This window comes from Silene latifolia, chromosome 9 (genome assembly GCF_048544455.1).
Source record: "Silene latifolia isolate original U9 population chromosome 9, ASM4854445v1, whole genome shotgun sequence".
NCBI classification, from domain to species: Eukaryota; Viridiplantae; Streptophyta; class Magnoliopsida; order Caryophyllales; family Caryophyllaceae; genus Silene; species Silene latifolia.
Genome location: NC_133534.1, coordinates 212,662,855 through 212,734,943, shown reverse-complemented (window position 1 = coordinate 212,734,943; position 72,089 = coordinate 212,662,855). Strand labels below are relative to the sequence as shown.

At 38.0% G+C, this 72,089-nt stretch overlaps 1 protein-coding gene across 1 annotated transcript; it reads left to right on the top strand.

Annotated features, from left to right (window-relative positions):
* Nucleotides 1-44,479: 44,479 nt before the first annotated feature.
* LOC141602195 (uncharacterized) lies at nucleotides 44,480-44,863 on the top strand. The gene has a single exon (XM_074422501.1). It carries the CDS (start codon nucleotides 44,480-44,482, stop codon nucleotides 44,861-44,863), a length of 384 nt encoding a protein of 127 aa, XP_074278602.1.
* Nucleotides 44,864-72,089: the final 27,226 nt, after the last annotated feature.

Genomic DNA, 72,089 nt, shown 5'->3' with positions numbered 1-72,089 from the left:
TGAGGACAAGTGGGAGATTGTTGGAGCTAGTGTCCTCCACAGTTAGTGTGATAACATGTATAAATCTTTTATAGGTTCACAGGGTATACTTAGTATTTTATCAGTTGATTAACGTTTACTAATAACGGTTGGCTTGCTAGAAGTTTGACGTTATTATCATACTGATGGCGGTGATCAACTGGTCCCTAAAAGTCACACCTAAAGGATGTGTTTGAGAGATGTGATTATATGAAAATATAAACACATTGATGCCTTATATGACTAAAAGGTTAGTCCAAGTATTTGACTAAAAAGTTAGTCAATGTGATGAGGAGACGATTATTTAATACAATTAAATAATATCAGCGGAGACGAATTAAATGTTAATTGGTAAATTGAATATAAACTGTTATATTTAAATAATGTATATAATGTTAGCTTAACGAATTAAGATGTTAATTAGTAATTAAACGTAAACGGTTATATTTAATTAAGCAAATAATTAATATGCGATATTTATAGTTAATGTATATATTATACGAAATTGTCATAATAAATAATTACAGACCGGTATTAATAAATCGACTACAAACTGTTGTGTGTGGACTTATTAAATACGTGATGACATAAATGACAATTGAAAATATATACGCATATTATACATTGACAATAACCGAAAATAAGAAGATTTTCTTCTAGTTTTTGGTTGTTGGTCACTTGATTTTAGGAAAATAAAAGAAGAAAAATATCTTCCTCCTTTTGCTCCTTTAGGACGGTTTTAAGAGGAGAGGAGGGAATCATTTTTCTTACTTCTTTTTGACCTAATTCTCTCATCACAAAAATACCCTAAAACATAATTACAAATTAGGGTTCTTATTCTAGCAAAAAGAGAGGCATTTCTCGGAGCATCTTGGGTGCAACGATTAGGAGAATATCGATCTCGATATTTGTTCTTAGGCCAAATTGCTAGGACCGAAGGTTAATTCTAATCTCTATTCTTTTGTTTATGCAATTTCGTTTATGACTCGTAATTTCATATTCTATAATTTCGTTATAATCCGCATTTTATTGATGAGATATACCGATATTTCCCACACATTGTTATACCTCATTGTGAAAATGAATAAGTTAGATATTAAAACTTCTTTCCAAATGGGTATTTAGAAAGGGATATGTGAATGACATATTTGTATGGTTTTAAATAATACATAGAAAAGAAATGATTATTCCAATTCATGTAATGTTTCGAATGAGTTGTCAAAAACGAAATATGTGGAATTGAGTGGGAGTCAGTGACAGTCATGTTTAGACATGAAATTCAGTGGGAGAAATCATTCTTCATGAATTGCATAACTTATTATTCATTGGGAATGAAGAGCATATACTGTCTTTCGCAAAGAAGTATTTAGGTTTTCAATTATGGATAATATTGGTCATTATGTGAATCTATTAATGTGACACCCCACGATAAAGCGGAAAATATAACTAATAAACTAAAGCGGAAATTTATGATATTTTTAAAACTTTTTACTACTAGTTAAAGATTAACACGTGGGTGCCAAAAATGAAATGAAACAAGTACTACAATAGACAAACTTAGGTTATTATAACCCAAGTCTAGAAGGCGGGGAAAAGATATCCCACGAATAAACAAATAAACGGTTTCTAAACTAGCAAACTAAGGTCCAAGGGTTTAGTTCTCGCTGGCCCACACGTCTTCCCCACGTAAACGTCTTCACAACTTGTCATTCATGTAAACATGAACGCCACAGTCAGTGGGGAGTAACTCGAGGTTCTCCCAGCCATAAAATGTCGAAACACAGATAAACAAGAACATATTAAAACATCATGAATACAACCATTTGATGCAAGCACTGAGACTATAATTCAAAACATGCGTAGTAAATCATAGTTAAGGCATAGATACGTCCATGTGAAACCATCCAACCAAAACATCATAAATGACAATACAACTTTAAACACGATAGAACATCATATGTCACGGATAAACAAGGTTACATAAAAATAAATGTGAATGGAAACCCTAGCCATGAACTTTGAAAACCAAATAACATACAATACACGAAATAGGACTACTAACATCACATAATAAGCAAACCATCCGGCTCAGAGGCTACCTTTAAAGCATGTCCGAGACACAAGTCCTTAAGTACCTTGGCTCAGCGGTTACCTTTAAAACATGACCAAGGCACGACCTCTAAAGTATCTGGCTTAGCGGTTACCTTTAAAACATGTCCAAATACTACAAACAAGTGCCCGACTCAGAGGTTACCTTTAAAACATGTCCGAGGCACAACACATAAAGTATCTGGCTCAGCGGTTACCTTTAAAACATGTCCAAATACTACAAACAAGTGTCCGACTCAGAGGTTACCTTTAAAACATGTCTGAAACACAACATATAAAGTATCTGGCTCAGCGGTTACTTTTAAAACATGTCCAAATACAACAAACAAGTGCTCTACTCAGAGGTTACCTTTAAAACTTGTCCGAGGCACAACAAACAAGTATCTGGCTCAGCGGTTACCTTTAAAACATAGCCAAATACAAAAACAAGCACAACAAACAAGCACATAGAACGGGATTATTAATGCCACATTCATACTTATGGCTTGCATCTCACCATAAGTACGGATGTGAACATCAATCCCGACGACCTTATCGCAACTAGAGGGCCTATGGCTCACCCCTAGTATCCGATAGGACCAAGACTCATGGACGGGATGATTAATGCCACATTCATACTTATGGCCTGCATCACCATAAGTACGGATGGGAACATCACTCCCGACATTCATACCGCAACTAGAGGGCCTCAGGCTCACCCCTAGTTTCCGGTAGAACCAAGACTCACACAACCAAACCATACTAGACATTATCAAGAATATGACCCTTTATAAATAACTATTTATAATGAATTTTTCATGCTTATATTAATAAATATTTCACTTTTTAAATTAACATGCCGGTTAAGTAAAATATAATAAGTGATAATGAATAATTTACGTTATGTAAAATACGAGACAAAAATATAACGGACCATCAATGGGTAATTCCTAAATACGCACCATGGCAATGGGTTGGCCCAACAACATAAATCATACAAGCCTAACAAATAAAACACAACAAGTCCAACTAGTAAAACATAACAAGCTCAACAATTTAAGCATAACAAACCCAACTAATTAATGCAACATAAGTCACCAAAATGAAGGAAGAAAAATAAGTGGATAAACACCCTTCATAACCCAAATTGGCCTCCAAATACCATCCCACCACAGTCCACCCGCAACCCCATTTCAACTGTCCAAAACAGTTCCGAAAGCTGCATAAAACCGTTTCCAAAAACAGTCCAATTGAAAGGCACATTTAGACGGACATTCGTCACATAAAACTAAAAAGTGTTTCATTCCTATTCGACATGTAAAGAAGAGTGAGTGAAATCATGAAGGCAAAAACACACTTATTATACGCAGGAAATACCTTTAACATAACATTAGCATACTAATGTAATACTCGGATACAAAGCTCTTTCGTTCATTGGAGGCAAACATGTGAATAATTGCGGGACCTACGGCCTATGACTTATGCGCATAAATAACTCAGGCAAGGACAAACATTGATGACAAGAGGGAAGAAAGTAAGCATGTTTCCTAGCCATGTTCACTGCTTCAGACGGTGTATAAAAGCAACAGGAAGAGGGACCGAGTCCTGTCTCAGTAATAATAATAGTATTCACTAATCAGTACTCCTAATATGAATGCGCGTCCAAGTTTCTGCATATCTATTGTGTTTCCGGCTTAACATTAACAATCACGAATCAGTGCGGATGGAGAGCGAGTCGGGCCAACCCGCTGAACTGGGCAGGTTAAACTCAGAGTAATATCAAGAGTTGAAATAACCTAGGCGTCAAATGCAGATTCATACTCTTACTCAAATGTTATTCACAATTAGCTAGCAGACACACTCAACCAATCAAGTGAGCAAAATACAAAGAACCAATTTTTAACACATAAGAATATGAAAAATGACATATAAGAGGAAATTTCGACACTTTGTCGAGTAACCTATCACCATGACCTCGCAATTTCTTCGAATAAATGATCCCCAAAGCTTGAGTTATCCATCGGGTCTTCGAAACCTTCATCAAAGAGCAAGAACACGAAAGGATTGAGACCAAAAACCATAACTTTATAAGACGGCAAAAAATGAAACCACCACAAGGACGAGTCTTTCTTACCTTGAAAGAATAAGGAAGGAAAGAGGAAGCGAATGGTGCAAGAATTATGAAATTTGGTTGAGAGATGAAGGCGGGATCGGAGTTTGAAGGGTGCGAAAAAGGAGGTTGAGTATAGTTAAAAATTGTTTGTGGTGGTTGTTTGCTGCTACGTTTTTGGTGCAGGTGAAATAGAAGAAGAAGAATAAAGGGGTGGGTCACGGTGATAATAATAATAATAATAATAATAATAATAATAATATAAACTCTTAATTTTCTTTTAATGAAAGCTGCACGCATCCTTTTTTTAAAATATGTAATATATAATAATACTAATAGTATATATATATATATATATATATATATATATATATATATATATATATATATATATATATATATATATATATATATATATATATATATATATATATAAATAGGATCAAATGAGTTAGGGTACTTTTGGTGAGTTACCCCTCTAAATCTACCCCATTCATCTAACATAAGATATGTGGCTGAGATTTAATCTTACATCTCATATATAAAGCAAATTTTTGACACTTGAACTTCTTTTTTCCCACTTTTTTCAGTCAGTTTCTCTATCTCTCTATCTTTCTCTCTCTCTCTCATAATTTCGTTCGTCAGTTTCTGCATTCCTCGTCAGTTTTCTGGTGTTCTCTCTCATAATTTCGTTCGTCAGTTTCGTTCGTGGTTCTCGTCAATTGAACTTCAGTTATTGTGCTCAATTTGTTCGTCCTTCTACTCCATTTTCGGTTTCTCTCAACAGGTAATCAATGAACTAAATTGAACTTCAGTTATTGTGCTCAATTTCCGCTGATTTTCTACTCCATTTTCGGTTCCTCTTCTTGTTTTCTACTTGATTTTCTTTTGTTTTCTGTGTTTATTCTTCATTTTAGTATATAGTTTAATTTGTTTTGTTTTTGTTGTTAAATTAAATTTTTTCAATTTTTCCGCATAATTTAGGGTTTTGTAATTCATTTTTTCATTTTTGTATCTTTTCTTGAGGCTTTTCTTTTTTGTTTTGAATTCATGTACATTCTAATGAACATAATGTGTGTTTGTTTGTAATTATTTGTGTTATTGTAATATATTGATGTTGTTATTGTAATGTATTTGTGCTACTTATTGTAATTTAGAAAATCTGTTATTGTAATGAGTATTATTTTAAATATTGATCTTTGGTTAGTGTTCAAAAGTCAGCTTTTAGTAAGTCCAGTTTATTTTAATCTGAAAAGTTTGTTATTGTAATATATTGATGTTGTTATTGTAATGTATTGTGATAGTTATTGTAATATAGTAATTTAGTTATTCTATACGTAGTATTATTTAGTTATCATTTTAGTCAAGTCCAGTTATTGTATTGTTGTATGCTGATTATTGTATTATTAAAACTCAATTATTGTATTAGTTGTTGTCATATTTTTTGTGTTTTATTCTGATAATTTTGTATTCTGTTGCTCAGTGATAAAAACAAATGGGTCCTAAACGTAGCAGGGAGCCTGAAGATGGTAATAAAGCTGATTTGAAACGCTCAAAAGTAAATTTCCCAAAAAAGAAGCTCGAAGGTTCCCGAACTGCAAGATTGAACATGCGAGTATATGTGTCATGCCCCCTTGTTATGAGTTTCTGTTTATTTGATGTGTTACTCTTTTTATATTTTGCTTGATTTTCCATTTTGAGTCTTTGCAAACATTAAAGTGAGTCATCGTCCTAATGGTTTGGTTAATCTGGTAAAACAACTTGGTCCAAATCAAAAAAGGTCATCATTGAGATCGGATTTGGTGGTTTGCTTGATTTTAAAGTGAGCAAGATACCATTGGGTGTTATACCATTGTTTGTAAAACACTTTAATGCTACTGCTCATATTTTTCAAGCAAGAGATGTCAAATTTTTTCTGTCAAAAGATGATGTGTATGATGTTTTTGGATTGCCAAATGGTGGTGATAAGGTTGAGGTTGTTTACACTGGACATAGTGTATTGTCTTCACAAGAAACGTTGAAAGCTGAGTTCCTAAGAAGTTTAAGGTAGAAGGGACAAATTATGTTACTATCCCTGCTTGTTTATAATGCAATTACTTGATATGGGGGATGATGGGGGAGATGAATTTGGAGGTCAAGTTTGTGCTTTATGCTATGTACATTGTCCTTGCTCCCCCTTCAAATTATGGAATTGACTTTTCAATTCTTAAAGCGGTGCAAGATGTTTCACGTATCCACCATTTGGATTGGTGTGGGTATGTGTTTGATAAATTAGTCGAGGGTGTTGAGCGGTGTAGAACCGGGTCGTCTACTTTGCGTGGTTGCATACTTGTTGTTATGGTGGCATACTTCCATCGTATGTCTTTTAAGGAAGTCACAATGTCTTCTGAGACTCCTCTTATCAAGCACTGGGATGAGAAGTCTTTTGTTAGTAGGGGTATTTCGAGCTCAATTCGGTTCTCTAGGTAATGGGGAATATGTCAATGGTGTGTATCCCGTATGCAAACGCTTAAGAGAAGCAAAAGTCTGCCGAGGTGTGTGCGTCGTTGATAGACTCGAACAGGGGAAAAAGTATCCGAACTGCCTGACTTGTTTTGATACGATGATGTTATTCGAGCAAAGGCCGCTGATGTAAGTTCCAATCATTCTTTCAATCATTTTTGTGTAGTTACTGTAAAGGTGTAGTGTAGTTATTTTAAAGTTTTGTAGCAGTTATTTTTTCAATTATTGTAAATTATTGTAAAGACTTAGGATAATTATTGTAAAGACTTAGTATAATTATTGTAAAGACTTAGTATAATTATTGTAAAGACTTAGTATAATCATTTTTGTGTAGTTACTGTAAAGGTGTAGTGTAGTTATTTTAAAGTTTTATAGCAGTTATTTTTTCAATTATTGTAAATTATTGTAAAGACTTAGGATAATTATTGTAAAGACTTAGTATAATTATTGTAAAGACTTAGTATAATTATTTTAAAGACTTAGTATAATCATTTTTGTGTAGTTACTGTAAAGGTGTAGTGTAGTTATTTTAAAGTTTTGTAGCAGTTATTTTTTCAATTATTGTAAATTATTGTAAAGACTTAGGATAATTATTGTAAAGACTTAGTATAATTATTGTAAAGACTTAGTATAATTATTTTTTTTTTCTTTTTTTTTTCTTTTTCTTAGGTTTCCCAAGCACATCTGTTGATGATGAAGAGGGATGTTGAGATATTTCTCCATTTGTACACGCAACGGAAGGAAGCGATGGGAAAGGAGTGTGGTTCTTCAACAGTTGAAGATTCTTCGACAGCCACTTCAGTTTCTTCGACCACTGCTTTCATTAGTGACGATGATTCTTTGTTCCCTAAATATTTCAATTTTATTTGTGAAAAAGCTGAGGAAATGAAACAAAGGGAAGTAAAATGCGCCGTTGTATGAAAGTTTTTGCAAGGAGCATGAAAAGGGGAAGCATGAAAAGGGAAAAGATGAAAGGAATGGGGGTTTAGCGTTTGATCCAGAAAAATATAAGGTGGTTTATTCTCGGGAGAAAGGTAAAAATAAGGTCCCTGATGTAGCAGTTGAGAAACCGAATAAGGAGGTGCCAACTAATGACGGCATTGATAATATTGATGTTGAGAATGAAGCTGTGGACTTGAGTAGTGTGGATGACGTTGTTAACAAAGTCGTCAATGAAGCTGTTGTTGGGGATAGAATTCAAGATAATTCTGTTATAAGTGCTTACCTGCTGCATTCAGACGTTATGCTTGAGCATACGTTTTTTGGGAATTGTGGTATAGGGTGTGATTTAAATTGTGAATCACCCAATCCTGATGCAGTTGTAGTTTCTGGTTTTTTGTGCAAGTACAAGGAGCTTTTTGCTCCTATTTTAATGCGGAGGAAGACTGTACTTGATTACTGTTTTCTGCACGATCATGACCTACGAATTGGGTAAGCATTATATGTTTTTTGTTCCCTCTCTTTTTTTTTCTTTTTTTGCAAATATATCTACTTTTTAAAAGCTTTTATTGTTGTTTTGGGTTATTGTCTTTACTATATAATTTTTGTTTCCATGTGGCAGGGAGGATTTGGTTGTGTTTTCATTTCATCACATGTTAACTCGAGATGACATTATTTCACTGTCTGCTAAGACTATGATCACATCGAACGTGATTGATTGCTGGTCATTCTTACTTAATGACATGTTGGTCAAGCTTGGGAAAGGGTTATCCCCCACAAGAAGTTTTTTTTGTACAAGTCATTCGGTATGTGAATTTTTTTTATATATTTCTGTATCAGTAAATTTACAATGGTTATGACAGTTATTCTATTGTAGTTACTTGATCATTGTAAAGTATATTAGCTGTTATTTTATTCAGCTAAAACAGTTTTTCCTATTCTTCAATTTTCCTATTCTTCAATTTTGTTTATTGTTTCTGTGATTATTCTAATACTGTATTTCAGTTATTGTATTATACAGGTTCAATTATTCTATCTTTTTTACAAGTTACAATAACTGAGTTTTCATAATACAATAACATTGTTATTGTAATACAATAATCGATTATTGTATTACAATAACAATGTTATTGTATTATGGAAACATAGTTATTGTATTATGAAAACTCAGTTATTGTATTATGAAAGCTGTTATTGTTGTGATAGTTATTGTAAAGCAGAATAGTAGTTATTGTATTCAGTTAACCAAGTTTCAATTGTGATATTTCATTTTCTCTTATCGTGTGGTAATATTTTTCATAGGCTTCTTTGTTTAAGCTTATCAAAGCTGCTAATGATGAGAAAGATTTATACAGAAAGGAAATTTCTAATGTTTGGGACATTGTCATTGAGAACAGCGAAGGTTCTCTTGACATTGGTGCCGATTTGGTAATTTTTCCAATCCTTTTTCTTCTTTCTTTCTTCTGTTGATTATTTTATCGTTGAGAACAGCAAAGGTTTATGTACGTCTGTTTTATCATGCCAGGTTTTTATTCCTGTTCATTTTGGAGATCATTTTTTCTGTGTTGTTGTTAACTTTGTGGGGAAGACTGTGGACTATCTTGACAATCGTGTATATGATGATTTTGAAGATAGTATCTGGGTGTTGGTTACCAACTCTATTGTATGTACCTTATTATAAGTTTTTGTTTTCATCTACTTCTTTTAGTTATTTTTCTTGTTCTTTAGTGATGATTTTTGATTTAAAAATGTAACCAGGTTGAAATATTTGGTAGTTATCTTGTCGAGAAAGGTTTTGAAAGAGGCAGTGAGGTCCGCAATTTCAAATTTTTAAATGTGGCTTTTGGGTGGAAATCGGAAGGGTCCCAGAATTTGGATTGTGGTGTTTTTGTCATGATTCATATGATGTTTTATGCTGGGAAGTTGTTCAAATCTGAGTTGCATGACGCATTGAAAAGGATCATATATAGAGCTGAGATAGCTGCCATCTTGGTTTTAGCCAATATCAACAAAATTAGGAAATAATTGTTGGATTTGGTTGATGATTTTACAAAGACAAAGGCACCTTTGCTACCTGTTTTGCGTGAGAAGCGTAGGCTAGCTGAGTTGGAAGCGGCAAGGGCTGAAGCAGATGCTTTGCAAGCTGTTAGGGTTATGGCAGAGGAACCTGATGATGGTGTAGGTACTCCGGGGCCTAGGAAAAAGAGTATGCCTGGAACACCTATGAGCGCTGGGATGATTAGATCAGGCCGAGGTAGTAGACCGAACTCTGATGGTCTTGGCTGCTCAATAAACCGTGGCAAGGCAGATACAAATCTTGTTGTTGTTTCAAAAGTTATAAGGGCTAACAACAGATATACACGCGCTATGCCAAGCAAGAAGAAACAAGTTGTTGATTATTGTTTCTTGGATGATTACAATCTTGCAAATGAGTATGTTCATTTTTCTCCAAACTCAATGAGAAACAAGTTTGTGTGATTATTCTAATAATTGTATTCTACAAGTTCAATTATTCTATGTTTTTTTACAATTACAATAACTGAGTTTTCATAAAACAATAACTATGTTAATGTAGTACAATAATCGATTATTGTATTACATTAACATAGTTATTGTATTATGAAAAACTCGGTTATTGTTGCTGGTAGTTATTTTTTAAATATTGTTTTTAAAACTTACTAAGCTTTTTTTTTAACTCCTTTGCGGTGAACTTCTTTTCTGCGGGCAATGCTATCTTGGATAGGTCTCGATATTCTTTCTACGGCCCGAAGATTACACTGAGTTGCGCGTAATAGCCGCCTGGTCGTTATCTTGAATTTCATGGAGGTTAAGGAGAAAGAAGCGCCAGTGATGATGTTCCTTGGGACACAACATATGGTATGATCTCTTTTCATTGTTCGATTCTTCGTAGAATGTTTAATCATTTATCTTCAATTTTATTCACAGTTTTATGGTATTTATAGGGAATCTTTGAAGACATGCTAGAGCAAGGAGGGGATAGTGATGATGTAATCGATGAAAAAGACAAGGTTGTGCGATCTTGGTCCTATTTTTTAGGTGAAAATGTTGTAAACTCTGAGATCGATGTGGACCTTGTCTTCATCCCGTTGTCTTTAGAGAAGTACTACTTTTGTGTTTGTGTGAACTTTATGAACAAGACGGTTGATGTCTTTGGACCATACGTCGCATAAAGATTGGGAAAAATCCGATTTTTACGGACTTGCAAAGATTGCGAAGACGTTTTTCTAACTCCCGATCATATACAAATGCTATTTTCAGTCAGAATTATTGTATTGCTGTAACAAAGTTATTGTATTGTTTTAAACTTGTTATTATATAGTCGTGCTTTCTAATTCTTTCTTTTTTTTGTACATGTTGTAGGTTGATTGTTTTTCTGACTTTTTGGAGACAAGGCAAACAGCAAAAGAAGGAGTTCTCATTAACACATTTACATTCGTGAATGTTGATTTTGAATGGAAAGCGACTATCAGGGGTGATAAGGAATCGGGATTTTACACAATGTTTCATATGCTCACATATGAAGGGAAGCACGAGCAAGGATTGTATGCGGTTAACAAGAAATGTGAGAGGATTCCTATATGGCTTGAGATGGTTGCTATTTTGTTGATGTCAGATGTCAACGAGTCAAGAGCATCTCTTTTGGAACAAGTGGGAACTTTCAGGCAGAGTATATTGGAAGTAGAGAAAGAACTTTTAAAATTCAGAAGATCAGGGAAGAAAAGGGTTAAAACAACAGCCGTTACTGGTCCTTCTCGGCGAAACACATAAAAGAGCAATTGATTGATTATAGATGGAATTAGCAAACAATTGTAAATGGATTTGTTCGATAATCTACTGTTTAGATAGCTGTTATTGATTGTTTGAACAAATTTGATGTAGCTGTCATTGATTGACTGAACAAGTTAGTGTTTTTGCAATGACTTTAAGCTGTTATTGTAATATCTCTAGACAATTATTCAAATGAACAAATGCAATTATTCTACCAGCTTTCATGTAGCTGATTATTGTAAAGCATTTGCCCAATTATTTTAAAGCATACCTCTGATTATTTTAAAGCTCTCATGCATCTGATTATTGTAAAGCTCCTCCCCAATTATTTTAAAGCATATCTTTGATTATTGTAACAAATTGGCAAGTGCAAAGCATCATCAATTACAGTAAAGCATTATCAAATTAATATATTTATGGAAAAAAATCAGAACAATTGCGTATAAACTCAGCATAAATTATTATAAAGCACAATTGTGATTATTGTATAGTTTTCACATGATTATTCAGTTATTCAAATGATCAAATGCAATTATTTTAAAGCTTTTATGTAGCTGATTATTGTAAAGCGTTTGCCCAATTATTGTAAAGCATACCTCTGATTATTTTAAAGCTCTCATGTATCTGATTATTGTAAAGCTCTTCCCAAATTATTTTAAAGCATATCCTTGATTATTGTAACAAATTGGCAAGTGTAAAGCATTATCAATTACTGTAAAGCATTATCAAATTAATATATTTATGGAAAAAAATCAGAACAATTGCAAATAAACTCAACATCAATTATTGTAAAGCATAATTGTGATTATTGTATAGTTTTCACATGATTATTGTAATAGCGCAAGGTATTATTAAATGAACAAAATCAGAACAATTGCAAAAAAAATTCGACATCAATTAATGTAAAGCATAACTTTGATTATTGTAAAAGTCTAACACACTTATTGTAAAGTATACCCCGATTACTTGTAAAAAGTCTAACACAATTATTTTGCAATCTTGCGGTTATTTGTAAAGCATAATATGGATTATTTTAAAACGTAATCTTGATTATTTTAAAGCGTAATGCATTTTTCATTCTTCTTCTTCATCTTCATCCTCCATTTCATTTTCCTCTTCATCTTCTTCCTCCAAAGCATGCTCAACAAACGGATTTGGACAGTTTCTCTTGTCATGGTGTCCCATTTGTTTGCAGTTATTACATAGCCTCTTCGGTTTGCTCGCCTTCTCAATTGCTTTATCCTTGTTTGATTTCATTCTCATGCCGCTTCCTTTGTTTTTTGCAATCTTGGGTGGAAGAATAGTAATATTTGATTTTGCTGAACAACCTAAGAGCATTTCCAGTTCTTGATCCTTTGTCAAGCTCTCTTTGGTTGGATTTATTTTCTCTCGGAATTGTAAAAGCATCAAACTTAGCTCCTTGATTTGATTTTCAGGCATCAAGTTAAGAACACTTATTGTTGCATAAAACTCTGACCATACCCTTGATAATTCAGTTTTTCTCAAATCAGTGGGATCGTAGTCTTGCAATAACTTTCCATCCAGTCCATACAAAGGCTTTCTATATGATTTCTTCATCCATCTAGTTTCGATGTACTGCTCTGATATGCTTTGCAGTCCTTTTCCTGATGTAATCCATATAATGTGTTTACAAAGGATTCCTTTCCTCTCAAACATCTTGCACGTACATGTTGTTTCCTTTGATTCGTTATTGTGAGCAACCTGCATGCACAGTGTAGTTATTTTAAAAGGCAATCATAGTTATTATATAGTTCAACATGAATTATTTTATGCAGACTAGCAATTAACACCAAGGTAGAAGTCCTTCAGTTTTTTTATGTTTAATATAATGTTACAAAGTAGTTTTCACATGATTATTAATTTATTCAAATGATCAAATGCAATTATTTTAAAGCTTTTCATGTAGCTGATTATTGTAAAGCGTTTGCCCAATTATTGTAAAGCATACCTCTGATTATTTTAAAGCTCTCATGTATCTGATTATTGTAAAGCTCTTCCCCAATTATTTTAAAGCATATCCTTGATTATTGTAACAAATTGGCAAGTGTAAAGCATTATCAATTACTGTAAAGCATTATCAAATTAATATATTTATGGAAAAAAATCAGAACAATTGCAAATAAACTCAACATCAATTATTGTAAAACATAATTGTGATTATTGTATAGTTTTCACATGATTTTTTTAATGGTAAAACACGGTTATTGTATTCTTTTATCACAGTTATTGTATGTTAAAGTAAAAAGACAATTATGTTTATAAAATTGAATAACTTGAAATATTCTATGCTTCCTGTAGGCATCTTCAACATTTATAATGTGCATGTTTCCTTGCTCAGAAAACCCCCTAACGGCACACGAACAGGGAGCCATTTGCACTTGCTCTTGGAACTCATAGAAAACAGTATGTGTGTAGATTTTAGAGGCATGTTTTTCAATCATTGTCTTAGAAGAAACCTGTGGCAATGTGCTGTCACTTGCAGCATCAAGAAATCTGTGATTATAGCGTTGTTGTTCCATTGCACTCTGAAAACGCAACCAAAATTCTACAAGTGTGTCATCTATGCTTTCAAATCTTTTGAAATAACTGTTTTGACTCTCTGATCTTTGTGTAGTCTTCAAAAGGCAGACTAAAGGCAAATCCCTAAAGTAAGCAGGTATCCATTTGTGCCTTTTGCCATACATGTATGTCAACCAAGTATTATCATTCAACTCAATGTCATTAATCACTTGAGTCCATTTTTCTTCAAACTCAATGGGTTCCAAGTGTTGGGAAATGTGTCCTCAACAATAGTGCGATCACATGATTTAAATATCATTATTAAATCTCATTTCAAGAATACGGAAGGGATGATACATTACATATATAGTCAACTGGTCCACACATATCGGTAATGATTGGTCAAGCTAGAGTTTGACATTACTGTCGTGCGACGGTGGTGATCAGTTGATCCCTTGAGGTCACACCTAAAGGACGATTCCCTTAATTGAAAAGGTTAATTAGTTGTATACCGATACAGATTAATTAATTCCTTAAAATTGAACAATTCGATTTGTGAATATTGATATCTTATTGTAATGGGATTAAATAAGATTTATTTTAGTAATAAAATGCTTTGTTGCTAATATTATTTATTGTTTGAGAAACAATAAAGGTAAGAATGAATGGTTAATTATAATTACAAGAAGTTGTGAATTATAACTATATGACCCATTTTATTTATGTGATCAAGTATCACTAGTCAATTTGTTGAATGTAATTTAATTAATTTATAAAATGATATTTATGTGATAAATATGCATTTAATTAATTAGTAACATGTATCATACTACATGTGACATATTGTGTGACAAATGACAAATTGACAAAAATAAAATGGTAGTCCATTTTATACATAATGGACCGAAATTAAGAGGGTCTAGAGGATGGTGGGTGATTTATTTTAATAAGCTAAAATAACATCATTATGACTCTACTTGCCTAGCCTTACATGCCTAAGGTTTAGATAAGATCAAAAGCATAAAGGGAAGAACAATATATTGGTCCATTACCTCCCCCAAAACGGTGCTCCCTCTAACATTAGAGTAGTTTTACTCTACTAATTCTTTAATGAATATCCATTCAAATTACATGCAAAAATGTTCATGTAGAATTTCCTCTCTTCTCTCTCTTCCATCTTCATCAAAAAGGATGAGATTTTAATCTAAATTGTTCATATAAATTACTAAGATTACTAGAAGTAGTATATGAGTATTAGTAATAGATTTTAAGGTAAACTACATTGCAAACATCTAGTACATGTTTATTTGTGGGTTTAAGGGATTGTCTTGGGTGCAACTAATTGGAGGGCTTCTAATTTGAAGTCAAGAATGTTCATCCATTAATGGAAAGCTCAAGAACTAACAAGGAGGAGATCTTGTTAGTGCCCTATATGACCGAAATCATTATGGTGAGAAAATATCTTCTTATCTTCTTTTATTAATGTTTGCATGCATAAAATCCATGTTTAATTTTATGACAAATTAGTTTAAACATATATGAGTATGTTAGTATGTATATAGATCTACATTTCCTTCACCAAGTCAGTATCCCAAACAACTCCGCATATCCGCTCAACAAAGTCAGTCTCCTTACAAATCTGTGACTCAACTTTATCGGTAAGTTTTTTCATTATATGCCACATGCAGTAACGATGTCTTGCTTGCTTGAATACAGAACGCACCCCGAGTTTAATTGCTGGATCTTGATCAGTAAGAATGCACTGAGGTTCCTTGTTGCCCATACAATCAAGGAACTTCTTAAACACCCAAATGAATGACCCATCGTTCTCATGATCGACAAGTGCGGCAGAAAAAGTCACGATTTTTTTTGTGGTTGTCAACACCAGTGAATGGGGTGAAGGCCATGTGGTACTTGTTAGTACCGTAAGTAGGATCAAAGGTGATGGTGTCCCCAAACAAGGAATAATTCATTCTTGCTTGTGCATCTGCCCAAAAGATTTTAGCCAAACAATTATCCTCATCAACTTGGTAAGCATAGTAAAAGCCATCTTGTGATTCGAAAAAGTGCCTTTAAATAATCGAGAATCATGTCGGATCCTTCTCACCTATATAACATTTAATATTTCTTTTGAAGTTCTTGAATTCTGTGAGAGATGCACCAATGTTTGCATACCCATTTGATTGTTCGGCCAGAATTCTAAAAGTCTTGGTAGCCCCGATGTTGAGTTTACAATTGTTAACAATTGTCTGCTTCATGTAAAGGTTAAGTGTTCTTACGTTTTTCTGGAATTCCCGTTCTTTGAGTGAGCAGAGTCTGTGATTATGACCTTCATAAAACGTATCAATAGCATACCCTATTAGCTCCTTAAGGTCATTGAATACAGCACAAAACCGTATTTTTGCCTTGCAACCAAATCTTGTTATTTTTGTTTTCTTTGGCTCTACAGACCTTTTCCTCTTCTTTTTCTCTTCTGTGTTTTCAAATTAAACAACCGGTTTGAGTTTTTTGCGATCCTCTTTGAATCCATGTCTGTTGCAGACCATTGATTTTTTGTCTATCAAACCATCACGGAATCTTGTTTGTGTGTACTTTCTTGGTATGAAACCACAAGCCACAAAGATATAAATTGTAAAACTCTATTGCCTCCTCCACTTTACAAACATTAATCCCAGGAGCGGGTTTGAAACCATTTTCTACCATCCTATTCCACTCCTCACCGCCACCTGGAGTATATCTCAATCCCAGATTATGGATAGTATTTTCTCCAGTTTCAGACGCAACAGTAGGTGTAGAAAAAGTTGTTGCATTGGTAGTATTAATTTCAATGCCTGGAAACATTAAAACAGGAGAACTGTTACAGCAATTATTTTAACGTTATAATGCAGTTATTGTATTATACAAATGCAATTATTCTATCAGGGGGGGGGGGGGGAAGGTTTTAGTGGAATTGGTAGCCTAGTCCACCACAATGCACACACAGTTCTTTTAATGTAATATCAAAGTTATTTCATTATTAAAGAGTAGTTATTGTAAGGATTTTTTTGTCAGATCCTATAAAGTAGTATTTATTAGGAAAAAAACAATCTACTTACAGCAATTATTTTAACGTTATAATGTGTTATTGTATTATACAAATGCAATTATTCTATCGGAGGGGAGGAGGGTTTTAGTGGAATTGGTAGCCTAGTCCACCACAATGCACACACAGTTATTTTAATGTAGTATTATAGTTATTTCATTATTAAAGAGTAGTTATTGTAAGGATTTTTTTGTCGGATCCTATAAAGTAGTATTTATTAGGAAAAAAACAATATCTCATTCATGCAATTATTTTAACATTATAATGCAGTTATTGTATTATACAAATGCAATTATTCTATCAGAGGGGGGAGGGTTTTAGTGGAATTGGTAGCCTAGTCCACCACAATGCACACACAGTTATTTTAATGTAGTATTATAGTTATTTCATTATTAAAGAGTAGTTATTGTAAGGATTTTTTTGTCAGATCCTATAAAGTAGTATTTATTAGGAAAAAAAACAATCTCTGTTACAACAATTATTTTAACGTTATAATGCAGTTATTGTATTATACAAATGCAATTATTCTATCAGAGGGGGGGGGGGGGGGAGGGTTTTAGTGGAATTGGTAGCCTAGTCCACCACAATGCACACACAGTTATTTTTATGTAGTATTATAGTTATTTCATTATTAAAGAGTAGTTATTGTAAGGATTTTTTTGTCAGATCCTATAAAGTAGTATTTATTAGGAAAAAACAATCTCTGTTGCAGCAATTATTTTAACGTTATAATGCAGTTATTGTATTATACAAATGCAATTATTCTATCAGAGGGGGCGGAGGGTTTTAGTGGAATTGGTAGCCTAGTCCACCACAATGCACACACAGTTATTTTAATGTAATATCAAAGTTATTTTAATACTGTAAGGCAGTTATTGTATTATTGTAATCCAATTATTTAAATACTAGATATTGAATGATATCATGAATGAAAACCTACATGCAATTACTGTTAAACTTTATATGCAATTACTGTTATGAAAACAATATGAAAACAACTTACATGCAATCAGTAATTTGAACAAAAAACTTATCAACGTAATAACAACAATTTTTATATCAGCATTATGTCACAAATTTATACCTGAATTCATCGTTGTTTGATTATCAGCATTATTGTCAATCATAGTAAGCGTTTGATCGTCTGAATTCAGCATCGTTGAAGCTGAATTTTATTGGAAAAACACGTAAATCAAGGCAGAATTTGTTATTTGATTCAATTACTGAAATTATTCGATTATTAAATCAGAAATCGGGAAGAAATATCAATACCTTCAGTCGAATTTGAAGAATTAGGGTTTTCGGAGAATTGTGGATCAAATTTCGAAAAATTGATGAACAAATTGATAGTTTTAATTGAAAGAATCAAAATAATGAACGAATTGTTGATCAAATTTTGAAGAACTGATGAATTTCTTGATCAAATTTGTTGATCAAAATTTGAAGAACTGATGAAAAAAATTCGCGTGGTTTTTTGATGAAACAGAGTGTTTTATCAGTAGAGAGAGAAAGGGGGAGAAAGAGAGAGAAAGAGCTGGCCAGATTATGACGGCTCAATTTTTGATAATTGGGTTTTGTCAACTCATTTGCTTATATATGCGGGGGAAACTCACGAAAAGTGTCAAACTCACCGGATCTTGCCTATATATATATATATATACATATATAGTACAAAAGTAGAGTATAGGTAGGTGAATGTGTTGTTGGTTTTTGGTTGGTCCGGATTAAAGTAGGTACAAAATGAAATGTGACGGTCTAATGTTAGACGGAAATTAAGACGAAGATTATTATTATTACTGTCACTATTATTGCCCGACCAAAAATATGTATACATATTCTTATATAATTTATGCCTCAAATATAAAATAATAATAATACGTATTTTTAGATAAATGAGCTTTTATATATTACTTTCATAAAAATCGTGTTTGACATAAAATTAATTAAATTCAAAAATTCAAAAATATAAAATAAAGCAATCAAACGGTTTAATAAATTTTAAATGTCAAAATGCGAAATTCGCGGGTGTTACAATCACCCCATCTTTTAAAAAGTTTCGTCCTCGAAACTTGAAAGTAGAAGTGAAAGGTTATAAAAGTAAAACTGGACTTTTAAAATCGGTAACTGAAACATTAAAAGGTTACTTACCATAAGAATTAAAATCTTCCAGAAGTTTCAAATAAAATCTTCCGACAGAACCCGATCGAAAGGTAAATCATTGGTATAAATCAAAAATCAAAATACTTTCAAAAACATTAATGAAGAGTTTTCAAAAGTATAAGTCTCATTCATAGAACGAAATTGCTCTTTCGTGCACACAAGAACGCTAACTTTCCAAGCCAAAGACAAATTTAAAACAAAAATCATTCGCCGACAAGCGTAGAACAAGTTATCAAACGTCTCCAATAACGAGTTCTATCATCCGATCAACGTTAAAATCAAAAGAGAAAGGTAATCTACTCAAATTTTCTCTTGCAAAAGCCAAAATAGAAATGAAGATTTTACTTTTAAACTAAAAAAGGAGTCAAGTTCCTGAAAATATGATATTAAACTTTGTCAAAGAAATCATAAATAGATCAAAGTTAACAGAAATGGATAAAATTTAAATAAATCTCGGGTTTAGCAATCAAAATCACGATAAGTAAGTTTATACTTCAAAGAACAAATAGGAAACTAAATCAAATTTTCATTTTCAAACCCTTCAAATAGGTAAGGTTTGCAAAAGTAACATAAACTTTTACACCGAATCAAAACTGGTAGCTTGAAAGTTTACAATATAACCATCAAAATTTTATAACATAACCTTCAAAATTTTACATACAAACTGTAGAAATTATGCATGAGACAATATAAAAATTTCATGACCCGAATCAACATTTAACTATTTTTAGTTAACTCTTAACCAAAATACGGCATTTCTTACTCGGTTTTCTACAAAAAAATTAAAAATAGCAAAATAACTTCACAAATCACCGAATTTTACCACAAACCTTTTGAGATCAGTATATATGCATGCCCAAAAATCTTCGTGCTAAAACCTCCTCTAACACAATTTTTGAGTGTTTTAAATTATCTCATAATTTATTAAGTATGCTCAAAATCAACATGCAAATTACAAGCCTAGCTCTGATACCACTTGAAAGATCATAGATCTAAATTAGACTCTCTAATTAAAAATAAATTATCTCATAATATGTTATTTTAGTGATCTATGTAACATGCATGCTAATATAAAAGCATAATAATAAAGATTAAGGAAAAACAATTTCCTTACAATGATTTTGATGGTAATAAGGGCACAATCAAGATCTCCTATCTTGATTGTTCTTGAGCTTAAAACAAAGGATGATCCTCCTTACCAAATCTTCAAAGAGAAGATCTCCTAACAGTGTGCAGCCAAGAACAAATACCAAATATCCTACAAATATTAACTAAATATTAACAATATTAGTAATTATTTTTGTTTTGTTAACAACTTAGTAAATGATTTTATTAGTTTTTAGAGAGATAAAATATATTCACATACAAATGTTCAAGTAAGAATAAAAATGAACAATTGAATTAGTGAAGGAGGGAGGGGAGGACGGCACACATAGAGGAGGTGGAGTGTGTTTTTCATTTTGCCTTTTGTCCACCCAATAGCTTTAATCTTGGGGTAGAACAAAAGTAAGAATTGGGAAGTAAAATGTGTAAGTGGAATGATTGTGTCTAAAGTAACACACAATCCCATTTACACAATTTCCATGACCCTTTTACGGGTCGAAATCGGTTCTTATATTTGTCGCACAAATACGTGTAATTTTACTTTAAACATCGTTTTATGTTTAAATGCTTCCCGATTAATTTTGTCCAAAACACTCCGTAAATATACGTATACCGCTACACATATTATTTACGTACTAATATTAATCACATTAATCAATTAGTACAATTTTAGTGAATTAACAATTAATTTACTAAAATCCGTCTCAATAAATTTATTATTCAATTATCGCATAATTAAATAATAACAGCTGCGCCTCGAGTTCGCAACTCGAAATCTCTCTAAAAAAAATCGATAACTTATTAGTCAATAAATCAAGGGACTAAATAAATTGTATCTCATACAATTAATTAGTTGTCATTTGGGGTTCGTTACTTTAGGTGTGACCGAAAGGGGTCGGTTGATTACCGCCGTCTCACGACAATAACGTCAAACTTCTAGTCAGCCAGCCGTTATCTATTTACATTAATCAACTGACGAGGATCAAATAAAATAAATATCCTGGTGATATTCCTTTAATGAGATTTAATATGTAAACGCACTATTGTGGAGGACACTAACTCCAACACTCTCAAGTTCGTGGATCTTTCGTGAGTCTTGCTCATCCTTCTTTCCCATCTATTGTGTCGGTAAGCCTATAGTTCTATGAGTTTCTATCAAATTGTCTTTTAGGGTTTGCCCTAGTTTGTGATTTGGGGGTTTAGGTTTTGGTCATTTTATGTGTTGTTGATTGTTGATTATCGTTGTTGTAGGTGATGATGTGTTACTCTTTGTGCATTTATATGATTGGCTCTAGAGTAACAGATTGCGAGAAAGTAGGGTTTCCCTACTCGGTTTACTGTTTAATTGATTTAAGATTATATGGTAATTGTTTGTACGATTGATATTGTGATTATCTGCTGTTGGTGGATTAGAGTTGGTATTGGTGTTGTGATGGTTGTTGGTGATGTTCGTGAGGCGCGTCCTCGGCTGAGTGGCGTCACTTGCGGGAGTGGCTTCACGCCCTAGTTTCGCTCTCTGTGGAACCAGCCACAGGAGGGGATGTGCACATTAATGAACAGGGTTATCGCTCGTTGATGAGCGGGGATTTGGTGGGTACGGCTGCGGTCTCCCACTGGCAGGGCTACACACTTTAGTGTGTAGTCAGTTATGTGATGTGATTGGGAGTTGGAGGGGGATGATGATCAGCTATTTATCTTATCGTACTTGTCTAATTTTGATTGTGCAGTGAACTGACTCCGTTGTTGATTTGTAAAACCTGTGGTTATCCATTCGGGGATAGTGAGCAGATTATGACAGACGATGATGGTCTTTCGCTATGGGGACGAGATTGGGGAGTCATCACTCTGAGTCTAGCTTCCGCTGTCATGAGATTAGCTGTTTAGGTTCAGTTGTTTTGAGAACTAGTGAACTATGTTTTGGTTTTGGTTTTGGAACATATAATCGCTAACTCTTTGTACTTTAATAAATGTTGTTTTGGAATGGTAATTTTTATATACTATCCTGGGGCAAGCGAGATGGTAACAGTCTCTCATGCTAGGGTGGTCCTTGGTAAGGCGCCTTGGTATGGGGGGTATTACAAAGTGGTATCAGAGAGACGATTCTGGAACCTGAAACCAATAAACAAATGAACTTAGGGTGTCTAATTAAAATGAACCCGAGTAGGAATTGTTTGAAGCTACCACAAAGGTTTGAGAAACGTCTCGAAATCGCAAAGTTGCCCATACAAATTCAAGCTGGTCACTATGGGGTGTGTCGTGGGAATCGGTGTATGCTTGTGTTTGTGTTCATATCTTATAGTATGATATGCTTGTTGTGGTTTGAGATGAGATGGTTAAGTGGATTTATGTGTTGCGAAAAGTGGAGATGATAGTATGGCATGTTAGTAGAAAAAGTATGTTTTAATTGTTTGGTAATAAAATCATATGCATAAGATGTTGGTATGATAAAAGCTCATCTAGTATACTGTTTCTAAAAGTATTGAGCTGCCTGTGTTCGCTTTGTTGTTGTTTATGTTGTTTGGGCAAGAAAAAGTAAATTGTATGGAGTTTGATTTCGGTAAGGCTGTCTTTATTTGGTCATAAGTCGAGTTCTATAAAAGATATTGCTGTAATTTCAATTTGAGGTGATAGCTTGTTTTCTTACGATTCTAACTGTGACACCCCCGCATACCAAGGTGCCTTACCAGGACCACCCTAGCATGAGAGACCGTCACCATCTTGGTTGCCCGAGGTTAGTATATCACAGTTACCAATCCAAAACACAATTATTAAAGTATAATTAATTAAAGTTTACATGTTCCCGAAATCCAAAAACCAAAGTACTGCTACAAATGTTCAACAACTAAAACTGAAAGCTAAATCTCTTGACAACGAAAGCTAGACTCGAGTGATGACTCCCCATGACAGCCTCATACCTAGTGAACATCATCACCTGTCACAATTTGCTCACCATCCCCGAATGGATCACCACCGATTTTATAAAAAAAACAATGGGGTCAGTTACTGTATAATCAAAATAAGACAAGTACAAAAAGGCAAACTGCTGATCATCATCCACCTCCAACTCCCGATCTCACATAGTAACTGACTACACACTAAAGTGTGTAGCCCTGCTAGATTACCCATCGCAACAGATAATCCTCATCGCCAGTGGGGGACCGCAGCCAATCCCCACCTAAGCCCCGCTCATCAACGAGCGATAACCCTGTTCATTAATGTGCACATCCCTCCTATGGCGGGTTCCACAGAGGGCGAAATTAGGGCGTGAACCCACGCTCGCAAGTGACTCCACTCAGCCGAGGACGCAGCTCGCGAACATCATCATCAACCATCACCACACCAACTCCAACACACCAACAACGATCAACAGATAATCAACAGTACAACAATTACCACAAAATCTATGTTAGGGTTAAAACATTGTTTGCATTTCAACAAATACAATTCATTTGACTAGCCATCATTTTTCTAAGTCGAGGCCATCATTGCGAAGGGCAAGCTTAGGTGTCTTATTAATCGACTTCCTAACACGTACCCACACACAAACCTTTTTCTCTAAAACGGTTTTCGAGTTTTCCTTAAAACTTGGTGGCGACTCCTTTTTGAAAACGCCCATGGATTACCAAATTCTCATATCCACATTTGGGCGACTCCTCTGGGGAGTAGTGTAACGTGAAAAGTTAAATGATGGCTAACCGAATGAATTAGTATTTATTTCATATGCATGCATAACCCAATTGAGACTTTAGGTTCGGACCATCTCCCTCTGTGGCCGATTTCAAGGTAAAGAGATGATGTCCACTATGCCCGGTTTAAGTAACAAAGTGGTCCTCACTGAATCTTCGAGTACTTGTTCTACCATATGCTACGGGCTTATGGGGGGATTGGCTTATTTGCTGAAGTGGGATCATTGTACAAGCCCAGTCAAAGTGGGGGCTCTGTAGATACCTTTATTTGTCGATATTGGAATTTATAGACTCCCGTCAAACATCGGTTGATGATAGGATGGCATGTACTCCTAGTTGGCATTTGTCATTTATTTGGTTTCGTTTTACGACGTAGAACGGGCGTTGTCGATGAAGTGTTTTTTAATTTAAAATGATTTTCAAATTAATAAAGATTTTAAATTCTTTTTATTTATTTTAATTTGAATTTATTTTCTAATTTGTTTTATTCAAAATAAAATAGTTTTTGATTTTAAATTTGTTTTTAAAGTTTAAGTTGTTCAATTAATCGTATTTGAAAAAAAAATCGATTTTAAAACGGTTTTATACATGATTTTGAGCTCGTTTCTCACCCGATTTGGGCACGAATTTTGACGCACTTTCGACCCAACATCTTCCCCTTATAGCCCAGTGTTTGAACCTCCATAAACCAACCCCAAACACCTCCCTTAACCCATCCAAAACAGGCCCCAAAACAGCCCTCGCACCCCTCTGTTTTGGCAGCTCTAACCTGAGCCCATTCCTCCACCAAAACCCGTTTTCTTCCGCAATTCAAACCCAAGACCCGAAGCCCCGTGCATAATTGACCCAATAACCATGCACTCACGTCCAAAACCTTGTCTTAATCCACGTCCAAAACCTCACTAAAATTGCCCCAAGACAACCCTTTCCAATCCCGTAAGCCCTGCTTTGGCAGCCCAAAACCCGTATCAAATCACCACTAAAACTCGTGCCTATGAACTAAGACCCTTACGCAAAATCCCTACCATATTCCCATGCTTTCCCACCAGAAAAACCTTCATACGAACTCTAAAAAACAATCGAAATAGCAGCTATGCAAACCGAGCCCAAGCTGCTCTTAACCCTATCAAACCCCTTCGAAACCCCTATAAATACACTTCTACCTCAACCATTAACACCTCTTAGCAACATAGACCAATTACCCAGAATAAAAAAGGAATAAAGCCTCAAAAAACCCCTAAACTAAAGCTGTGACAACCGTTCGAAAACAGGGACACAAATCCTGTTTTAGAGTTTCTGTAGTGGTTTTGGCCTTGATTTTCGTGCTCAAATAATCTTAAACCTTCTGGTTTCTTTGCATATTCATAAAATGCAATCTTTCTGGTTTCCAAAACATCTTTCGGATTGAAAAATAGTTGAGAAACGAAGTCGTGGTGAGAGATTGAAAATCGCTGCTCAAATCTGCCCTATGAACTTGTTATTTCGTGATTTCAAAATTCAATTTAATTGTTTTCGCCAACGACGGCCCTTCGAGACAAAATCTACGATCAACTACGACCCAAGACGGTGTCAACGATACATGTAGGTTGAGGGTGCATTAAAATCCTTCCTTTCTCCTTTTTAATTCCGTTTTGTGTTGCTTTATTTATTATATCGTTTTATATTGTTTTATCGTTTAGCATGTTTTAATGACTAATTATGAATAATTTTTGGCCTGTCGTTAATTTCAATTATCAATTAGAAGTTATTGATGTTCAATTTAATTAGAATAAAATTCTTGTTAGATTTGTCATGTTTTATTCGCTCTTATGATTTTTCACATGTTTAGTTTAATTGTTTGTTAATTTATCATGTTATTAGATCTAATTTATGTTGATGTATTTTTAACCATATAAAAATTTATTTGTGATGATTGTCCAGACTTATAATTTATAATCATAATTTAGGTTAATTTTCGTAATTTTTTCATTGATTAAGTATTTATTTCGCAATAAACATTGTTTTTATGCAAAACCCGTGCAGTGCACGGGTGTAATCTGACCAATTTCGAAATTCCAGATCCGTGCAATGCACGGGTCTGTCAAGAATTTGTTTTGGTATGCTTTTCTTTTTGATAATTTTATTTAATTTTAGTCTTTTTTGTTTAATTAATTTTAAATTTTAATTTATATTATTTTAAATTTATGTTATATCACTACTACAAATCCAGGCAACTACAACGCCCCTTTAACAACGTTTATGCACGAAAATCACAATAGACGTTGTAGAATGTATGGCGCGATTTTTACTAAACTTAATTACAACGGATATGGTTATATAACCGTTGTTATAAGTTTTAACAACGGCTTAAATTTGCACAACCGTTGTTAATAATTTGGCGCAAAATTGGCGCAAAGTTAGTGAAAAGTAATCACAACGGGTATTTTTAAACCCGTTGTTAATACTTATTTGACAACGGTTGTTGATTTACAACCGTTGTTAAAACTTATTTAACAACGGTTGTTGTTGAACAACCGTTGTCAATACATTCAATACTATAAACCACACAAACACAGATCAGCTACAACCACAAAACACATACATAACCTAGCACAAACACAAACACATACAAACACAAACACAAACACATCAAACACACTTTCTCATTGTCTCTTTCTCTCTTTCTCATCGTCGCTTTATCATCTCGCCGTCACTGTTGGTTTCATCGTCTCTTACTTTCTCTAATTATCGTAAATCTCGCCGTCATTTGTTGGTTTCATCGTCTTTCATCGTCATTGTTTTCTTTTTTTAATTATTTCATTTGCATGTATATATGATGGGTTTTTATCGATCATTATTATGTTATTATTCGCTTAATTAGCTCGTAAAACAAATTAAATTAAATAAAACAAAGAAGAAGCAAGATGATAGAGAGGAATGCATGATAAACTTAATTAATAATTCATTAAAATATATATATATATATATATATAAATACATAAATTAAAAAAAGAATTACATTTCTAAAAATGCAATTCTTATATTTTCATAGAGAGTCTTATTCTCTTCTATGATATCCCTCCTCTCCTCCTTAGCTATTTGGAGGTTTCGTTTCAAAGCTTGTTGCTATATCGTCATATAGCTGCAACAACTGTTGCTATGTCAAGCCATTTCTTTTGGCGTCCTTGAGTGCGGCTTGAGCATCCACAAGATAGCTCCTAAAACTGTCCTCGATGTGGAGCAACCGGCGAATGAAGCTGCTGTTGTTATCGGTCATAGTAAGAGTTTTAAGGATGTAATCGTTCATTTTGTTGATGAACTTTGGAGTTGTTAGTTTGAAAGATTAATTAGGGGTTGGAGATTGTTTTAGCAGTTAGGGTTTGAAGATAGTGAGATAATGGAATGGTGGTTGAGATAATGTATGTATTTAGACTAAGTAATGTGTCCTTTGAGTTGTTTTTTAATTAATATAATATATGCATGTTTAGGAAGTTGTGCCATAATCATCATATCTCCCTGCTTCAAATCTAATGTAAACCCTTATCATTCCATATATTGTCCATTCATATGCACAGTACAGGGATGGCAGTAATAATGCATGCATCGGAATTATAACGGGCCCCGTAATTATGCATGCATCTAGTAATATTTAATTTAATTTTTTTTATTTTGTAAAAACAAACAACAACGGTTATGTAGATACAACCCGTTGTCTTTAGTTATAACGACGGTTCCTTGTAAATTAACCGTTGTTATAACTTTCCCACCAAAATTGAGTCACATTTTCAACAACGGGTTTTGATACTTAAAACCGTTGTTAATAGTTTTAACAACGGGTTGCTTAAGAAAACCAACCGTTGTTAAAACCTTTTACAACGGACGCTTTAACAACGTCCGCTATTTTATATAACAACGGTTTTTACCCGTTGTTATAGCCTGTATCTGTAGTAGTGTATATTTGTAATCTAACCACTAATGTTTGTTGAGTCTATCTTATGCTAAAGAGTAAGAATATCTCTTTCCTTCTCTTTATTGTTTGCATTGCTAGAATAGCTAATGGACTCACATGCAAAATTTACTCGGCGATTTAATTATATTAAATTGACATAGAACGGGATTCACATGTTAGGCTGAAAACCTTGTTTGCATTTCAACAAATACAATTCATTCGACTAGCCATCAATCTTATAAGTAGAGGCCGTCATTGCGATGGGCGAGGTTAGGTGTCTTATTAACGGACTTCCTAACACGTACCCACACACGGACCTTTTTCTCTAAAACGGTTTCCGAGTTTTCCTTAAATCTTGGTGGCGACTCCTTTTTCAAGCCCCCGTGGATTATCAAATTCGCACATCCACATAATGGTATGTTTAGGATATGTGTGTCCAAAGAAGAAGGACATGATATTGTTGATAAACTACATAACTTCACCTACGGTGGACATTTTGCTACTTCAAGAACCATTGCCAAAGTGGTGCAATGCGGGTTTTATTGGCCTTCTATGTTTAAGAACATCCATATGGTAGTGAAATCTTGTGATTCATGTCAAAGGACCGGGAATATCGGGAAGCGAAATGAGATGCCACTCACAAACATCTTGGAAGTCGAGCTTTTCGATTGTTGGGGTATAGATTTTATGAGCCCTTTTCCAAACTCTTGCGGAAATGAGTACATCCTAGATGCGGTGGACTATGTGTCCAAATGGATTTAGGCTGTGGCTTCACCAACAAGTGATAGTAAGGTTGTGAAAAACTCTTCAAAGGAACCATTTTTCCAAGGTTTGGAACCCCAAGGGTAGTGATAAGTGATGGCGGGTCTCATTTTCGTAAGAGCACATTCAAGGCTTTGCTAGAAACACAAGGGGTGCGGCACAAAACCGCCCTTGCCTTTCACCCTCAAACGAGTGGGCAAGTGGAGGTTTCTAACCACCAAATCGAAGATATTTTGGAGAAAGTGACCAATAAAAGTCGCAAGGATTGGTCTCAAAAGCTACCTGACGTACTATGGGCTTTGAGAACGGCATTCAAGACACCTCTTGGCACCACTCCCTACAAACTTGTTTATGGGAAGGCTTACCACTTGTCGGTGGAGCTAGAACATAAAGCATGGTGGGCTTTGAAGGAAATGAACTTTAAGATCGATGCGGTCGGTGAAATACAGTTTCTCCAAATGAGTGAGCTTGAAGAGTTGAGGATGAAAGCATATGAAAGCTCTAGAATCTACAAGGACCAAACAAAGAAATGGCATGATGCCAAGATTGTCAAAAACGATGTGAGTGTAGGAGGCCTAGTGGCTCCTTTTTAAATCGAAAGTCAAGGTATTTCTGGGAAATCTCTGATCCCTTGGTCGGGACCATTCAAAGTGACACATAGTTCCCCTTATGGCGTATTCGAGCTATGGAGCGAGGACGGTGGAAGCTTTAAAGTCAATGGCCAAAGGGTGAAGCGGTACTACAATGGAGATGAGAAAGGAACGATTGAAGTGCTCTAACTCGGAGACCCCCTCCCCGAGTGGGAGTCAGATTGAAAACAATTTCAAGTGATAGGTTTGGTGGAGCTCCTCAATAACCACCATTTTTTGTAAATATTGCATGCATGTTAGCTAGATCATGAGAGCATTTGGGAAATTTTTCATCTTGTGCAAGTTTGGATTTTGTGACGGGATGTCACGCCGCTATTGATGTTTGGGGAATGATAAACATAAGTACACCATTCACTTGGCCTAGTTCCCAACATGATGCGTCGGCTTGAAAGTCGAAAACACGAGAAACATGGCCAAGTGAAGATGTTTAGATTTGAAATTGAATAAGAAGAGGAAAACATAAACAAAAGGGTCTCCCAGCCTGGCCACAGGCAGCCTGTACCCCCACCGGCTGGGACACTCCATACAAGTCAACGATGAATAAAGGAAGAGGATAGAGACTCCCAGCCAGCTACCCGGCCGCCGGTCACCCTACCGGCTGGGAGTCCCCTGTAACATGAAGTATAAAAATCAAATTTTGCCTAAATTCTCAGCATGTCAACCGGCGGCCGGTGCCCAGACCGGTTGGCAACCCCCTGTTTTCGTCAATAATACCTGTGAATCCCCTATTTTTATCATAATTTTTCACCTCTCCTTCTCTCTAAAATCAAATCTCTCCCTCAAAATTCCATAAATGTTTCACAATCAACCATCCATTCCACCCCAATCACTACCCATCTCCTCAAAATGACCATGACACCAAAGAAACGTTTTCGTGAGGGCGATTTAGGACTTGTTCAAGCGGATATGGGTGCGGCGGCGGTAGCGGATAGGAGTCCCGATCCGGATTTTTTGGGACTCAAATTCTCCCCAATCACGCAAAAAGTTAAATTTGTGCTTTTTAAACAACGAGCTCTTCACCCTACGCGTTTCATTGATCGTCCTTTGATAAGGGACCTAGGTTTAGATAAAATTTCGGGTGATTTGTTTAAGGGAGTCGGTATGCAACATATGTATAATACACATGAGAAAACTTACCCTCGGCTCACTTGGGAGTTTTTGAGCTCCCTCAAAATTGATAAGCACAAAGGGTCGGGAAAGGTAGCTTTCCTCCATTTCCGACTAATGAACAAAGACTATAACATTACTTTGCCCGACTTCGCAAGAATTTCGAGCTTGATCCGTCATCGACCCACAAGGCGCCGGAAACTTTTGACCATGGTATGGTATGGAAGGCCATTTTTGGACTTCATGATGTGAAAGGTGTAAAAACGCTGGCAAATTCCATTCACAATGCCGCAATAAGGATTTGGCATAGGTTTATAGGATGGACTATTTTTTTCTCGAGATGAACCACATAACGTCCGTACGGAGGAGCTAGAAAGTTTGGGCTCCTACCTCTACCGAAACCCTAAACCGTTTCAAATTTACGTAGCACATGATATCCCCCCATTTGCGTAAATTGGCCAACTTTCAGGGTCAATTGACCCTTATTTGTGCGGGTGGCATCATCACCCATATTGCTAAGGGAGTCATTCAGTCTCTAAATTTGAACACCATCAGATCCATCGAAGGGGGCACTCACCTCACCAAGGACTACATTGAAATTAGACTTAAATAGATAATGAGGAACCCGGTTGACCTCCTTCAATATTGGCAAATCCGGGTTATGGGAGTTGATAGAAATTCGGTGCCCCTCCCCAACCCGCAGAAAATGAGGATAGTGCCAAGCCTAGAGTACTATCTACTCGAAATTAAAGCGGCGTCCGAGGGTGATGCTCAACAAGAAGATCCTCTCATTGTCTATGGCCGTGACCGCCAACAACCAACCCAAACGGCAATGCATTACAACTTGGCTCCTACTTCCTTCCATCCACCTCCACCTTGATCCTTCCAACAAGGGGAGGGGTCATCTAGCCACCAACCGCCTCCACCTCATCAATTCACATGTCCCGAAAACCTTGTGAAGTTCATGAACAATGTGAACTTGGGACGTCAAACGGCCGCAAGTGAGCGGCTTGCCATGCAATAACGGTTGGACCAGATCTATGTTAACCAATCCATTAGTTAATTCCCCATGTACGATGATTATATGAGGAGGGGATACAAGCATCCATCCGTCCTTCACCCCTCCTACTACCTTGCCCCGGACGGGGGGCATCCTACCGATGGGTCCTTTGTCTATGGAGACATCAACCTCCAACAAGACTACTTTAGTCATCCCGCCTTCCCTTCACCGACTCCTCCTGGAGAGGGACACAATGCTACATGGAATGGAGGTACACCTTCCATTTTCGCTGGGGTTGAGACTGGTGGTGGGTCCGATTCGGGAAGTGCGCTCATGGGAGGTGATTTCGGATCGGGTTCGAACCCAATCCCGATGACCACGGATGACCTCATTCGGGGGGGGGGGGGGTTCAGGGTTGATAATGATGATGAAGAGGAATCGGGTTTTGACACCGGTTCTTAGTTGGCTTACTTTGCTCCCTACCAATCCAAAGCACAAGTATGATCCCCTTAATCCAAATCTCCCATTCATATTTCATTTCCGAATGCATTTAGTTAGTTATAATATATGTAGAATATGTGCGCCATCTAGTTGCATTTCATATAGTTGCATTAGATTTTAATTCTTGTAAAATACATTACATATAAGATTGCATTCATATAAACTAGATTGCATCGTATTTTAATTTTTGCATTTAGTTAAAAGCATGCATTGCATTCTTATTTAAAAAGACAAAAAAATTGAAAAATAAAAAAATCTTCTAAAACAAGTATTTCATTTCCAAATTTCCTCCACACATTTATTTCCATAGGAATATATGTAAATAAACAAGTGTGGGGAGGAAATTCCATAAATTTAAAATACAAAAATGCATTCTTTATTTTCATATATGCAAAAAACCAAAAATATGTTCTTTTATTACAAAAATTGCCTCTTAACCACACTTGATCCGTCAATGGATGTTGTAAATAATAAAGGAGGCCTAAAAAAAACCAAACAAAAACATGTTATTTCAATTTTAAGACAATTTCAAAAATTACAAAAACAAGTTTTTATTTTCAAGAAAATTTTCAAAATTACAAAAACATGTCTTTCATTTTTCCTATTTCTCCCTACATTTCGTTCCATCGAGGACGATGTACATCTTAAGTGTGGGGAGGAAAATATCCACTTTGTGTATATATTTGTATATATTTACTTGTAAACTTAAGAAAAATTTCAAAAATGCCTAAAAATTTAAAAAATTTAAAAAATCTCAAAAACTTATTGCATTGTATATATAGGTTTGTCTAACAAGTTGCGCAGGCACATACGAAACATTCGAAGCATTAGGAGACTAGAAGCCCGCTCGATATAATATTTCCGTCTCTTTCTCCTTTTCCTCTCCTCTTCTTTTGCATTATTTATATTTATGAAGGAGGATGGGCTATGTCGAGGAGGATGTTCCATTTTAGAACTTGGAGTGCGTTGCATATGTGCTGCTAGGTTAGATAATTGTTACATGTTTACTTGTGTTGCTAGGTTTTAGAATTGCATCTCGTATCTTGTAAATACTTGTTTGTGCTTTAAATTCCGTTTGCATTAAAAGTTTGTAAATATTTTAAGACAAAATATGGTCAAGGAAGGGAGCATGATACCCTCAATGATGATATTGTCTTGGCCATGGCTTCCTCCTCCCACTGGCTTGCACCTTGTGACCTCCTTGTTAGGGTATTTGTAAGCAAATACCCGGGAAATGGGGCTTGACCGGAGAGTATTAACCACCCTGTGATACCAAAGACCGTAATGTAGACCTATATTTCGACATAGCTACTCAAATGTGAGGATAGAGCCTCCATATGGCCGGTCCATCAAACTGGTCCCGTTAGGTATTTGTGAGTAGTTCTCCTTAAGTGGTGTGTCATGTCAAAACGCATAAGTATGGAGCTCATTCCTTGATATTGTAAAAATGTCGATGTGTATATTGAGATGATTTTGTTCAATAAAGCAACCTCACTATAGCCAAATATGCCTATGTTATACCCTTGAGTCATTTTTCCCTTTGTTAACCCATTTTGAGCCTAAGCCTTGTCACTTCTATTGCGAACAAAACAACTACTTCCCATAAACAACTCACGATATTGAGTAGTTCGTCATTGTAGCCCGTTTGCGGAAGTGAATTTGGGTTGGGATTGACTTTTCTTGGGGTGTATATTCTTGGATATCATATGTTTGTGACGGTTCTTCAATATTGGATCATTTAGCTTGAATAAGAAGGTTACAAGTTTTGGAAAATGAAACAAAGAAAATCAAACAGAAAAGAGAAAAATGAAATGAAAAACAAAAAGAAAAGAATGCTGTATTTATGTTAAATAAAGGGTTTGTGGAATTGCAATTGATCTTGTTTCAAAAAGAAATGGATGATTTTTTTGGGAAATGGAAATCTTTGCTAAACTTTGTAGAAGAATTCTTTTGCATTTACTTCGGTTTAGTGAATTGGTTCACTACTACAGATACAGGCTATAACAACGGGTAAAAACCGTTGTTAAAAAAAAGCGGACGTTGTTAAAGCGGCCGTTGTAACACGTATTTACAATGGTTAGGTTATTTACTAAAACCGTTGTGGAAATTATTCACAACGTTTAAAAGCCTTTGTTGTTACGAGTAAGTCGTTGTGGAAAGTTTGACAAAATTTTGGTGGGAAAGATATAACAACAGTTATAATATAAAAAACCGTTGTTGTATCTTTCCCGCCAAAATTGTGAAGACTTTTAACAAGGGTTATATTTAAAAATAACCGTTGTTAAAAGTAATAACAACGGTTATATGTTAAAAAACCCCGTTGTTAAAATTGACTATTAACAACGGTTTTTTGGCATATAACCGTTGTTATTGATGTTTATAATTTTTTTTAAAAATTTACAAAATTAGTGCATTAAAAATCCTGTATCAAACACAGCAGCAGTATCAACATACAACAAAAGCTTACTTTAAATTCATTAACCCAAAATTAAACACCTGCAAAGTTTATGCACTAGCACAACGATTTTCTCAAAATATTAATACCACAATTCAAACATCCATTTACATCCGAGAGTTACGACTCCACTACTACGCATGCACATTTTAGTGAATAAAATATTCAACAGTACAACTCCAACAAACTTACATCAATCTCGCATCACATCCAACATAACAATAACATCTTAGTGAATAGACTATTCAATATTACGTATTCCCTAAATAGTTGGTAAGCCTACACCTCATTAACATCCCTCATCCCCTCAATTGACACTCTCAAATTTAAATCTGCAATGATACATTTAAGTTAAGATGATGGAAATAAAAAAGGGAAATCTACGTAGATATGAGAAGTGGATGGAAGCAATAAGTTGAGGAAAAACAAAGGAGGAAGATACCTGAGGAAAATATATGAAAATAACCAAAAGTCTAACCTACAAACAACATAAAATGAATGTTTACTAGCAAAAATCAAGGAATAAAGCAGAAATTAAAAATGAAGGAGAAATCAAAAAGAAGAAAGTGAGGTAGCACAACATAGAAATTTCACAAGTTTAGCCAAAAATGGGCATATATTGCATCTTTAGCCATAAAACTATAAGTCGTGAACCCAAACACTTGAAACTGAAGTAACACAAACAACATTGATCCATCTTAACTTCATAAAATTTGGAAGAAGATTCAAACCATAATGGATATTGTGGGTGGACTAAATTACCGAGTCAAATTAGTTATAGTTAAAAGACTTGTTGATATGCAGCAAATAAATTAAACAGTTCTATAACATTCCAAAGACAAAATATTTTGAGTCTTGCGAATCCTTAGCAATTAAAAACTTTGCACTATATGTAAACTATATATGACCAACATAATTTCTAGTGAAAAAAAGTAGTGATAATTACCAAACGAAGTGGCTTTCGTCCTGCTTTGTCGATCGAGTTGTTCCTAAAGCAGCGAGTGATTACTACCTGCAGGATCAATTTCTCTAAAGAAGAGGTCAATTTAAGATGTTACCTGAATAAGAGCATATATTACAATCCCAATGCTAGGTAATACCGCTGAAATGGGGAAAATGAAGAGGTCACAGGTTAGTATCTTCGTGAAAAGGAAGGAATACATACCATTTCACGCACCTCTGAAATTAATCATCTATAATCGAACAATAGTATACAAAGAAGCGTCATGTCCACCAAACAAAATGATCATTAAATAAGGAGCCCATATATTGAGCGAGATTACCTGACAAGAAAGACGGTAAAAGACTACAATGTACAATTTCCACCATGTTTGACCTTCTAAATCAGCTGAGCATATTAGCATACTACCTCCAAGACTCCAAGACTACAATGTAAAAATTTCCAAGTATAAGAATAATGCGAGACGGTAAAAAAAAAAGTACAAATATCAAAAGAAATCTAAAATTCAACAAGGCACCAGAGATTTTAAAATCAAAATAGGCGAAGCAATTACGGTTAGAAAGAATACCTCTAGATCTGAATCCCTTCATGGATACTCTGAAAGATGAGATCCTTATGAAATCAAACAAAACCCTAAAATTTAATAGGGTAATTGATAGAGTAAAATGAATAATTGATAAAGGGGAGAGTGATGTCGATGGTGAGATAAAGAAGGGTTAGTCAAACAATAGTAAAATGGGAAATAAAATAGATGTGCAATTATTAAGATTTTGTGTTGACAAATAAATCGAGTAGGTTAGTATTTCATACCTAACAATCGAAGTAATAAGGCGAAAATCAAACCAAAAAATCAATTTCTTGCTCTCGTATTTTTAAAACCCTAGGTTTCTAAAAGTGGATTTTGAGTGATTTTGGTAGTTTTGAAGGTTGGAAAATGGGTTATAAGTATGTAAATTGAGTTAGGGAGAATTTTTGAGTGTTTTGGGGGTGATTTGGTGGGTTTTGAGTAAGTATTGTGTGAGAGGTTTTTTTTTTGAGTGCGAGAGAGATGAAGATGTGAAGGTTGAAGATGAATAAAGAATATAAAGGAAAAGAAACATAAGGATCTGGTTTGTCCCACAATGAAAATATTTTGTTGCGAAGGTAATAACAAGGGTTATATGTAAAAAAAACCGTTGTTAAAAGTAATAACAACAGTTATATGTAAAAAACCGTTGTTAAAAGTAATAACAAGGGTTATATGTAAAAAACCATAATTAAAAGTAATAACAACGGTTATATGCAAAAAAACCGTTGTTAAAAGTAATAACAAGGGTTTTAAATAAATAAACGTTGTTATAACTTTTCAACTATTAACAACGGTTCTAAAATGAAACCCGTTGTCATTACTAATAACAACGGTTTTAAAGAAATAACCGTTGTTATTACTTTTCATAGAATTGCGCCAAGATATACTAACCTGATTAACAACGGTATTACATATAATGCGTTAATATGCGTTGTTAATGGGGCGTTGTTATTGCCTATATTTGTAGTAGTGGGTAGATGTGGCGACTACTCGATCCTTAGCCCCACATGTCCTAAAAATGGTACTTGAACCAAACCCTTTTCACCTAACCCAATTCCCGTTACAACCCGGTTGTCTCTCTTGTATGTGCATCATTTTAACATTTCTCTTGCGGATATTGGATGGAGTACCATATTAAAATGTGGGCATGCTTCAGAAGTCGAGTTAGGGGAGTGATTTTGGTTACCTTTTGTCACAGAAATCACCCGGTTCTTCAATGAGTGTCTAATGAAAACCGTGAGGAAGTCGGTAATCTAGGTCCTCTTAGCCATGGATCAACTTGGTCGAATCTTGAGTTGTGTCATGTCAATTTTGAAGGCTAGGATTTATTTCCCCTTTTCCCGCCTTTGAATTTCTTTCTTAGGCAATTGGTTGTCACACCTAGGTTGCTTAGGCCATGGTTAGGGGGTTGACACCCCGCCAAGACTATGAGACGGTATCTCCCGACCTAAATCTTTAATTTTTAAAACAAAACCCTCCGCTTAGATGAGGAAAACGGTTGACTTTTTGATTGATGCATCTTATGTGTTGATTATGTGCTTGAATGTTGGATGTGTGTAAGTTTTCCGCAAACCCCCACTTGCCTTGCAAAGGAGTGCATATATCATTGCGTTTCATTGTGAGTTGAAGGGACGGAGAAGGCCCGTTAATTGCCTTTCATCGGATATTATTAGCTTAAATTAGGTAGACGGATGAATAAGGGTCAAATATTTTTGCTCACTTACTCGGGGACGAGTAAGACTTAAGTGTGGGGAATTTTGATATGTATTTATTTGATCTTAATTCTCCCTTCTTTTCCTATGCGCTTTGGTCGATTTTGAGACGATTTTGATGCCTACTACTTGCATTTTGTTCACCTATTTCTCGTTCTATGATTTTATGTCTCACATTGTAGGATTTGAGATGGAAAGTAAGAAATGCGAGCAAGTTAGGAAGTCTTGAGGTTTTCATAGGAAATAAGAAAGAAAAAGGCTGAGAAGAGCCTCCCAGTCGGCCGGCCGGCAGCCGGTCTACTGGCTGGGCACCCCCTCATGAGTCAATAGAGAAGAAATAGAGGAAATATACAGAGAACTCCCAGCCGGGTGGGCCACCGGCGGCCAGGCGTCCATACCTGACTACTTCAAGGTTGAAGAGAAGATACTGAAGATCCCAGCCGGCCGGCCCACCGGGAGCCGATCCACCGGCTGGGAAACATTAATGGTCAATAAATTGAAGGAAATGATACAGGAGTCTCCCAGCTAGGTGGGTCATCGGTGGTCGGTAGGCCGGCTCAGACACCTCGACTCTATTTTCCATCCTTTGTAATTTTTGACCTAATTTTGTTGTAAACGATAAATACCCCCTCCCTAATTTCATTTGACACACAACCGTAGATCGGACAAACTCCATAAATCTATGCAACCTTCCTTAATCAAAGTTTTAATCTTTACATAATTAAGCCTTAATTACTTACTTAATTAGCCTAGATATACTTAGTTTCAATAGTTTACATTTGGGTACTTGGTTTATAATTGAAGTTTGTTGAAGAACATCTTCCATTTATCAATCAAAGATTCAATCTTTCCTTTTGTTGGTATAAGTTCCTTCCTTTTTAGTTTGAATCTTCAATTGTTACATTTCCATTTCCTATTTAGTTGTAGTTTCATTTAATTACATGCTTATCATCATGCTTGTTTGTTTTTCTCTAATTGTTTACATTTGCTTTTGAGTGTGTGAGTAGTGACCCCTAGGGTTTAGGGGGAACCTAAGTTGGGATTAAGACTATAAATATGGGTTTTTAATGCTTTGTTTTAGGTAAAATTGTTGGTCTTTGTAAGCATGCATTGAAGGTGTTTGTTGAAATGTGTTGGGCCCTGAATTATCCTGCCCAGTCAGACACGAGTCACGCAATATCCAAAGCCAAGTCTGAACGAAAGTCGTCTCGAACAAAGAGACCAGAAAGCCTGATCAGGCAGCAACTAGGAGGGAAAGACAGGACAGGCATCTACTAAGCCTGGCCTGAAGGGATATCACGTTAGCTACAAGGTCAACATAATCAGGGCAAGGCAGGCAACGATTAAAGCACGGTCAAGACTTGGAAAAACTGTTCTTATAAACAAGGAAGGCCCATTCAACATTCCACACGAAAGCATATAGGATTTGACTAAGCAAGGGCAACGGCTGGAAGGTTATAGAAGTCAAGCAACCACCCCCGGGTAAATAGGGCAAGAGTCCTATTTTATATAAAACCCTAAACTACCCCAAAAGACTTGTTGCAAAGCTACTATAAATAGAAGAAAAGAAGAGGATCACTTTGACACACACTTACTCACTCTCACTTTACTTTCATACTTGTATTCAACACAATATTTAGCATTTCTACTAAGCAGCCGCACTCTATATTTCGCCTGACATACATATTCCCTGTCAGGGTATCAAAAGTCATAATAACAATCCCTCCTGGTTTGGTGCCCGTGGTTTTTTCCCTTATTCCCAGGGTTTTTCCACGTATAAATCTCTGTGTCTTACTTTTGCATTTATTCCTTTTATTACTCTATCGTACCGATCAGGCAATTTGTTTTGAGTTAGATTACCCTGCAAATTCTTTCCTGGCAGGACATTATCTCTGTGAGAAATTCTGCTAAAACAATTGGCACCCACCGTGGGGCATCTAGCTCAAAAATAATCAAAACCTAAATCCAAACAGCACAAAAACAATTTCAAAAAATGACTGGAGATAGTATTGAACAACAACTGGCTACTGCCCAGCAACAATTGTTGGAAATGGAACAACTGAAACAGAAAATGGCCCAGGCTGAAGCTGAAGTTATGAAACTAAAGGAATCAGAATCTAGTCTGAAACAAAGGCTAGGAGAGAAAGCCTCAGGCTCAAAATTAAAAATTCAACCTGGCACACCATTCTCTTCAATCATCAGGAACATTGATTTGTCCAACTTTGGTACTCCAACTCCATCAAAATCCAGAGCAAGAGAAGGTGACACAGACTCAGAAGAGATCCCAAATGAAGAGGTTGTACCAGATCAAACCAACTCAGCAATAATGATGGCCATGCTCTAGGAAATCCAGAAACTCTATGAGAAATTTGAGAAGATCCCTGGAGTACCCACACCCATTGAAGAAGCAAATCCAGAAAGCTATGCTGACTCGCCCTTCGTGGATGAGATAGCAAAGATAGATCTACAAAAAAAGTTTGTGGTGCCATCATTGAGAGTCTATGATGGAACTACAGACCCACAAAACCATGTAGCCTACTACAAACAAGGAATGTTGGCAGCCTCCATTCCTAGTGAACTACGACAAGTTTGCATGTGCAAGGGATTTGGAACAACCCTGAATGGACCTGCCCTACAATGGTACATAAATCTACCAAATGGAAGCATCAAGTCCTTTGCTGACTTGATAAACTCCTTCAACCACCAATTCGCCAGCAGCAGAGAACTTGAAAAGAGATCCAGTGATCTGTATAGGATCAAGCAAAAGCCTAGCGAATCAATCAGAGCATTCCTGATCGGATTCAACAAAGAGAAACTATCACTTCCCAGATGTGATGTTCGAATAGTCGTGGAAGCTTTCAGGCAGGGGCTGCCATTGGACAGTGATTTCTATGATGAAACAACTATGAAGCCCTGCCAGACCTTTGAAGACGTCCAGGCATTAGCCCTTGGCTACATCCGGCTGGAAGAGGATAAAGGTTTCAAAGCAGACACCACTGATAACAATTCAGGATATGACAGGTCCAACAGGAAAAGTTCCAATCACAGAAGAAGCAGTTCCAGGCCATCCCCTTATACTAGGCTTGACATATATCAGAAGTCAACTATGCACATGAACAATGAGGTAACTCCTATACTTATCCCCCTATTCAAGAATAGAACTTCTCTGTTGACACTACAGGATTGATCAAAAGGCTTGACAACATGGGAGACATTGTCAAGTGGCCAAAGAAGACAGATAACCCTAACTCAAGGAAAGACACAACAAGATGGTGTGAGTTCCACATGAACATAGGACACACAATAGAGGAATGCCTGGGACTACGTAGGCAAGTGGCTTACCTGTTAAAGAAAGGCTACCTGAAAGATCTAATGCCATCAAAGAGCAAGGAAGCCAATGGAACAAGAATGGACCAAGAGAGACCACAACGTGACCTGCCTCCAGCACCACCCATCTATGAGGTCAAGTTCATAAAAGGAGGATCTGAAATATGCGGCCTAACCAGCTCTGCTGCAAAGAAAATAGCCAGCGAGTCAAAAATGAAATATCCTTTTAAACCTAGAAATTTACCTCAAATTACTTTTGATGATACTGACATGCAGGAAATCTCTGATGTCCATCATGATAGCCTGGTCATTACCATGCAAATAGGAACCGCACGTGTCCTCAGGACGTCCTGAAAGCAATGGAGATCGATGAAAGCCAAATCATAAAGAAATCAAATGTCCTGGTAGGATTCACTGGTGAAACAAAGAATACTCTGGGAGAAATCTACCTGCCAACATACGTTGAAGGAGTCTCCTCATATAAGAGATTTGGAGTCCTGGATTGCCTGTCATCTTACAATGCCATCCTAGGCAGACCTTGGATCCATAATGTCCGAGCTATCCCTTCAACTTATCACCAATGCGTCAAGATTCCAACAGAGTGGGGAATAGCAACCATCAAAGGTGGACAAAAATCTGCCCAGGAATTTTATACTGAATCATTAAAACATTCCTAGCAATTACAGTACCCTGTCAGCAGCACTTATGTGGCAGAAACAACAATGGAGACAGATCAGGTAATCTTAGACCCTGAGTATCCTGACAGGCATGTACTAGTAGGATCTGATGTCCCTAACAATATCAGACAGAACTAGTAAGTTTTCTTAAGAATAAATTTTCATGCTTTACCTGGTCCCACTTTGATATGACTGGTATAGACGCCAATTTTATTACCCATAAACTTAATATTGATAAATCATTTAAGCCTGTGCAACAGAAAAGGAGAGAGTTTTCCCCTGAACGCAACTCCATCATTAATGAAGAAGTGGACAAACTCCTAGATATGGGAATGATCAGAGAAGTAATGTACCCTGAATGGCTAGCAAATGTGGTTGTGGTACAAAAGAAAAATGGCAAGTGGAGTGTTTGTGTAGACTACACAGACCTAAACAAAGCTTGCCCAAAGGATCCATTCCCACTTCCTCATATTGATGCCATGGTAGATGCTACAGCAGGGCATGAGCAATTAACGTTTATGGATGCTTCAAGTGGATTCAACCAGATTAATATGCACCCAGCTGACCAGGAAAACACTACATTCATCATGAAAAGGGGCATATATTGTTACACAGCAATGCCCTTTGGCTTGAAGAATGCAGGGGCAACCTACCAACACCTGGTCAACATTATGTTCAAAGATCAAATAGGTGATACAATGGAGGTATATATTGATGATATGGTGGTCAAATAAAAAAAGGCTGAATATCATATAAAAGATTTAGAAGTAGCCATCAAAATCCTGGAAGAATTCAATATAAAGCTCAACCCTTCCAAATGCCACTTTGGAGTCTCTTTAGGCAAATTCCTTCGATACATGGTGACAAAAAGAGGGATTGAAGCCAGCCCAAAACAGATAAAAGCCATCCTGGAATTGGAATCTTCCAAATCAGTTAAAGATATCCAAAGATTAACAGGAAGAGTTGCAACCCTGAATGGATTCATATCCAGGTCATCAAAAAGATGCAGATCCTTCTATGACCTCCTCAGGAAGAAAAAATCATTTAAATGGTTGCTGAACACGAAGCAGCCTTCCAAGAGTTAAAAACCTACCTAGCTACTCTCCCACTACTGGCTAAGCCTAACAAAGGAGAACCCCTGACGGTTTACTTATCAGTCACTGAAACAGCAGTAAGTGGAGTCCTAACCAAAAAGGTTAAAGGCCAACAACACCCTGTCTACTATGTAAGTAAAAGTCTCCTGGATGCAGAAACAAGGTATGGACTACTTGAAAAATATGTGCTTGCTTTAATTATATCCTCTACTAAACTTAGACCCCACTTTGAGAGTCACCCAATAATTGTCAGGACCAACCTGCCTATCAAATCTGTCCTGAGAAAACCTGAGCTTTCAGGCAGAATGGCAAAATGGTCAGTACAACTAAGTACTTATGACATAACCTTTGAACCTACGACATCAATTAAATCTCAGGCATTAGTAGACTTTGTGGCTGAATTTAGTCCAAACCTAGAACCAGACCTCATAAAAGAGGTCAACCATCTAGACACCCATAAATCAGGTCAGGAATGGACCTTACACGTAGATGGAGCAACAAACATGAGAGGAATCGGCCTAGGATTAGTACTAAAATCACCACAGGGAGACCTAATTGCTCAAGCTATCAGTTGTGAATTCAAAGCAACGAACAATGAAGTCTAATATAAAGCCCTGATAGCTGGACTCAAGGTATGTATAGAACTTGGTGTGAAAAATCTCAAGGTAATGACTGACTCCCTTTTAATTTCCAATTAAGTAAAAGGAACATATGCTGCAAAGGATTCCAAAATGAGTTTTTATCTAGACTACGTCAAAAACCTTTGCAAAAAGTTTAGTTCATTTGACATTGATCAAATACGAAGAGACCTAAATACTCAGGCTGATGCCCTAGCCAGTTTGGGATCAAATTTCAGCCCTGTTGTATTTGATAAAATACCTATTGTTCATCTGCTAGAACCAACCATTGAAAAGCCTGACCATACTTGTCCCATCAATGAGGACACAAAATCTTGCACCAAGCCATACTATGATTGGTTCTTACAAGGACCACTACCTAAAGACAAACATGAAGCAAGGGCCCTTAGAATCAAAGCTTCCACTTATACTATTATAAATAACATGTTATTCAAAAAGTCTCAGGCTGGACCTTACATGTGATGCCTGGAACCTCATGAAGCTAAACAGGTTATTGAGGACATACACGATGGATACTGTGGAAATCACAAAGGTGGTAGAGGCCTGGCAAGCAAAGTTCTAAGGACAGGCTACTTCTGGCCAACCCTCAGGGCTGATTGCATAGCTTACAACTCCAAGTGTGAAGCCTACCAACTCCATTCTCCATTCATCCACCAACCATCAGAGCTATTACACTCCATCTCAGCTCTCTGGCCGTTTATGAAGTGGGGAATGGACATTGTAGGCAAGCTACCCCATGCTCCTGGACAAAAAGTTTTCATGTTAGCCATGACCGACTACTTTTCAAAATGGATAGAGGCAGAGTCATACAGGCAAGTCAAAGAGAAGGATGTCATATCATTTATCAAACGCAATATCATATGCAGATACGACATCCCCTCAGAAATAGTCTGTGACAATGGCACTCAGTTCATGGGAAAAAGGACAATGGCTTTTTTTGCATAATGGAACATCAACCAGGTAACCTCCACGCCAGGCTACCCAAAAGCAATTGGTCATGCAGAATCCAGCAACAAAGTGGTAATTAGCTGCCTGAAGAAAAAACTAAATAGAAGAAAAGGCAGATGGGCTGAAGAACTTCATTTAGTCCTCTGGGCACACATGACCACACCCAAGACATCTACAGGCCAGGCCCTTTACTCCCTGGTCTATGGTTGTGAACCAGTAACCCCAGTAGAAATCCATGTACCATCCACCATAAGTAGCCTGAACACTATAGAGGAGAACAGGCCTCTACTGCAAGACAGCCTGAGCCTGGGTGAAGAACTAAGAGACGCAGCTAAGATCAGGATAGCTTCCTACCAACAAACAGTAGCCAAAAGCTACAACAAGAATGTAAACATCAGGGTATTCAAAGAAGAAGACCTGGTCCTGCGAAAAGTTTTCCCTAATACCAAGGACAAAAATGCTGGCAAGCTAGCTCCTACATGGGAAGGACCTTACCTGATTGATTCAATAGTAGGACAGGGAGCCTACAGGCTATAAACCCTGTACGGAGAAATGATCCCCATGTCTTGGAACATTTCCCACATAAAGCTATTCCATGAATAAACCTAATACCCTATGATCCAAATCAGGTAAGACCATTAACTTTGTCTCTTGCCTGGCTAAAGTTATACGGAAAACCCCTGAATAAAATCATGTGACCTTAACATGCTATGTCTTTTCTGCTAACTACCATCTTCCCTGAATATCTGCCTGCCTTATTTTAAGTACAAATAGTGTTATGTCCGCCTATTATATCCTTTCTACGTTGAATCCTGAAAACTTGTTTGACACCTTTTTTCCATAACTTATATATTACACACAGGCTTAAACAAATGTTCAGGATTGAGGGCCACTCCACCCAACATGAACAGCATCTCATAAATGCTTCACAAAACTTTGCACCTGCCTGCCTGACCCAAAAAACTGAGCTCAGTTCAAAAAAACATAAAAAAGACAAGTACGATGGTAGAAAAGACCAGGCCACTTCTCTAAAAGCTCTCCTGACCGGCTGAGGGCCATAAGCCCTCCTGACTGGAAACCACCTCTCTTACCGAAAAAAGCTCTCCTGACAGGAAATAAGCCATGATTTCCTAAAAAGGGTTGAGGGCCATAAGCCCTCCTGACAGGCATTTCTCTAACAAAATATTTTGAACTACATTATTTCAGGTACCAAACAAAGATATTTAAAGAAATAGGAAAACGCCTTCAAATTGCTGTAAAACAAAGAAAACAAGATCCAAAATTACCCAGGGAACATCCCTCTTGGGTAGGACAAAATACCAGCAAATATCTAAGGATTGTTTGTCCAGGGAACATCCCCCCCTGGATGGGCCAAAAAACAGCTATTCTAAAAAAAAACGAAGTTAATTAGCCTGCCTTGGAAGCAGTAGCAGAACTAATACCTTCATCAGTTAACTCCTCCTATTCATCATCCTCTTCATCTTCGGGCTCACCACTTTTTTCCTTTGATGGGGGAGAGTCAACCTCGTCATCAGCATGCAATTTGCAGAGGTCTTGATAAGTGGCATTAAGATCGGCCATCTCCTGATCAGGGTTCCAGTATGGCCTAACTCCAATGGGCTCCTTCATGGAATTTACATGACCCTTGCCAAAGAAGTACAAGGCAACATCGTTATATCTACCCTGCACCAAGTCCCTCTCAGCAGCTAGCTCCTCATTCACCTTCAACTGATCCTGCATAGCCTGCTTCTCAGCCAGTAACTCCTCCTGGACAATGTCAAGCTTGGCCTGGATAGACTTCACAACATTCTGAGCAGAACCCAGCTTTGATGTCTCCACAACCAACTGCGCTTTCCCTGCCTCATTGTCTTTCTTCAAAGATTCATTCTCCGCTTTGGCCACCTCCAAATCTGTTTTCAGGGATGCAACATCCTTCTTCAGGCATTGCACCTCCCAGTCCAAAGTATCCTTGACGCCATTTGCAGATTCCAGCTAACAGGCACCCCTTAACATATCATTCACATTCTAGAAAAAGACCATAAATCAGACAAAATAAAACAAAAAACACACAACCAAAACAAAATTAAGGAAAACAGAATCATTACCTCCTGCAGCATAGTGACCAGGTTAGCAGCATAGTCCCTGAAACGGTACATAGCGGCCAAAGCACGAGCAGACGACTCCTCAGCCTGATACTTAAAGAGGGGATCATCAACTATGAAAGAATAGGCCTGGATCTGTTCCTTGGCAAATTAGACCCTGTCAAACCTGGCCCTAACCCCCCTAACCTCATCAACTCCTTCTGAAGTCTCATCAATCCTCTTCCTCTTTTCAGCACGACCAGGCTCATCAACCACAACCTTTAGGGGAGACACCAATTGAGTTTGTTGGGTAGGCGCCTGGACCTGCAATGTGCTGTCACTCCCTGTAGCCTCACTGCTCCGTGATTTCTCCCCTGTAATCCGGGAAACGCCTGCCTTCACCAAAGACAACCCAAAGCTAGAAATCCTAGCAGAAGCCCTGGTAGCTACACGATGAGACCCTATATCAGTAATACTAACATGTGTTCAAACAAAATAATCCACAAAGCAAAGGCAACAAACTTACTGCCTAACGAAGAACCCCCTGAAGCTTTGGCACCCTTAACGGCTTTATAAGTACTCCACTTAGCCTTCTTGAAACGAGGCATAAGTGCTTACCCCAGATAGGCAGGCCATGTCCTCTCTCATCAGGCAGGGCCATAAAAGCAGCAATCCGATTATCCAATCCCTCAGCATCAGGATTATTAGCCCAATCAGCCACTACAAGGACAAATCAAGTAAGCTTATTTTCAAAAAATTAATAAGTTATTTCTAACCAAAATTGAATGCAGGAAAAGAAATTACCTCCCTCAACGGCAGGGTAGCTGAGATAATCCAAGTCGACGACAATAGAATCAGCCCTGATGAACATATAGGTCTGTGCACATCCTTTGTCATCACCTGAGTCAAAATTGGTGATCAAATGAGCCATCTTTGACCAGACTCGAAGATTGAAACGCCCAGTAGAATTGCTCTTCAGATGATAGACGTTTTTAAAATGTTCAAAAGTAATCACCAACTTGTGCTTGGCACATAATTGTTCGATAGAATGAAAGATTTTCCAAACCATTGGCATGAGTTGGAAAGGAGGAACCCTGACGGCCCTGAGAACTTCAGCCATAAATGGAGAAAGTGGAAGCTGACAGCCCCCTTTGAACGCCCACTCAAAAATACAAAACCAGCCAGGACTACTCCCATTAGCCCTGACTGGACCGCTTTCAGGAATCCAAACTTCAGCCTCAGCAGGGAGAAGACACCTGCCCTTCAAATAATGCTCAAAACAAGGCTTCAATTGATTAGCCTCAGGAAAGGAGGCAGACAAAGACTTCACAGGGGTAAAAGTAACTCCCCTGTGCGTCATGGACAGAATCTCTGCAGGAGGAAGAACTTCCACAACTTCATCCTCAGGAATGATTTCAGGAACATCAACAACCACATGAACCTTTTCAACCTCAGCAGCAGCCTTGGACGCAGATGTCTTTATTCTTCCCTCGGTCATTTTGTAGTTGGAATTGAAGATTGATTTTTTCAGAAAAGGCAAATTCACAAAGAGAATATTAGAGAAAGAAAAGAATTTAGAGAATGAGAATATGGAAGCAAAGTAAACACTGCAAAAGTATTTATAGCCGCAAAAACACAAACGGATAACACAAGTGGACAAACCTAATCATGACTCTCCTAGGGTTTGATGAACCTACCACATTTATGGAAACTAGCCGTTATAGAAGTTGAAGCAAACTCAAACTCTTTTCCGGTAAAATAATCTTATACACTTTTTGCCTGGCCCGAATTTTTATCTCCTTATCCCTGGCCATATCCATTGGAATAAGAAGATAAGGAGCAATTGTTAGGCCCTGAATTATCCTGCCCAGTCAGACATGAGTCAGGCAATATCTGTTGAACCATATAGAATATATGTTTATGTTTTGATGATGTCAAGTGTGCTTTATATTTTATATACTCGTTGCGCGTAATCGTTTGTTTAAGTCTTTTAGATTAAACTTATTCATTACAAGCAATAAAGAAGAATTGTGATTGAAGTATATCGTGATCAAGCCTCAATTGAAGATCAAGATTTTCTAAGAATCATTCAAGTATTATAAGAAGACGAAGTCCGTCCAAAGATTAATTAAGCTTGGATGATGAAGTAGCCTATGCTCGAAGATCTCCTATGAAGATTAGAATAGTATAGGTGATTATCTCGTAATGGTAACTAAGAGTGAATTTCTTGTATTGGTAAAGTTATAGCTTTGCAGCTATAACATTACTAGTAAAAGAGCTCAATGGTATAGCTCTTCTACTATAACATTGAGATGCTGGGTTTATTTTACACGACATACATTGTTTCAAAATTGTTTTTGAAAATTGTTTAAGTTTATTTTAAATGTTTTAGTAAAAGTATTTATTAAATAAAGCCCGGTTTAATGCGGAGTTCGAATTTATGTTGAACGTTGGTTAGTAGTCATTTTGGGTCAACTTATGAGTTGGACCATGCTACTAATTAGGGTTTTAATATAGCTACTCCCAAAACCTAAATTCTAACCTAATATTGAGGTAGGATTTACACGAGTCACGAGGCATATGAGCCGTGATATCTCGTGTGACCTAAGGTATATTTTGTAAAGATTTTATTCCTTAGGAATATCTTTACATATCTTTTATATCTTACTTGATATTATTATTTATGATAAAGATATTCTTGTGGACAGCGGGCCGCCCACGGGGGCGCTTGGTGAAAACGAAACAAGCGTTTGCATTTTGTATGGAGTCGCCACCAATTTTTATGGGAAATTGGAACCGTTCGAATACCTCGTGTCATGTCAAGACACAAAGTAGAGACATGAACACTAAGAAATCGTTACCCTTAGCATTCTATGTCTAGAATGACTCTCGTAGATGCCAATGAACACGGGTGCTCACGGAGATCTGGAGTAAGGGGTGAGGGTACGTATTAGGAAGCTCTTTTGATCGAGCACCTAATCCCGCCCGCCTCGATAGCGGCCTCTACTAATGATTAGGGACATCATCTATACTCGATATATCGTCGATTATATGCATGAAATGCAACATCCAAGTTTCAATCCTAACATGTGAGATTTAGGCTAAGTCGGTTGACAATTAATTAGCATACAATTGGGTCGAAGTAGGATATAATGCTCATTTACATGTGAAAGCATACAAACAAAGACAGAAATACAATAACTATAAATTACAATAATGAAAATTACAATAATTACATCGGGATAGGCGATTTATGTCGAAAATACCTTTAAAACGGATAATTTGAGAAAAAGAGATAAAAGAAAGAAAGAAAGAAATAAACAAACAGATATTAGCGTGATATTACGGATAATAGTTAATTAATACGTAGTCTAAACAAACTAGGTCAAGGCAGAAACGGAGTTCAGGGACGAGCTCGGCCGAAACAAAGCGCAGCAGAGTGCGTCCCTTGAATAGCGCGAGACGCTGCGTCTGTTCCTTGGCTCAGTTCTGGCTGTGAAGCCGTAATTGCAAGCCGTTAATGTCAATTGGTGATTTTAATGATCAATTAAATTATTTACTCGGATGGAAGTGATTAACATGTTATTTAACATATGAATAGGTCATAAAAACAGCAGAACATGAATGAGACGGATGCAAACGGATTAATTACATGATGAAATAATGACAGAAGTGAAAAATATTAATGAGTCCTACGAATTAAATCAATTAACTACGCTAGATACAACGGATTAATGACGAATGTGCGACGAATATGACAAAGGACAGATTAAACTATATCAAAGACGAATGCCAGAAACCCAATATGAACAAATTGAATCTCTACAACCCAGAATTGAATTTAATGACGAAAACCCGCAAATATTGGATTATTTGGGATTTAAGCCGGATTTACAATGATTAAAACATATTAATGATGATGATTATAATATACATGTGAATATTATGATGTTAAGACGAAGAATTAACAGATGAAACAAGCAAAAGGAAGAATTTGAACACGAATTACAGAGGACAAACGAAGAAGAAATGAAGCAGGAACTGCGGCAGCCTCACGAAGAGGCGCAGCAGGAACTGCGCTCCTTCGAAGAGGCGCGGCGATTCTTTGCGTCCTTTCTCGACGGTTATCTACTGGAAATCCGCAAAAACAGGTTTTAACAAAGGGTTTTAGAAATCGATTTTAATGGTACTTTCGACATAAACCTTACAATTGATGATACGAAAAGTGAAATACAATAAAGAGAATTATACACCCTCAGACTTATATGTTGACGAAACGAGAAGGACTAAGATATCGATTAGTGATGCTCGACGCGAATGCAAAGAAAGTGCCCTCGTAAGAGGAAAACGATTGATTGATTAAGTTGATTGAGTGTAGTTGGTCAAATTGGTCGGTCATGCAACGGAGAGGCTGGTACCCGGAAAGATCCGAGCTTACGTGGTCGAAAGTTCAAGCACGTAGGCGCCAATAAGTAAGAACAAAGTCTAGAATGCAAAGGGAGAAGAGAAGGGCGGACACTCGCGTGAGAAATATGAGGAGCGAAGGCTCCCATTTATACTAATCACGTGAAGGAATTAGGGTTTCGGAGACTCTTTGGAAGTGAATCTCGGAAAGATATGAAAAAAATACGAGAAACATGCGAAAAGGGCACTGGGAAGAGGCGCGCGACCCGCTGCGTCTCTTGGAAGAGGCGCGCACTGGCTTCTTGCGTCTTTCCCGTGAGGTTTCCTCTGTCAAGAAAGATTTCCGCGTTTGAGTTATGGTAGGACGGAAATAATTCGATTTCCTTAATATCTTATATGAATATTACGGGATATTATTTGCCAAAAGATAAAATTTATGAGAATATGGAATAGAAATATCCTAACATTCCAAACATTATGACTCGGATTTAACAGTTATCAGAAAATGGAGACGGTTTTAGGCCCGGACTCCGAATGTACTCTAATTACTGCCAAAACGACCGTATCGGGACGTAGATGACAACCATGAGGTAGACATTATTATTTGAGCAATCACTTGACGATAATCTTACGAACTGTCACAAATCGTTCCGCGTATCAAACATGCGGCCCAATCATCACTGGGTGGTTTGCGGGAGGTGCAGAAATGAGGTATCTACAGAGCCCCCACTTTGACTGAGGCTTGGACAAGGCGAAAGTCAAAGTATAGCCATCAGGTCAATCGAAGATTACAACCTGACGACTATGGCGACGCGAGGCGGCTCAAGGGGTCTGAACCAAGGACCTATCGTCGGGAACATTTTAGAGTCTGTCGACTATCGGGGAGGGTCGTTTAAAGTCCATTAGACTACGTAAGGAGGCTCGCCAGCCATAAGAAGAGACCATACCTGAGACTTCTTCCTCGAGATGCTTCCGGAGTTGCGTAGGAGCTAAGGTTGAGCATGGGAGCTAAGGGTAAGACCTAAAGGACATATAAGGATTGTGCTAGGGTATGGGACCCTAAAGGAAAGCATTGACGGGAAAGAGGCCTAAAGTAAGTTCCACTTAAGGGGTAAACCGAAGGTTGGGTATAGGAACTCTATTGGTTTGGGGAACTTGAAGGCTTATGAACCTAAAAGGATTGGGATCCTATAGTTAAAAAAAGTCCTAATTTCGGGTTTACGAACCTAAGAAAGAAGGCTTTGGGTTTGGGAATTTCTGGAGAACGACACCCTCGTCGAACTCTGCGGGAAACGAGAAATATTGAGAGTAGCAGGACACGGCTGCGAACTGCTGGAGGGAAAACTGTTTGGATAATCTTTGGGAAAATATTGCAAGTAGCAGGACACGGCTGGGAACTGCAGGAGGAAAAATCTGCTTAGGTAGATGCTAATCCTCACGTCTTGAGAGAGACAGTACGTCCGCTTACTCTCGCTGGAGACATCATGGGGAATTATTCTTCTTGTCATGAGAGGGAAAGTATATCCGCTTACTCTCGCTTGAGACATAATGAAGGCGTGTTGAATTCTCGTGAATAAGTAAATGCTCGTTGCGACAAGCAAAAAACGGGTCTTGGAAGGAATAAACAGTCTGCTGCTGGCTTGGAAATGCGAGCCGGAACGAAAGAAAATCGTCGAACGGACCAAAAAGGTAAAATAGCATCGGGGAAGAGGCGCACCAAAGATGGGCCCACAAATAACGAACTTATAACGAATTTTTGAAAATCCGCCAAGGTTTGATTCCAAAGCTTGCTTTAAACATGACTAATCGAGGTATGTGTCTTAATCTTGCATTAATCATCTACATTTGTTGAATTTTGAGCCGCAAAATCTAGGGTTTTCGACCCTTTTGATCGAAAATTTGGGGCTTTTCCCCCAAATGGATTTGCCTTGTCAAATTGATATTAGAAATGGATAGTAGGTAATGTTAGGAACATAACCATGTATTTGTTTCGAATTTTTGTCGAGTTTTGCGCCTTTGAGTGAAATTTTGAGACGGTTTTACAGCTAAACCCTAAACTACTTCGAAAATAGCCTTAGGATTGCCCATTTGCGATGAAATTTGATATTTGGGATCCTTGGATGATGGGTAAACTTTCTACCATCTCGGAATCTTGGTTTGTGACAACTTTTTCAGGACACCTTTCTAGGGCATAATCGCCATTACAACGAAATGCTGCCGAACTTTCGACTCTAATCCGGAACTAGGCTTCGAATTGGACTTGACTTGACCCAATTTATCACATGAGTGGTCGGGTTGATGGGAATATGGCCAAGGATGGCAAGGGAAGGGCGATTTCAGGGCCTTGAAGGCTCGAAAACTCCTTAACAAAGGCTTGTCGTCATGTGACACGGCCTGAATTTGCTTTAACGTTGCAGGTGATGAGGCTTCTACTTCTGGGAGAGCTCCCATGGAGATAGACGCCGCTACTATTGAGGAGGCTTTAGAGCAGGCCTTCACCGCTGTGGTGATGGCTGCTGAGTTTCACGAGGAAAGAGGCCGTCGAGGAGGAGGAGATCCCGAGACGGGCCAATGTCGGGCGAGGAGGTCGTCAGGTATGAACCTTATTTGATTTTTGATTTTTCTATTTTCAATTTTGCTTGAATCGATTGACATGAGCCACTTTATTGCTGTTTACAGGGTGACCGCGAGCTGGAGCGAGAGTTGACCCAGTCTCGGGAGGAGACAGCTCGCGTGTTGAGGGAGCTCGAGGTTCGGGATGCCGAGATCGCTGCTCTTGTGGCGAGAGTTGCCGAGTTGGAGGGCGCCCAGCAGTAGTTTTGTGTAGTTTTGTAGACTTGTACATTTGGACATTTGATTTTGAACATTTTTGGGCTTTGTTTGGGGCGCAAGCCCCCAGTTTGCTTGTACATTTGCTTTGTTTGGTGTATATACGACGGCCTGAGTGCCTTTGCTGCTGGGTTGTGTTGCTTGTATCTGCAGGTTAGTTCTTGAACAGGTTTGGTAGATAACGGTTTACGCCGTCATGCTGCCGAAATTTACATAGAAATCACGCAAAACATACATTTTTATATACATATGGCCTTAATTAGCGCAAAATGAGACTCAAAAGAGCAAAAATGTTGCCGGAAATGACCGGACGATAGGGAGGGTTACCCCCTAAAAAAAAGAAAAAATAAATCTATAAGTTAGAAAATGTAGAAGTGAAATGCTGAAATTCGTTAAAAACAAATGAAAATTATTTCCTAAAAAAAAGAAAATGAAAATTATTTCCTAAAAAAGAAATGAATTAAGTGTGATGAAATGGCGAAGGTGTCGACGTTGCCTCGAAATGCGTGCCCGCGAATCTAGGAGTCCTGAAACATGGTAAACTTCTCGTATTTACCAAAATAAAACCCCATAGGAATAGGAAATCATTCGTTATAGAATTAGGAAAGATCCAACGCGGAAATCACAGAAGTGAGACTGGGGAAGAGGCGCAGCATGAGCTGCGTCCCTTTGAAGAGGCGCAGCAGGTGCTGCGCCTGTTCCCAAGCTGGTATGTTTTGACGGATTTTTGGAAACAGCAATTAGTATAAATAGAAGCGTCGACGGAGCTTTAATTCACATAAATCTTCCGCCTCTTCTTCGTCGATTCACATAAAACTCCCAAAATAAATCTTCAAAAGAAAATTTTCATTATGAATACTTTGGAGATCCGCTTGAAGGAATGGACCAATGAATTTTCAAATATGGAGAAGCATGACATGGGTGCTTATAACCTTGGGTCTTTGTTGAGTTTGAAACTCATCAAGGTTGTAAAACCGTTCTTGGATGCTTGCCTTGACTATTGGGACCCGAATTATCATGTTTTCGCGTTCCCAGGAGGTGACATTTGTCCATTTCCTGAAGAAATTGCTGCTATTGGTGGGTGGGACCCCGAACATTTACCTGTCATTCCTTCCACTTCACAAGGGTATAAGAGCAAATTTAGAGACTTGCTTGGACTGACCAGACTTGAGGTGGATCGTCTAGTTACCCCGAAAGGCGTGAGAATGTTGGATTTTGTGGACCGATTCATCAACAGGGCCGACCCTACTGTTTCTCATGTTGCTAGGAGGAGGGCATTCGGCTTTTGCTTGTTACATGTGTATGTCTTCCAAGGACACGTTGATGAAGACTTGAGAAGTGATCCCCGTCTTTTGGGCCTTGTTGAGCAGATGGAGCTGCGCAGGAGCCCAGCTGGCTTATGCTTAGGAGAGATTATTTTGGGTTTGGATAATAGGAAATCCAACCGCGATCTGCCGTTCTTGGGGAGTCCCATCATTTTGCAGGTAAAAGACACTTTTTTTTTTTTTTCGTTTTTTTTTTTTTCGTTTTTTTTTTTTTCGTTTTTTTTTCTTTTTTTTTTTTTTTTATGTCTAATACCTGCTTTTGGTAGGTTTGGCCTATGGAACGGCTCCGTATGATCGAGCCCCCAGTTCATGCACTTTCCTATCATTCTCGTTCGATTGCGATGAGGACGCGGTTGTACATGGTGGACTTTACCCGGGTTTGCGATTATTGGAAGAACAAGCTGAAGAATGATGATGTCCCGTTGATTAGGTGGGTTGTACCGTGGTGGCACCTCAAGTCTGTCACTGGAGTGTCTTCTTTGGATCCTACTAGGTCCGTGCGCATTCCTGGATTGGAGTTTATGGTGTGCATCTTCCCGGAAAGGCTGATGAGACAAGTTGGGCTGAAGCAGACGATCCCTAGGCTTGACACCGTCCCGCAGACTGCTATGGCGCTTACTACCGAGAGCCGAAGGGAGTGGGCTATTAAATGGGCCCAAAGAAACATGTGGTTCTTGAACTTCTCCGCCAATGCTTTGTGGGTGTCGGATTCTTATCTGAGGTGGAGAAAGGCTACTACTCCGGAAGAGCGCGAGAGACTGAGGAAACGCGAGCCTATTGATTACAAGGTGCGCGAGGGAGAGAAAGAGAAGGAGAAGCATCTGACAGAGGGAGAAGAAGAAGCCGGGTTTCAAGTCATTCATCCTTCGAAGAAATCAAAGACTACTTACATCGCGAGAGATGGTGGTTGGTAAGAATGGAAGAGTCAGGCCTCGAGAAAGACCGTTGGTGATTAGGTCTGAAGTGGTGCAAGAGTGCCCAGCTCGAGGTCGTGACAAGAAATATGACAAGAATGACAAGGGCAAGGGGAAGATGGAGGAATAGCCCGAGTCTTTATTTATTATTTGATTATTATTATTATTGTTGTTGTAATAAAAAGGAGGGATTTTTAGAATCCTAGCCTATTCTATTTTTATTATGTAACGTACTATTATTATTTAGGAAACGAATGAAATAAAAGGTTAAATGGTTATGAAACCGATGTGATTTTCTACTTATTATTCTTGTCGAATTTCAAATGCAATGCAAATGTCCTTCTATTTACATTTTAGATATAATGGGTTGAATCCTGTGAAGGATTGCCTACGTATTCACTTGAAAAGCGAAATCAAACCCTTGCGCGTAGTTTGAGTAAATGTAAAAGAATAATTGTTCGAAGCAAGAGCTTGTGATGAACATAGAAAATAAGCATGAGCTTTTGCTTACTCTGGAGGTGCGAATTTAGTTTATTTGATGATATGAGGATGACAATTTTGTCAAAATGCAAGAGCATAGTGACATTTAGCTTATTTCAGTTGGGCCAGGGGCCGTTTATTTAGTGCCACAAGAGCGACACGTGGGTTTACGCGAGGCGCGTTTTTTGTTCCTATTCTAGGCATAGTACCGTTTCAGTTGGTCAAGGTTTGTGGGGTTTGAAAACTCATTCCCTTCTAGGTCTGTGATTCTAACCGCACCCCCCGGGAGTATGGATTTGACTAGAAATGGTCCGGCCCAATTAGGTTTGAATTTTCCCCTTGGGTCAACAGGTAAAAGAGCTCTAACCGATTTGAGCACTAAGTCTCCTTCTTTGATGTTTCTTGGCCTAATCCTTTTGTTGAAATCTCGTTTGATACGTGCTTGATATGTTTGGACATTATGTAAGGCGCGTAGCCTACGTTCATCCAGGAGGATGAGTTCTTCATATCTATCCCTCTTCCAGTCGGCCTCCGGGATTTGACTTTCTAGTAGAATACGCAGGGATGGTATTTCTAGCTCGACTGGTTGTACAGCTTCCATGCCGTAGGTCAAATAGAAAGGAGTAGCCCCAGTGGGCGTCCTGACAGATGTACGATACCCCCATAAAGCAAAGGGTATCTTGCTTGGCCAATCTCTATAGTTGTCAATCATTTTCTTGAGAATCGTGACAACATTCTTGTTTGCCGCCTCTACCGCGCCGTTAGTCTGTGGTTTATAGGGTGAAGAGTGGTGATGTTTAATCTTGTATTTGGCTAGCAATTGCTCGGTTTCAGCTTGGAAGTGTGACCCATTATCGCTAATGATCTCATGTGGGCAACCATATCGACAGATGATGTTGTTTTGTATGAACTTTGCCACATTTTTAGCCGTAAGACCGATGTAGGGAAGCCGCTTCTACCCATTTGGTGAAATAGTCAATTGCCACTAGAATGAAACAGTGACCTCCTGTTCCGGCTGGGGTTATCTTTCCGATTATGTCAATTCCCCATGCAGAAAATGGCCAAGGAGATGTCATTGTGTAGAGCAACGAAGGAGGGACATGTTGTACATTCCCAAAGATTTGACAATTGTGGCAATGTCTTACGTATTTGATGCAATCGGACTCCATTGTGGTCCAATAATATCCCAGACGTGTGATTTTCTTTGCCATCATAGGCCCACTCATGTGAGGACCGCATTCTCCGTCGTGGACTTCTTCCATCACCTTTCGTGCCTGTGAATGATCAAGGCAACGTAGGACTACACCAAGAGGTGTTCTTTTGTATAATTCTCCTTGCATGAGAACGTATTGGGAAGCTAACAGGCGTATAGCATGTTGTCCCCTCTTGTCCATATCTGGTGGATATGTACCATTAAGCTTAAAATTCAGGATTGCTTGGAACCAGGGTTCATGCGTGATTTCCTCTTCATCGGTGATTTGGTGGACATAAGCCGGCTCTGACCGTCGTTCGATACACAAAGGAATTTCCATCATGTGATCCGGCATATTTATCAAAGATGCAAATTTCGCAAGAGCGTCTGCAAATTGATTTTCCTCCCGAGGTAGGTGTAGGTAGGTTACGTGATCAAAGAATTGAGCGATTTGGTCTATCCTAGCCTGATAGGGTGCGAGGCTTTCGCTTCGGATTTTCCAAGATCCTGTAACTTGGTTGATGATCAGTGATGAATCCCCATGTACTCGGCGGTTTTTAATGCCTAAGCTTACTGCCGCTTGTAGTCCAATGAGACAAGCTTCGTATTCTGCAGCGTTGTTTGTCACCTCGAAGTCGAGTTTGACAGCAATTGGTGTATGCTCACCTTCAGGAGAAATGAGCAATACTCCTATTCCGAATCCTCTTAAGTTTGATGCTCCATCAAAGTATAGATCCCAGGAGTCTACATCAGTTTGAAGTATATCCTCGTCGGGAAATGACCAAGTATCTATGGTTTGTGCGTCATTGATAGGATTTTCTGTGAAGAATTCAGCGACGGCGCGACCTTTTATAACTTTCAGTGGCACGTATTTAAGGTCGAATTCTGAGAGCATCAGAGTCCATCTTGCTAGACGTCCGTTGAGGACGGGTTTCTCGAAGAGGTATTTGACTGGATCCATTTTGGAGTATATCTTGACGGAGTAGCTAAGCATGTAGTGACGTAGCTTCTTCGTTGCCCACACAAGAGCGAGGCATGGCTTTTCGAGTTGTGAGTATTTACACTCGTACTCCAAGAACTTCTTACTTAGATAGTAAATATCTCTTTCTTCACTTCCTACAGTTTGAGCCAGCATAGCACCCATGGCGGTTTCAGTTACTGTGAGATATAAACCAAGAGGTTGATCTCGTTGTGGCGGCATGAGCACTAGTGGTTTAGCCAATATTTCTTTGATTCGGTCAAACGCCTTTTGACAATCATCATCCCACATGGCGTGGTCTGTTTTCTTGAGTTTCTTGAAGATAGGCTCACAAATCATCGTAAGTTTCGATATGAATCGACTTATGTACTGTACTTTTCCCAGGAATCCTCTGACTTCTTTTTCTGTTTGAGGTTGTGGCATTTCGATCAGAGCTTTGATTTTGGAAGGATCTATTTCTATACCTCGTTGGCTAACCACGTATCCTAGGAGTTTGCCGGATGTTACCCCAAATGTGCATTTCTGAGGATTGAGCCTCATGTTGTACTTTCGTAGCCTTGCGAAGAACTTGCGAAGGTTCGCAATATGTCCCTCTCTTTCCTTGGATTTGACGATCATGTCATCTACGTATACCTCAACTTCTTTGTGCATCATGTCATGTAGGAGTGTAGTTGCGGTGCGTTGGTATGTAGCTCCGGCGTTGATCAATCCGAACGACATTACTGTATAGCAATAGGTTCCCCATTGGGTGACAAATGCGGTCTTATGCATATCTTCCATGGCCATCTTGATCTGGTTATAACCCGCATATCCATCCATGAAAGATAGTAATGCGTGGTCTGCAGTATTGTCCACTAATATGTCAATGTGAGGTAGAGGAAAGTCATCTTTCGGGCTCGCTTTGTTCAAGTCCCTAAAGTCGACGCAAACACGGATTCTCCCATCCTTTTTGGGTACGGGTACTATGTTAGCTACCCAGTCAGAATACTCGAAAACTTTGATGAACCCGGCTTTGAATTGCTTGTCAACTTCTTCCTTAATCTTTAGAGCCCACTCTGTTCTCATTCGTCGAAGCTTCTGTTTCACAGGTTTGAAACCTGGCTTAATCGGAATCCTATGTTCAGCGATATCCTTGTCGATCCCTGGCATGTCTTTGTAGGACCAAGCGAAAACGTCTTTGAATTCATTTAGGAGGTCTATGAAATCGGCCCTTTCGGTAGAGCTCAAGGTAGTCCCTATCCTAAGTTCTTTGGGTTCTAGTTCGGTTCCTACGTTGATGGGTTCGGTATCCTCTATTACTGGTCCCCCTTCCCCTTCCTGTAGTATTTCTTTGGCTACGTAGGGAGGTATTTCGATTGAGTCTGGGTCTTGGTCATCCTCGGTATCATCGTAAATGACTGCACTCAAGATAACACAAAGAGTAAGCAGAACCTGATTTATTCATATTAAGATTTGAGTAAAGTTGAATCAAAGAAGCCAACTGATCCATGGTCAGTGGCGGTAAAGGGACAGTGGTTGGGGCATTTCCCGAACTACTGTGACTACTCGAGACTAAGCTAGGAGAAACGAAGGGAGTGGGGATGACAACAGGAGTAGACTCTCTAATGACTTCTCTAGACTCCGACTCTGACTCCGACTCCGACTCGAACTCATCGTCTTCTGGTTCTCCTTTAAACATATCTCCTTCTCCAGTGGTGAGCTTAAAGAGTCTTCCTTTATTGTTGGTCCATTTGATCGATTTTCTCCATCCCTTCTGCTGCTTCGCGTCGGTTTCTGTGATCAACGCGGTGGGGTTGAAGCGATCGTCTTGAAGTATCATAGTAATGATCTCATCCTGCGCGGCCCTAACGAATCGATCTTCTCCAAACAATAGGCTAACAGCTTGTTCGTCTAAGCAAGGTGCTTGACGGGTTTTGGCGGTAGGAACCGTTTCTGGAGGAATGAAGTAGCAATCGTGAAAGATCTCGATTCCGGCTAACTTCCTCTCAAGATAATGCCAAGGTTCGGGAAATCCATGAAAGAGCTCCGAACTTCCTTCTTGAACAAAGTACCCATTTAAAGTAGGGAGGTACGGCCTCATTTGGATCCCTACGTGCTTGCGGTTTTGGACTTGGGCAAGCATTTCGAGAACTTCCTCTTTTGTAGGTTTGTATCCTAGTCCAAGTGGTATCCTTGTTGAGTTGCCTTCCTTGTAGGGCGAGAAGGTATTCTTCCGAATAGGGTTCAAAGGCATCCCAGGGAAGTATCCCTGGGATTTGAGTATGTGGTTGACCACCAAGTTGGAGTAGGGATTGTAGTATAAGGGTGCCAATTCGTTTTCTATGACACTTACACTTTGGAAGCCCCCAAGTTCGTATACGGGATCCGCAAGGACTTGATTGTTTGATTGCTTCTCGATTATTGCCTTGATGGGTGATGAAGTGATCGTCACTACTTTACCGTTTAGTGGGATCTTGATCTTTTGGTGAAGGGTGGATGTTACCGCTTTGGAAGCATGGATCCAAGGCCTTTCCAGAAGTATGTTGAATGAAGCCTCAATGTCCACTATTTGGAAGTTAACCTTTCGTTCAATTGGTCCCGTGGCTATGGTTAAGTTAGCAAGTCCTACTACTTTTCGTCGTGTACCGTCATATGCACGCACACCTTGATTGGTAGGAGTCTAATCCGACTCTTTCATGCCTAGCTTGTATGCCGTTTTGAGGGGTATGACGTTGACCGCGGAGCCATCATATACCAAGGTCATTGGCACATTCTTCTTTAGACAAATGACAGTGATGTATAGAGCAAGGTTGTGACTAGCGCCGAAAGGTGGCAAATCTTCGTCCGAGAAAGTAATAGGATTACTTAGCTTAGGTGATTCTTGGAAGACCAAGTTGACTACATCTTCAGGAGTGGAGTTATGTGCTACATTTAGCTTGGCCAAAGCTTGCATTAAAGCTTGGCGATATGGGAATGAGCTTGCTACTAGTTGCCAGACTGAAAGATCAGCGTTTGTTTTCTGTAATTGCTTGAGCAAATGATCAGTAGGGTCATCTTCGTTGTCATTTGGTGTGATGATGTTGGTTGGACCGTTTTGAGTAGTGCTTTGATATGGGCGACCCGAACGAGTTAGGTGATCCACATCTTGGTCTTCACCATTTTGGACTATTTCTTTGACTAGGGAGTTTTCAATGAGATACTCGTCCTCATCATCATCGGCCCAAACCCCATTGACTGCAGCTAGTTCCCTCATTCTCATGATATCACCTTCTAGTCGTATGATTTGGTCGACCAGTATATCAACCACGGTGATTACTTCTTGCATAGTGGCATTTTGAGGGAAGATCAATGGTACACGTTCTTTGGGTATTGCGTTGGGATTGCGTAAGGTTGTTACCATGCTTTCTAGTTCCCAAACTTGTCTATCTACACTCCTTGCCCATGTGATGAAGTCGGAAATGGTAGGGGATATAGTAGAGTAGAGCCCTTCTTTCTCAATTGCATGAATTTCATTTTCGGTGGGAGAAATGAGGTGTGAGCAATCTAAGGTAGATTCATCACTTGTAATCACTAGAACTCCAAGAGGATTCTGAGTGTTGTTGGGTTTACCTCCTGGTGGTATTGGGAGTCGACCATCTTCAATCATATCTTGAAGCACGTGTTTCAACTTGTAGCATTTTTCTGTGTCGTGCCCTTTGCCCCTATGGTATTCACAGTAGGAATTTTCATCCCAAAACTTGGACTTCCTCTCGGGTTCGGGAGTAGGTCCAATGGGTTGGAGTTTACCTTGCTTCATTAGCCTTTTTAGGGCGTTGGAGTAAGTATCCCCAAGGTTTGTGAATTTCCTTGGTGGGGTAGTTTTCTTGGATGGCTCGAGAAGGTTAACTTCATCGGTCTTGCTAGTAGAGCCGTATGAACGACTTGTAGACCCTTGATATCCTCGGCCTACCGTTTTGGACAAGAGTCCTTTACGGATGTCATCTTCAATTCGTGTCCCTAATACGGTTAAGTCCTTGAAAGTCTTGATGTTTTTATATCTCAAATGATTGGCATAGATGGGTTTGAGATTATCCACAAACTTTTCCACAAGAGTAGCCTCATCCGGGCGTTCAACTAGTTGAGTGCTAGTCTTCCTCCACCTACTTAGGAAGTCGGTGAATCCTTCTTTGTCATTTTGGGTAAGAACCTCTAGAGTACGCATGTTGACTTGGATCTCGGCATTATCCGCATATTGTTTAGAGAACTCGATTGCGGCATCTTCCCAAGTGGCGACCTTCTTGTGATCTAAAGTCTAGAACCATTGCTTCGGGATGGTGTCAAGAGATGAAGGAAAGATCCTTAAGAACATCTCGGGTTTGATGCCTTTGATAGACATGTAATCCTTGAAGGCACGGATGTGGTTCAAAGGGTTCTCGTGTCCCTTGAACTTAGGGATATCCGTCATGTTAAAGTTAGTTGGCAATTTGGAATTGACGGCTTCATACTTGTGATTGTTCTCCCTATAAATGTCATCCCCCTTAAGGTACATCAATTGCTCCTCTAAGTATTGGAGTCTTTTCTCAACTGCAGTCGTCCCCATGACAGGATTCTCATCCCTAGATTCATCGTCGGAGTTACGTAGCACTTCACTTTCAAGAGGAGGCAACCTTCCCTCTACGGCATAGATACGGCCTTCGATGAGCTCAAGGCGGTCGTAGGTTTGTTCCTGAGTAGATTGCATTTGGGCTAGCGCGGCTAGGATTCGATCATTACTAATCTGGAGTTGGTTGAAGTTTGCTTCATCACTTGATCTGGGCATCTTGGAAACTGGATAAGAGATCGGCGATGAATCAAAACACGATCGACCATTCTATCACACTTGCTAAAAGAGGAAAAGTTTTGACTCGTGAAGTGGATGTGTGCCACTTGTGTTGAGTGAGCTTTGAAAAAAGACAAGGTCTTTGAAAATGTGTGTCCTAGTCAACTGTAGTGTAGTTGTAGGAGTGGACTCGAAGTGAGGTTTTGAAATGGGTTTGTGGCCCGAATTTTGACACGACAAACGGACAGAGTTTTGACCGGATTTTGCGCTAATTGGAATCCCTATTTCAAAATTCTTGTTTGAAAAGGGTTTTGATTTTTGAAAATTCGTCATGGTTTTGTTTAGAAATGGTGATCACGTAAGGTTTACACATTTATACAAGCATTATAACGGGATGCTGAGTGCATTTAGAAGGGTTTTGGTTTAAAGGGTGGGTTGCCATACCGAACCATCAAACCCGAAGTCTGTGGAGAGGCTCGTGCCAAACAAGAGTAAGGCCGATTCCTAGTCCATTTCCTCAAGTAGTGAAGGCCCTTGATACAAACAAGAGTAAGCATCATGGTATGGATGACGTCAATCGCTATCCATCCTTAGGCCCAAATAAGAATTAGGACCGTTTAGACGGGACGATTGGTCGAATGGGTTAGGTTGGGCCTAAGAAGGCCGAATTAAACGGTCTAGGAAGACCGAGTTATGAAAACCGACAATTGTCTTGTACAAACTATTCCCTAACCTTGTTCAAGTTTCACCCTTGGCTACACGTAAGTGTATTATCCCAGTGAGTCGCAAAACGTGGACGACGGGCCGCCCACGGGGGCGCTTGGTGAAAACGAAACAAGCGTTTGCATTTTGTATGGAGTCGCCACCAATTTTTATGGGAAATTGGAACCGTTCGAATACCTCGTGTCATGTCAAGACACAAAGTAGAGACATGAACACTAAGCAATCGTTACCCTTAGCATTCTATGTCTAGAATGACTCTCGTAGATGCCAATGAACACGGGTGCTCACGGAGATCTGGAGTAAGGGGTGAGGGTACGTATTAGGAAGCTCTTTTGATCGAACACCTAATCCCGCCCGCCTCGATAGCGGCCTCTACTAATGATTAGGGACATCATCTATACTTGATATATCGTCGATTATATGCATGCAATGCAACATCCAAGTTTCAATCCTAACATGTGAGAATTAGGCTAAGTCGGTTGACAATTAATTAGCATACAATTGGGTCGAAGTAGGATTTAATGCTCATTTACATGTGAAAGCATACAAACAAAGACAGAAATATAATAACTATAAATTACAATAATGAAAATTACAATAATTACATCGGGGTAGGCGATTTATGTCGAAAATACCTTTAAAACGGATAATTTGAGAAAAAGAGATAAAAGAAAGAAAGAAAGAAATAAACGAACAGATATTAGAGTGATATTACGGATAATAGTTAATTAATACGTAGTCTAAACAAACTAGGTCAAGGCAGAAACGGAGTTCAGGGACAGAGCTCAGCCAGGAACAGGCGCAGCAGAGCTGCGTCCCTTGGAATAGGCGCAGCAGACGCTGCGTCTGTTCCTTGGCTCGGCCTTCAGTCGTGTGAAGCCGTAATTGCAAGCCGTTAATGTCAATTGGTGATTTTAATGATCAATTAAATTATTTACTCGGATGGAAGTGATTAACATGTTATTTAACATATGAATAGGTCATAAAAACAGCAGAACATGAATGAGACGGATGCAAACGGATTAATTACATGATGAAATAATGACAGAAGTGAAAAATATTAATGAGTCCTACGAATTAAATCAATTAACTACGCTAGATACAACGGATTAATGACGAATGTGCGACGAATATGACAAAGGACAGATTCAACTATATCAAAGACGAATCCCAGAAACCCAATATGAACAAATTGAATCTCTACAACCCAGAATTGAATTTAATGACGAAAACCCGCAAATATTGGATTATTTGGGATTTAAGCCGGATTTACAATGATTAAAACATATTAATGATGATGATTATAATATACATGTGAATATTATGATGTTAAGACGAAGAATTAACAGATGAAACAAGCAAAAGAAAGAATTTGAACACGAATTACAGAGGACAAACGAAGAAGAAAGGAAGCAGGAACTGCGGCAGCCTCACGAAGAGGCGCAGCAGGAACTGCGCTCCTTCGAAGAGGCGCGCGATTCTTTGCGTCCTTTCTCGACGGTTATCTACTGGAAATCCGCAAAAACAGGTTTTAACAAAGGGTTTTAGAAATCGATTTTAATGGTACTTTCGACATAAACCTTACAATTGATGATACGAAAAGTGAAATACAATAAAGAGAATTATACACCCTCAGACTTACATGTTGACGAAACGAGAAGGACTAAGATATCGATGAGTGATGCTCGACGCGAATGCAAAGAAAGTGCCCTCGTAAGAGGAAAACGATTGATTGATTAAGTTAATTGAGTGTAGTTGGTCAAATTGGTCGGTCATGCAACGGAGAGGCTGGTACCCGGAAAGATCCGAGCTTACGTGGTCGAAAGTTCAAGCACGTAGGTGCCAATAAGTAAGAACAAAGTCTAGAATGCAAAGGGAGAAGAGAAGGGCGGACACTCGCGTGAGAAATATGAGGAGCGAAGGCTCCTATTTATACTAATCACGTGAAGGAATTAGGGTTTCGGAGACTCTTTGGAAGTGAATCTCGGAAAGATATGAAAAAGATACGAGAAACATGCGAGAAAGGGCACGGGAAGAGGCGCGGCAGCCACTGCGTCTCTTGGAAGAGGCGCAAACTGACTTTGCGTCTGTTCCCAGGAGGTTTCCTCCTGCTGAAGAAAGATTTCCGCGTTTGAGTTATGGTAGGACGGAAATAATTCGATTTCCTTAATATCTTATATGAATATTACGGGATATTATTTGCCAAAAGATAAAATTTATGAGAATATGGAATAGAAATATCCGGAACATTCCAGAACATTATGACTCGGGATTTAACAGTTATCAGAAAATGGAGACGGTTTTAGGCCCGGACTCCGAATGTACTCTAATTACTGCCAAAACGACCGTATCGGGACGTAGATGACAACCATGAGGTAGACATTATTATTTGAGCAATCACTTGACGATAATCTTACGAACTGTCACAAATCGTTCCGCGTATCAAACATGCGGCCCAATCATCACCGTGTGGTTTGCGGGAGGTGCAGAAATGAGGTATCTACAGTTGTTATGGAAAATCTTATCATATCTTAGAATTTATGGAAAAGTTAATAATAGAATAATTTATATTCTATCTTTTGGAATATTCTTTCTTATCTTTAAGGCTTTAAGGGAAAAAATAATAGAAGATATGATTTGTTACATATCTCTTATTTCGTCTATTAGGGTTTCGTGAAAACCGACTAGCCTTGCTCTCTCCTCTTCTATAAATACTCTGCTTTTGCAATATTTAAATTAGAGAGCTTAAGCATAATTTGATTTTATTTTAAAAAGCAAAACCCGAGTGTTTCAAACAAGAAAACCGTTTTGCAATTTTCGAAAAAGGTCGTGTGTTTATAAACTTGTGCATTCGTTCTTATTGTTATCGTTATAAGATAATAGTGCGTAATTGATTTCTTACTCGTTCATTAACGTGAACTTTTAGTAGAATCATTAGTGCTTTCTTATTAGCGTAAGTTAGTCACTAGAATATTTAACGGTACTCACTTGAGTTATAACTAGGGTTAGTTGTACGAGTTGGGTTAGTAAATTTGTAATCCGTAGAAAGATACTAAGTTTATTAATCAAGAATAGTGGACGTAGGTTTCGATTTGTGAAACTGAACCACTTCAAAAACCGTGTGTCTCCTTCTCTTTCGTTTGTTTCTTTACTTTGCTCATACTTGATCATTAGTTAATTAGTTAAAGTTTAATCAATAAACTTTAAATAATTAATTACATTCATACAATTGAGAAAGTTTTCAAAGTTTTAAATCCTCAATTCAACCCCCTCTTGAGTATTTTGGATCGATAGACTCTTGAATTGGTATCAGAGCCTCGTGCTCTTGATTGCCTAACCGCAAAGAGGCTGATCTATCTTTTTCTTATTTATCTTATCATTTTATATTCTGATGTCTATCACATGATAAATGGATTCCAAATACCTAAAGTGTCCCGTCTTGATGGGAAGAATTATGGGTTATGGAAAAACATGATGACTCACTATGTGAAAAGTCGTGATTGGGAGTGCTGGAGGATTATCCAAAACGGACCGCACAAAATACTAGTTGCATCCGAAGAAGGCACTACCTATGAGAAGAAGGAAGACGACTATGTCGAGGCCGACTACAAGAAAGCCGAAAAGAACTCTAAAGCAATAAGTCTATTGCAAAACAGCATGACCTCTACAGAGTTTGATCGGTTTTCTTCGTGTTCAACGGCCAAGGAGATATGGGATGGGCTTGAACTATCTTATGAAGGTACTTCTATTGTTAGGAAGCACCGTATAGATTTGCTAATGCAAAAATATGAGCTTTTCATAATGGAGCCTAATGAGTCGTTGGATAGTATGTCCGGAAGGTTTTCAAGCATTATAAACGAACTGAAAAACCTAGGTAGGAAGTTCAGTACTGATGACATTGCAAGGAAGGTTCTTAGAAGCCTGACTAAAAAGTGGCGTGCCAAAGTCACAGCAATGGAGGAATCACGAGATCTTGAAAACCTATCCTACCAAGAACTCATTGGTGCTCTCATGGCCCATAAAATTACTCTTAACAAAGATGACACTGAACTAAGCAGAAATAAGAGTATGGCCTTAAAAAGGAAAGATGTTGACTCCGACATAGAGGATGAAACCATCTTGTTCGCACGCCGTTTCAAAAATAGAATCTTTCGAAACAAACAAGCAAAATCATCCTACAACAACTACAACAACAAGTCGTCCAACAAGAAAGTTACAGAATCAAAGTCATCATTCGCAAACAGAGGTTGCTTCAAGTGTGGAGAATCCGATCACATGATCAAGGATTGTCCAACATGGGAGAAGATCAAAGACAAGGCGAAATGCGAGAAGACAAAGAAAGAGTTCAAACAAGTAATGATGGCTTCGTACTGGGGAGATCTTGACTCAGAAGATGATGAGGGATCTGAAGATGACGAAGTAGCCAACCTTTGTCTCAGCAGTGTTAGTCTTGACCTAATCTCCGACAGTGACGATGAAAGTGCAGTTCTCATTCAAACTATTGCTTCCTTGGAGAATCAGACGAAGATGACGATGAAGAGGTAAGTTATCTTGAACTTAAAAAAAGTGTTTACAAATTGTCTAAAAGTGCCTTGATAGAATTTTTTGAGCAATCCCTCGATAAATGTCACGAACAAGACTTGGAATTGAAAGATATAAAGGAACAGATTCTTGATATTGCAGAGGAGAATCATACTCTAAAGGCTAAAGCTAAGAAGTTGAAATCTAAAGTTATAGCTGATAAAGCTACAACATTAGATTCTACAATGGCTGAAAAGAAGGAATTAGAGTCCAAAGTTATAGCTAATGAAGCTATAACTTCAGACCTAAAGCTTAATATAAAGCACCTTCAAGCCAAAGTTATAGCTAGTGAAGCTATAACTTTAGAACTTAGAAAAGCCAGAGAACTTTTAGAGACTAAGGTCACATCTAATGAAGCAGTGATCTTGGACCAAAAGAAAGAGATAGATTCCCTCACAAAGCAATTAAAGGAATCTAAGACCGATATGATCAATGTTAAGAAACAATATTCAGACATTATACTCATTCTTAACAAAACATTCCAAGACTTTCGTGATAATTTTAAGAAGGATAATGATATAGATCACACGAAATGTCTAAATGAGATCAAAACCCTAAAGGATCTACTATTACATGCTATGAAAGTCCATGATAAGTGAGAGGGTAGCACAAAAGTGCTAAACTTCTTAACAGAATAGTCTGACAATAATATGAAGATGGGATTAGGACATGAGTGCTACAGCCGTAGAAATCACCCTAAATGCAAATCAACACCTTCGGAATTTGACTTCAGAAAAAGGAAATATGCCGATCTTCCTGCATATCTGATTTACAATGACTGTGGTCATACGAGTCACATCCAAGACAATTGTGTCAAAAAGGCACATGATATACGAAAAAATACCGACCATGCTAAAACGGTTGACATATTTGTCGAGGACAATGAATCTCCCCTAGATGAACCTAACGAAGAAAGGAATAATAACTTTTGTTGGTTCTATGACATGGCTTTTGACTACACCAAGAAACCTAGCACTTCACAAATTCCTTGTCGACCTAAACCAAGTAAACCTATTCACAAGGAAAAGAGTCATGGTAAACCTAGAGATTCCTAGACCTAAAGAAACCCCTACATCAAGAAAAATCCTTAAACCTATAATTCCTTCTAGACAAAATAACCCAAGGTTTAGAAAACCGACCATTGGACAAGTCTGGGTACGAAAGGATTTAGTATATAGAGTAACTAATCATAAGGGACCCAACCTAGCTTGGGTACCTAAAAACTGTATCTAATCTTTTCTGCGGGTAGTAGTGAAAGAAAACAATCAATGGCATCTTGATAGTGGATGTTCAAGACACATGACCGGAGATAAGAATTTGTTTCTTTCACTCAAGCCATTCAACGGAGGAAAATTGACGTTCGGAGACAATAAAAAGGGAAAAGTGCTTTGGCATTGGCAAAATCGGAATTTCTAAATCACACGCGATCAGTGATGTCTATTTAGTGGATGGTCTAAAGCATACTTGCTTAGCATATCTCAACTATGCGACAAAGGTAACAAAGTTGTTTCTCATACTGATAGTTGTCGCATTATTATTAAAGGAACTAGCAATGTTATTCTTGAAGGTCACAGAAAAAGGAATGTATACATGGTAGATTTAAATGCTGTGCCTACTAACTCTTTTTCATGCATGAAAGTTACACTTGATGATCCCTGTTTGTGGCATAAACGGTTTGGTCACATTAGCTCACTAACCTTGAACAAACTAAAGAAGTGGGACTTGGGTGAAGGGTTACCTAAGATCAAGTTCGACCAAGAAAAGATGTGTGACACGTGTGCTAGATGCAAACAAGTAAGATCATCATTCAAACCTAAAAGAGTAGTAAGCACAAATCAAGCCCTAGAACTAGTACATATGGATCTATGTGGTCCTATGAAGGTAAGGAGTAGAGGAGGATCCAGGTACGTCTTTGTTCTTGTAGATGATTACTCGAGGTACGTATGGCCTATCTTTCTTCATTCAAAAGATGAAACGTTTGACGAATTTGATTGTCTTATGAAATGTGTTCAAAACAAATATAAGACTAATCTAGTATCAATTCGTATGGATCATGTCACCGAGTTTGATAATCAAACTTTTATAGAATATTGTAGAGTTAATGATGTAGGACATAACTTTTTTGCACCAAGAACTCCTCAACAAAACGGTGTCGTTGAACGTATGAATAGAACACTGGAAGATATGGCACGTATAATGCTTTTATGTAGTGGTTTACCTCGTAACTTTTAGGCTGAAGCCATTAGTACTTCTTGCTATATCCATAATCGTGCTATGATTAGACCTATTCTTAAGAAAACCCCCTATGAACTCCTTAGAGGTTGAAAACCTAATATCTCCCATCTTCGTTGTTTTGGGAGTAAATGTTTTGTTCACAATAACGGTAAAAATAGGTTAAGCAAATTCGACCCTAGGAGTGATGAGGCGATTTTTATAGGATACTCAGATCATAGCAAGGCTTACAAAGTCTTTAATAAGAGAACTCTCTGTATTTAAAAAAGTGTTCACGTTATTTTTTATGAAGATAACGTGTTTGATAAGCCTTTACAAGATGAGGAAGAAGACTTGGATGAACCTGACTTTCATCTTTCAAGAGATGATCCCCCAGAATTTGAATTGGAGGACAATGAGATTGAAGGAACAAGTGATGAACTTGATCGTTCCTCAAAAGATAAAAAGGAGAAAACCAAAGTTATAGTTGATGATACTATAAAATTGATACAAAATAAGGACTCCCAAACTAATGTTATAGGTGATGTTACTATAACATTGAATCCAAATCAAGGTGTAGAGTCGGAAGTTATAAACGACTCTAATACAACACCTGGATTGGATTCAGGGGGAACATCCTCCAATTCCGAGCCGAATAAAGTTGGGTCAAGCTCAAATAATGATGAAGAACCAAGTACCTCAACCAAATGGAAATACAAGAACTCACACCCAATGGACAATATTCTTGGAAATATTACGAAGGGTGTTCAAATAAGACGATCCTTGAATAACTTCTGCTCTTTCTACTCATTCCTATCCATGATCGAACCAACAAATATCAATGAAGCTCTTGCAGAATCAGATTGGATCATAGACAAGCAAGAAGGGCTACAACAGTTCGAACGAAATAAGGTTTGGCACTTAGTTCCTAGACCAAAGGATCGATCTGTCATTGGAACTAGGTGGGTTTTTAGGAACAAACTAGATGATTCCAGAGTCATTATCAGAAACAAAGCAAGATTGGTGGTCCAAGGTTATAATCAACAAGAAGGGATAGATTATGACGAGACCTTCGCACCTGTTACTCGTCTTAAAGCTCTTAGACTTCTGATAACATTTGCAGCTCATAAAGGAATGAAGCTCTTCTAGATGGACATCAAGACAGCATTTCTAAATGGGTATCTACAGGAAGAAGTCTTCGTAGAATAACCCCCTGGATTTAAGAATAGTAAATTTGAAGACCACGTCTTCAAGTTAAATAAAGCCC

Bases quoted from the DNA above. Each gene is read 5' to 3' on its own strand.
- LOC141602195 (XM_074422501.1), top strand. From the start codon at position 44,480: ATGACCACACCCAAGACATCTACAGGCCAGGCCCTTTACTCCCTGGTC.